The 72,089-nt window shown below is 41.5% G+C and overlaps 1 non-coding gene across 1 annotated transcript; it reads left to right on the top strand.

The window, feature by feature from the left end:
- Positions 1-22,960: 22,960 nt before the first annotated feature.
- LOC127078035 (small nucleolar RNA R71) lies at positions 22,961-23,067 on the top strand. The gene has a single exon (XR_007787783.1). It is a non-coding gene; the product is annotated as a small nucleolar RNA R71 (small nucleolar RNA).
- Positions 23,068-72,089: the final 49,022 nt, after the last annotated feature.

The following is a 72,089-nucleotide window of genomic DNA, read 5'->3' as shown; positions in this document are numbered from 1 at the left end:
GCCGCCAGGTACATTGCTCTGGAGAAAAGGAAAATTCTTCCGGAGAAGCGATTCCTCATCAACCCGCAAGGCACAAGCAGAGCATTTGCCGGGTTGATAGACACTATGAAATGGGATCGGTTAATTTCCCCACTTGAGCATTATGACATAGCAACGGTGCGTGAGTTTTATGCAAACGCACTGCCTGATGACGACGAGCCCTTTACTTGGATATCTAGAGTGGCCGGCCGTCCAGTTGCATTTGATAGGGATGTCATTAACCGAGTCCTTGGTGAGCCGCTCCAACTGGGAGCTAAGGAGAGAGACACATACCACTCTGATTTACGGCTTCACCGGGATATTGAAGCCATTTTTGCCGCCCTGCTATTAAGAGGGAAATCTGTTGAGTTGAACCCATCTGGGGTTCCAATGAGGTATCATAGGGAGGACATGACTCCCATGGCTCAACTGATACTGCTTTTGGTTCTGACAAACATCCAGCCAAAGTCCCACACTTCTACAGTGCCGATCCCAGTGGCACATTTGGTTCACAGTATCCTCTCCAACGTCCAGATCGATGTGGCGAGGATCATCGCTAATGAGCTTAAGTCCGTGATTGAGAGCGGGCTAAAGTCGGGGGCTCGTGTGAATTGTCCCCTAGCTTTCCCGTGCTTGATCATGAGTTTGTGCATTCAGGCAAGGGTGAGACTACCGTCTCGGGGTCAAGTCAGGATCCCGCCACCTATCGATGACCGGTACGTGGCCAAATATTGTAGAGCGAAGAATGCCAGAGGCAGTGCAGCTGCAGAGAGTACCCGGGCTTCTGATGGTCCTGGTACTTCTACTCCTGGACTAGATCCTTACCTGCAGGTTGTGTGTGATTACAATTTTGAATGGATGGCGGCATCCCAGCGTGCCATGATAGATATGCACGATTCTATGCAGCGGTTACAGCTGCAGGGAAGTGGTGCTCATGCCTTGATGACGCGTGAGCAGTTTCTGCTTAATGCCAACTGGCCTGTGGACAGGCCTGTGTATGGTGAGGGGGCGGGCGCTGGTGCGTCTTCGGGTGCTGCTGTTGATGATGAGGATGATGAGGCTACCGGTTCTGAAGCCGGTAGCGAGGAGGATTCTGAGCCCTTAGAGGGTTAAGTTTTTGTATTTTTCAGTTTTTATGTTTATTTCTATTGTATTTTCGGATTCTGTATTTTGACTTTGGTTTTGTACTTTTGGGGTGTTTTGTCCCCCATGAACAAATTTAAATTTTCAGTAATGTTATTTATTTATGTTTTTAATTTTGTTTGTTTAATAAAGTTTTGGTTGATTGAGTGGCAAACCTTCTAGATTGGTTGCTCCTCAAAGAAGTACTCAATGAAGGTGCATCCGAGCTTGGATGACAATGATAAGAATAAACAAGTGAATGAGGCTAAGGTACATGGTTACCTCCGGCTAGAATTTTAGAATGCATTAAGAACTTTACTCTTTTTGGTAAATTGAATATTGTCTTTTTGCAACATAATTGAATGAATGTTTCATCTAGAACTTAAAACCACAAATTGTGAGGAAACCTCCATTGTACACTTAAATGCTGGATTCTAATAAGTTTTGTTGATTCATTTGATTCATGCTTTGTCTTTTATTATTGTGAATATGTGGAAGCAATTAGAAATGATCAAGGCACTTGTTTTCTATCGAGCACAACTACATCCAAAAACAACTTACCTGTGAGCAGAGAGAGTATTCGTTAACCCCTTTGAGCTTAAACAGTTGAATCTCAGCTTGAAATAAAGCGAGATTTCAAAAATCTTTTTTTTACAACCCGGAAAATCTTGATTATTGTTCTTTTGCCGTAAAAAGTTAAGAGCATTCACCTAGGGTGATTAAGAAATAAGTTGGGGAGAATCGGTAAGTACCACAACTCTTGAAAAAGAAAAGAAAAACCGAGCAAGCATTGAAAATAAAAATATAGAAAAGAAACATCTGTTTTGTAAATATGATGTGAAAGAAAAGAACAAAAATAGAAAGAATGAAAATGAATGCTTGCTTGGAAGAAAAATAGTGAAAAATAAAAATTGAGTTGTGAAATAAGAGTTGTGAAAGTTTCAAATAAGAAACAAATGGAACGAAGTCGAGATGTGTGAATATGTGTACAGTGAATGTCTCTTGCATCGACAATTTCGTTTTCAATGGCCTTAGAAATGACCCTTGTTTGTTAACCTGACCAAGCTTCAACCGAAAAGCCCTTAGTGATCTTCGTGCTTCCACATTACCATTTATAATTGTTAGACATTGTATGAATCGAATTGATTTCTTCATTATTTGTTAGAGAGTGAGATTATTCCCGCGGTTGCAAACGCGTAAATTCTTCATTCCTTATTCGAAGAGGAGAGATAGGGTGATTCATTCAGAATAATATTGTTGTAGATAGATAAATATTTCGCATAGCTATTAAGTTTTAGTTCTTGTGTATTATTTTATTCGAACCGTTGGAAACTTGTATATACTGATTCACTTGTGTTTGAGTCGTTTTATCCAACTTCGGAGAAACCATTTTCTTAAAGCAAATCCTCTTGTCCTTCAAGAGGCATACTTTGCTTGAGGACAAGCAAGAATCTAGTTGGGGAGAGTTGTTAGATACCCAAAAGTGCTTATTAGAGCTATCAAATATGGGTATCTTTCACTCCATTTCCTTGCTAAATTGTCAAAACCACCTTTGTTTTAGATGAAATGCAATACATTGATAAACGATCTTGGTACCTTTGATTTGTGTGTTATTGTGCAGGAAGAAGGCATGAAATAATTGAAAATGAAGACACAAGAAAGTTGGCAAAGGAACCAAAGAGAAGATGCATTCATCAGCTTGCTCGCTAGGCGAGAGCTGTAGCGAAGGACTCGCTAGGCGAGCTTCCAGCGAACGTTGCAGCGAACGCGTCCAGACTTGGTGAAAAGCGCAGCCAGCACTCACTCGCTAGGCGAGCCATCAGCGAGATCCCAGCGAGGATTCCAGTAGCCAAACCTCTCAACCTCGCTGGAGCGAGGGTTGAAGCGTGCCCTTCGCTAGGCGAAGGTTTTGTTCGCTAGGCGAACATGACAGTCTGAGATAGGCTGTTTCTCTGGGTGCAGGTGCCTCATGTGCCTCAATTAGACCCTCGCTAGGCGAGCCATTCTGCTCGCCTAGCGAGCATGACAGCCCAGTACAGCTCTATAAGTAGCAAGTACCACTTTTGGAGCCATACCTAGTTTTTTCCATACTTTTGCACTTTTTCTAGATATTTTACAGCATTGTTCTTAGAAGCTTTTGTGCCCTAAATTTCATTTCTCTTCATCTCTTAACCATCTTTTACAAAAAGATGGTGGATTCCCATCCAATCTCGATTATTCGACTCGGATGTTGATCAACCCTCTTCCGAAACTTGCCGACCAAGCTACCATGAAAATGAGTAGCTAAGTCCTCCATTTGTCAAGGTTAGATGTAGATGATCATTGGCTTTGTGTGTAAATGTAAGGATCTTCATGTGTAAACTCTTTAATGGTGAATATATGATGAAAACTTTGTTCTTATTCAAAACTCTTTGTGTTGGTTTATGATCGAGAGATGTTTACCAACTCTTAACCTAGGTTTTCATCCAATCTTGTTTGTTAGCTAGAGATAGTAATGAATGATTTTATTCACCATAAGGTTGAACCAAAAAGTTGTCATTTTGATAGGTTGTGTTAGAGATAAACAATCGATCAAAATGGGAAAACTCACAATGTGTGTTCGAGAGAAACACATTGGGAGGACTTTGTGAAATAATTTATCATCTAAAGGAGTTTATAAGATTGTTGACCGAACAAATACATGCAAAGTGATCGTTGAACACTAACTTTGGCAATATTTCTCAAATATTCAAATCAAACTTTTACCGCATTGTATTACCTTTTTATGCAAGATAACGTGATTAAAACCAAAACCCCCTGTGTTACTTAAGCTAAGATTAATACAACCATCGAACGGCGGTGATATCTTACAATCCCTGTGGATACGATAACAAAAACCCGACACTTAAAATTCCAATCAACAAGTAGCGGCGCGCCTGGTTTTGTACTAGGGCACAGCGTCAAAACGACGCCGTTTTGTTCCCAGCGCCCTCCCTCGCTTCGATTCCAGCCTGCGCCATTTCTCAAATTAATTCACATTTCCACTTTTCCCTCCATTTCACCATATGTCATGTTTATTTCAAATTTTTTTTCCAACTTCAAAAAATCATAACAAATTGAAAAATGATCCAAATAATTCCAGGTTTTTTGCAGCTTGATCCTTGAAATGTCCAGAATTTTATGGTTTTGGTTTTATAATTTTGCCATTTCTGGATGTTGAATTGTGACTGATTATTTGATCATGATGCAAAATGTGACATGCCTCATTCTTTCTATCATAAAATGCTCATACATTATCCAAATGCCATGAAATTTTTCATGATGATTCTTCACATGTTGATGGATTTGTGTGATTTTATTTGGTATTTTTTGCTATGGTCTTCACTGTTTAGGACACATGTACTTAGGGTGTGACAATTTGTGTCACACAATTGGAAGTTCAACTTGTGCAATTTTATTTCCATATCAAATGACCTCTTCTGATTATAATTTTTGGTATGTTGATCATGTGTGACATGTTGTATGCTCATGAAAATTTCTAGAATTGTTTGAGTCATTTCTGTTTTAATGTGGAATTTTGATTCATGATGATCATTTGTGAGCTTTGAATTTGTCTTTGACTTCTCTTGCTTATTACATGCCCTTGCTTGATGATTTTGACTTGGTCCTTTTTAGGACATGTTTATGATTGATTAAAGATGATTCATGTTGAGTTTTAGATTCTGTTTTGAATTTTTTCTTCACTTTTAACCCTAGGCTTTGCCTTAGGGGTTTGGACTCACATTTTGAGCTGTGCATTTCAGGTTTCAAAGCAATTAGCCACATTGGTTGATATGATCTCATCACTTGAGATACAAGTTATTGTGGTTGACTAACCTTTCTGTTTTGTAGGTCTTTCGGATGGTGAATCAATTTAGTTTGCTTGCCTCTTATGCCTTGCACCATTGTTGTCTGATAATTGGTTGTCTGACTGTTGTTGATTGTTTGATTTGTCTGAGTGTAAATATTGACTGGTTTAGTTTTTCTCACATGTACTTTAGCCGCTTTAACTCATTGTTTGAGTTGCTTTGCTTGTGGTTGGCATACCACCTAGGTAACTTCCTATTCTCCATGTAGTCTGGAAGACCTGTCATGTTATTTTGGCAGGCACCTGTCTAAAGCCCGCCTTAAGAGGCAATGTTTGTGGTTGTTTAATTTTGTGCCTTGTACTTCAAAGACCTCCTAAGTGAAGAGGCATTGGCAGATAAAAGGGATGTGTAATCCATCCCCTGCTATTCAGTTGAGTCTTTCATCTTGCTCGCACTACGTGCTGATGCATTTTGAATAAACACCCAAAATCTTGTACATAGAGTCAGTCATGTGGAGTAGAGTTCCTCATTCTGGACTCCCACACCTTCATTGATTCAAGCTCTCCCAGGCCAGGGATAAGAGCTATGAGGTCTGACCCTCATCTCCCAGTTCATCTGCTCACCCTGACGGTCAATGTCAGTGGTTAAGAGCTTCATCAGACACCCCTTCCAGTTGGCTTGTTTGTCGAGGTTGATTTGACCCCTTGACTAAAACCCAGCCTTGTATGAGCCACTTGCTTGCATATAGTGTGTGTGCTTGCTCTCTTGTGATTGCTTATTTGCTGTTTATTTGCTGTTTCAACTTGCTTCCTGTGCGAGTTAGGTTATGTTCAGAAACCTTAACCTAGGACTATTGTGGATTGCATGACAACTTTTAGGCTCGAGTCAGTCTCCCTTTTAGTTGTTATGTCCCGGTCTCTGGTTTAGGAGAAAGTTTCTCCCCTATTAAGGGGAACTACGTCGCCCTGATCCTCATACCAGATGAGGTACGTAGGCAGGAGATCGTGCGAGATCTCTCCGGGCAACCTTTTCTTTTTTGTGTGTGTTTGCTTGACAACTAATAGGCTCGAGTTCCAGACTCCCTATTTAGTTTGTTTTGTTCAACCCTTTTGTGTGTGTTTGGTTGGAGTCTGATGTAAGCCCAGCGATTGGCATTCAGTTTCCTGTTTGTTGTTGTTTGGGGAGTCAGATGTAAGACCATTGATTGGCTATCTGTTTCCTGTCTCTTTTGTGGAGTTGGATGTAAGCCCAGCGATTGGCTATCCGTTTCCTATTTGTGTTTGTGTGTTTTCTTTTGACGTCTCAGCGTCTTGGTGTTGTGTTTTGTTTCGGCGTGCGTTAGCCGAACTACGGTAGCTCTGATTCTCATTCCAGATGAGATACGTAGGCATAGGATGCGATATCCTAGCGAGCCCGTTCCCCATTTCCCCGAACTACGTGGACTCTGGTGTTTGTTTCTGACAAACTACGTAGGCCCAGGATGCGACATCCTGCCGAGTCTGCTTCCTCCGTCTTCCACCTGTTTGTTCCTGTGTGTGTGCATTCTTTGAGCAGTTTATTAGCAACCTTATTCTATTCTTTTGAGCATGGATCCCATCGAGTACGACGGACGTGAGGGGTGCTAATACCTTCCCCTTGCGTAACCGACTCCCGTACCTTGTAATCTCCGGTCGTAAGACCATTTCCTTTCCAGGTTTACTTCGAGCATTTCCTTTCCCTCTTTTGGGATAAATAACGCACGGTGGCGGCTCTGTTTGTTTATTTTTCCCGCCGGTTGTTTTTCGCGGATGCGACAGCTGGCGACTCTGCTGGGGAAATGTAGAAGTTGACCTCTTGCTGGTCCATCTTCCCTAAGCGAGTCATTCCTAGCGCTCTCTAGGATAGTTTAGGTTGGTTGTGCAGTTTTATTTATTACATTTATGATTATACTGCGTATATATATATTTGGATAAATGTTTGCATGCATCATACTATCATTGTGCTGTCTTCTGTACAGGATGGTTCCTCTGATTTGGGGTGGGTGTTCTGAGTGGGGATAAAACCCAGGCCTGAGTATACACCTAGGATTAGCGTGGTCTCATGTTGCCTCTCATGTTAGGTCAACATGTTTTTGGCGACATGACATACCACAAGCCGAACGAGGTTCTTTTGAGGGAGCTTTTCCTTTGTGGAGTATCCACTTTGGTTGAGTCACCTCATCTGAGCTATTGACTTCGGTGACCGATCTTTCCCGGATCTTTGGTTTAGACGATCTTATGAGAGCTGCAGCGGCACACCCGAAAGGGCAAACCCGTTGAGTATCTTGTCCGATTGTCGAGACCATTATCCGCCTTAGGATGACCTGATTAGAATTCACCTGTGAGGGGAGGGTTGATTCTTGCAGATGCATGTTCTGATGGTGACTTTCTGATGGTGACTAATGGTGCAGTTATTGATCAGAGTCCTATTTATAAGTCGGATTTATGGAAATTTATTGCTGAGACGCCGGAGCTCTGTCCGTGGTATTTATCAGTGGGGATCCGTTTATTTCAGGATTCCCTGGGCTGATTCAGAGGGTCTTGTGGTTATCTGTTCATAGGACTTTCCAGTGATGATGGTGATGTATTCTCCATTCCGTTTATTTCAGAACCCCGAGCCGAATTTGTGGTTACTCAGTACCTCAGATGGTTGTGATCAGTTCAGAGACCGGGTCTGCAGTTGATGTTCAGATGACTTGGAGGATGGCATAGTGCATTGCATTCATACATCAACATCATTCTCATTTTGCATTTATCAGCATCTAACTCATGTTTATCCATATGCAGGGGACATTCTTGATCGAGATCCTGGTTGAGAGACTTCTTTGTTCCAGACATGAGGACCGGCTTGAAAGATGACGTCGTCTACAGTTTCTTCGACCCGGAGATTGGTGTGCTAAGAGATATGATAGCATTGATTACACCTGACCACGTGGGGTTGTTCCGTGAGGCATACAGTGGTATTCTGAAGTTGGTTTTCAGGCTTACAAATACAGATAGGAGTGCCATCCATACTCTTCTCCAGTTTTATGACCCTGGTTTGAGATGTTTCGTCTTCCCGGATTACTTGTTGGGACCTTTGATGGAGGACTATGCCAGTATCCTGGGTATGCAGATCAGAGACCAGATTCCATTCTATGTCACTAAGGGGGAACCTGATATTGCTGAGATTTCTCGTGCTCTTTAGTTTAGCCCGGAAGGGACTAAGTGGGGTTTGAAGGAGAAGGGAAAGTTGCCCGGCTTTCATTTGAGTTTCTTGGAGGCTAAAGCCAATGAGCATGCTGTTGTGGGTAATTGGAGGTCCGTTTGTGCTTTGATTGATGTGAGCATCTATGGGATCATCATGTTCCCTAATCAGAAGAATTTTGTGGACATTAATGCCATCAGGTTGTTTATGCAGAGGAATCCTATTCCTACTCTGGTTGGGATGTCTATTACTCGGTCCATAACCGGAATGAGAAGCGGCGTGGGGGATTGATCAGATGTTGTGCTCAGCTATTGTACAAATGGTTCATGGGGTATTTACCTTCCAGAGGTGCCTTTGCCTTTTTTGATCCTACTGTCAAGTGGTCAATCAGGTTGATGGGTTTGCGAGCCAAAGACATAGCTTGGACTCATAATGGTATGACTGGACGAGATTTCATTTACAGTTGCGGAAGTCTTCCCAATGTGCCTCTTATTGGAGTTCAAGGTTGCATTAATTACAACCCGGTGCTTCTTAGGAGACAAATGGGATTTGCTGTGGAGGGTCCTCCTCTTGGACGAGAGATTCAGGAGTCTTTCTACTTCCCAATTGAGGGCAAACAACCAAGGTTGAGGCAAGTGTCTGATGAGTGGCATGACATTCAAAGGAAGGGAAAGGTTCCTTTTGGCAGGGTTAATAGCAGGTCTTTTCCTCCGTTTGATGATTGGCTTAGGAAGAGGATTGAGCTCACACATCTACCATTTCCTGGGGGTGATCCTTGGTGTCCTTTGATTGAGGGGCCACGTTCTTCTGTCAGCACGGAAGAGTTCCTTGAGATGAAGAAAGCCAGAGATCAGCTGCAAGCAGAGAAGACTGAGTTGGAGATGAGTGTTGCTAGGATTCAGATGGCTAATCAGGAAATCAAAGGGAAAATAGAAGACCAGGATAAAAGACATGCCATGGAGGTGAAGCGCTTTGAGATAGACACCGCTTATTACCGCAAGATCATCCAAGCTTTGGAGTCATCTACAAAGGAGCATGACATCACCAAGGAGAAGTTGGCCAGAGCTTTGGGAGTCATTGAAGATGAGAAGAGGAGGCAAATCCTTGTGAAGAATCAGAGAGATGCCAGAGTCAGAGTCCTTATCACCGAGTGGGAAGCAAAGCTAAAGATTAAGGAAGAAGAGAACGTGAAGATTATAGCTGAGAGAGATCACTGTCTTGCTGAGAGGGATCATTACTTCAGACAGATGAAGATTCACCAGAAGGAGATAGGAAGACTGCAGCAGGAGAACACTGAGCTCAGGTTCGCCGTGAAGTTTACCAGGATGGTTGATGATGCAGAGCCCTCTGTGGGACCTCCTTCGGTGTAGACTTTTGTTATCATGTGTTGGATTACCGTCGGGCCTGTTGACGGAGTTCACTTGTTTGTATTTTCTTTATGATTCTGGAGAATTGTATCTGATTTATATCAGCCTGATGTATGACTTTTGCACGTGCAGTGCACTTTTGATACAGTGGTTATTATTATTAAGTGATTGATCTTCAAGCTTTATTTGCTTTTCTGTGCACACTCACATCACACACACATGGTTGGGTGATATCTTTGCTAAATCATATATCTCTGCTCTGTATGGCAAAATCAGATGATTGATGTCAGAATGTTGCTGTCAAATTATTATCTGTCTCGATGAAACCAGGATCGAAAGACAGAGTGTTCCTCATATGGATAGGCATTGCATTCATGCATGAATCATAATAACTTGTCTTCTATTTTGCAGGTGTCAGTTTCTAACGTGCTTGATTGTTTCAGGAATCATTGTTCGCGCACGTAGAATCATTCCTTTGCACGCAGCACGTCCACATAGATATCCTACTAGACGCAACACATCCAGGCTGATGGATCTACCCAACGCAGATATTCTCGAGCTGAAGGAGAAAATGAACGAACTGATCAATGTCACGCAAGGGTTTGCCGTGGGGCAGAAAGCACTTGCTGATAAAGTGGAGAAGCTCGAGCGGGCTTCAGCTGCTAACAGTGGTATCAATTTAGAGGGTGTCTCTAACCATGGCCTTGGTGGTTCCAGGGATGGAGGAGATCTCAGAAAAAAGACTACTGCTGGTGTGGTGATAAATAATGGGGGTGGTTTTGGTGTTGCCACAGGCGGTGGACCAGGGCCGATGGGTAACAATCTGAAGGATAGCCTGTTTCCTCCTTTCTTTGGGGCCGAGGAGGATAGAGAAGAAGACCAGTTCTCCGTGCTGAATGAGCAATTTGGTCAGTATGGTGTCCAACCACCAAATAAAGAGATTCAGGTGCTGGCGGAGACGATTAGGGCTCTTGAAAGCTATGCTACTCCGGGGGTTGTCAACATGTTGAACATGGGGCTTGTTGAGGGGATTGTGATCCCGCAAAAGTTTAAAGCGCCTGCGTTTGACAAGTATAATGGGAGTTCTTGCTCGGAAACTCATCTCCAGGCTTTTGTCCGAAAGATTTCTGCTTATACAATGGACCAGAAGCTTTGGATGTACTTCTTCCAAGACAGTCTGTCTGGGGGGTCTTTGGAATGGTACACCAAATTGAGGTCATCTGATATTAAGAGCTGGCAGGATCTCGGAGATGCGTTCTTTAAACAGTACCAATTTAATGCTGACATGGCTCCTAGCCGTACCCAATTGCAGGGTATGTCTCAGAAGCCTAATGAGGGGTTTAAAGAATATGCACAGAGGTGGAGGGAGCTGGCTGCCCGAGTCCAACCTCCGCTGGTGGATAGAGAAATGTCTGATCTGTTTATGAGTACCTTTCAGGGGACATTTGCAGAAAGGATGGTTGGATGCCCGGTTACCAATTTTGCTGATATTGTGGTGGCCGGAGAAAGAATTGAAAGTTGGTTAAAGATGGGGAAGATCCAGGGTAGTGCTTCGTCGTCTGGATCGAAGAAGCCCTTTGGGAATGGTCAGAGAAAGAAGGAGGGTGACACCAGTGCTGTGTATGCCTAGAGGGGGCAGAGTAGGGACCGTTACTACCAACACACTGCTGCGGTAACCATTCCTGCTGATAATCAACAACAACAACAACAACAACCGCAACAACAACGACAGCCGTTTCAATAGAGACCGCAGAGGGCCGGGTATCAAGTGCGAGGGCGAATGACTAATCGTCAATTTGATAGGCCACCTATGACGTACTCATTCTTGTTGAAGAAGCTGAAAGACTTGGGGTTGGTTCAGTTGAGAACCTTGGCTCTAGTTAGACCCGATCAGAGGCCTGCCAGCTATGATGAGAACGCCAAGTGCGAGTTCCACTCAGGTGCCCCTGGACACAATATGGAAAATTGAAAAGCTTTTAAGCATGTGGTCCAGGACTTGGTGGATTCTAAAGCAATCAATTTTGCTCCGTCTCCAAATGTAAATGCTAATCCCATGCCTGCGCATGGTCAAATGGGGGTGAATGCAATTTCTGAAGATGGTAGAACCGTTGGGCTGATGAATGTGGACCAGTTGAAGACTCCATTGGCTGAGGTCAAGAGACAATTGTTGAGGAATGGGGTCTTTCCGGGTTGTGATGATTGTTGTGCTGCGTGCACCGTTGTTCCTAATGGGTGTGTTTTATTGAGGGAGGTTGTCCAGAGGCTGATGGATGAGGGAAGCCTCAGATTTGAGAAGGTTGATTTGGGGAAAGAAGACGTCTCCACCATAACCATCTACTTCGATCCGGTTGACTTGTCAACGCTAGCAGATGCGGCTCCAGTTATGATCGCTCGACTCTGTGAGTCGAAATTGGGGTACAAACTGCAAGTGCACAGTTCTATCGCATAGTTTTAAAAGATATCGATCCCACAGGGACTTATGAATCGATATACCGTTATCTAAGGTTACTTCGTAAAGCTAAGGTGGATAATGTTTGATTGTTTGGGGGAAAAGCTAAAAACTGAACTAAGATCTAGATTAAATATTAATAAAGCGGATATCGGTATGCAGTTCGTCGTAATTAGGGAATCAATTCTTTGTCGGTTCCTTGGTTTTAAAATAAATCCTTTCAGTTGACTTTATTGATTAAAAGTTTTATCTCAAACTCTCGCTCTGTTGAATAAACCATGATTTTATGTTAACGTAGCTGTCACTTATAATTAAGTCAAAAACCATTTTTTGAAAGCAATAAAGTCCGTAGAAACTCTTTTTAAGAAAACACTAACCGTTTAAACACCCTTATCTCAAACTCTCGCTCTGTTGATTTAGGTTATATAATTAAATTCGAATGCTTAACTCTCGTCCTCACATTTAATCTTTAAAAATACTTTTTGGAAAAGATTAGAATTTAATTAACTCTAAAAATTGCTCTCGCCCTGATCTAGAATTAATGTCCAATTTACACTGTCCAGTTAAAACCTCAAACTTTCGCTCTATTGATTTTAACCTCTTTATGTCCTTTACTCTCGTATAAAAACTTTGTTATTAAACCTTTAAACTGAGACCGTAAAAAGAGTGATTTTAATTTTAAATTTAATTAACCCGGCTTAGTTTTGATTCCTTATTCCACTTACTTTTGCATACCGATATCTAAGCGAATTAGCCAGACATGCTAAACAAACTTAAATAATTATCATGCATAAACAGACTCATCTCAAGCAAATAATATAAATAAATAATAAAACAAAGCATTAAACAATAATTAAAGAACCTGAATAATTTAAACAGTAGTCTTGAACACTCCACCACAAGCCGGTAGGATTTGTTCTTGAATTCTTCAATCAAATAAAAATTAAAACGAAGGAATAAAAAAACTAGATTCTAACGTAAGGTTAGATCCGGTGAAAAGGTACACAATAGTTTCCGGTGTAGAAACTATTATGTGAAAAATTAATTAAGTGCTAGAGAAGAAAATAGAATTGCAGCTGAAAATAATATAAAAATTGCCAGAGTAATACTATAAAGAAATAATGTCTAAGTGCTGAAAGAAGAAAAAAAATGGAAAAACGGCAAAGCAAAAATCTGGAAAAAGCGTGGAACCTCTGTAGGGTTTGCAAAGCTGCTATTTATATTGGTGCTTTCTGTAACGGTTTCCAAAAAGCAGTCCGCATCAAAAGTCTTCACGTAACGAAGGTATAGGCGTGGAAATAGGATTCAACGTGCATATAGGACTCAACGTCTCTGAAGGCAGAAATGTAGGGGGATGGTGTGACGTTCGTCACACCATGTGTGACGCTCGTCACATAAGTGTATGTAGCGTGACGCTCGTCACAGCATATGTGGCGCTCGTCACAGGCACAACGCCTGTGCCTTCTTTGGGCTGGGCTTGGCTTTTGCTATTTGTTTCCAAAAACTTCTTTTTGCACCTCCTTTTCTTCCCTTTTTTTTACTTTTGCTTCAAATAGATACCTGAGATAAATAGAAAGGAAATACCGCGTAATATCTGATAAAATGAAATAAATTAAAGTAAATAATAATATAATTTAATTGAATTAAGTCCTAAAATGTGATATAATTTCATGTTATCAAACTCCCCCATACCTAGATCTTTGCTTGTCCTCAAGCAAAATACAGTATAGAACTCGTTAAAGGTTTTAGCCAGATGAAATTTCAAAACACACGTCAATTCGTATTAGGTTGCATCTAAACTTTGTTTAGAGGTAACTTGAGTTAAATCTTGACATCAACAACCACCGTCACAACCTAGATAACCCTGCCTTATGCAAATCAGTTCAAGTACACTATGATAGCTATCCTAGTTCCTTTACTCTTATTTCACCCGTTTTCATTCTAGCGAAATCACATTAAGCCCTTTATCTTTTCGCGCACATAGTGGAGTAACCGGTTAGTGATTCTGATTCCCTTTTTAGCTTGAAGTTCTGGTACATAAGTCGGATAACTTTGTTATTCAGTCCATTGCAAATTGCGGGGGATCGGACCATAGTCTGCCCTACCAAGTTCAGTACCAGATACCTGCTGAACCAACTCATAATGGATCTTTCATCTTATGCTTTTGTATGATCTGCAACCTTTAGATTAAATGATCTGGTAAGGATCACCTAACTTACTTAGTGCATTTCCTGATATATATATATATTTTTTTATGTTACTTTGGGAATCATTCACTTATATTCATCGGCTCTCCTCGTAGTTTGCTATTAGGATGGTGCTGACTTCTCGTATAAACTACTCGGGGTTACTATAAGGTTAAAAGTCCAAGGGATTGGTATAATAGGTACTTATTCTGATCTAACATGTTGCGGTTTGTTTAGAGTGTTTGGCGGTAATAGTTTTCGTCTTAATTCGTCTCAAGTTCGATAAAATGAGCAACCTTTATACTTATTGGGTGTTGAATTTTTGTTGTGGCTCATGAAAATTTGAGGGAATAGATAATAGAAATTGTTCACACTCGGGACTTAACTTAAAATAAATCTAAATATATATATATATATATATTTTTATAATTAAAAGGGAAATAACAATGAAAGGAAAGGTACATACTTGAAAAATGGAAATAGAAAGAACAAGTTTTCCCCCCCATACTTAAAATAAACATTGTCCCTAATGTTTTAAGGGAATGAAATACAATAGGGAAAGGGAAAAGAAACTACAACTAATGCTGCCTTCCGCCTCTTGTTCTTGGACCTGGTGATCGTTGACGTATTTCTAAGTTGTCAAATCTGCTGAACAACTCAGTGAACCGCTGGTCGGTTATGGCATTCCTAGCATCCTGTTGTTGTTGCATTTGACGCATCATTTGCATCATCTCGACATTCTGTGCTTGCATACCATCAATAGCATCCATGATGTCGTCGTTGGTTGCAGGCCTTCTTCGTCGACGACGTCGTGAGGATGGGCCAGCTGCAGTATCGGAAGGGTTTAGCGGGACTGATTGCTGTGCAGGAGCATGATCACCTTGCTCCATTTCTTCAAACTCGTCTGTGGGCGGGTTTGCTTGTGAAGGCTCGGTGGCTTCGGGAGCATTTAGATCATAGAGGTGGCGGTTGGGGTTTGTGACATCGGTCAGGGCGATGTTGGGTAGAACAACGCTTGGGATTGCCTGGTTGTTCACCATAAGATAATATCCTTCGCCTACTCTGTTCTTAATCAGGCGGCTGGATCGACAGTAGCTGATGTCCATAAATAGAGGAGGTAGAGATTCTAAGGTTTGGAGTCGGTCCCCTAAGTTTAAGCCAAGTGCTATGGTGGTGATTAATCCACCAATTACAAAGGGTTGGCGGCCTCTAGCACATAAGGTGCGGATATGATGAAATAGAAAAGAGGCAGCGTTTACCTTAGCATTCGGTTCGAAGACGCATTCGAGGAAGAATAGTTCCTTCGCGTTGACCTTGCTGTTGTTTGGTCTTCCAAAAACTGTGTTTTGTAGGATGCAGATAAAATACCGGATGGTTGGGTTATGTATGTGGGAAAGAAGGAGATCTTCCCAGTTGTAGGCATCTAGACCGGATATTTTCTTAAAAAGGGTGAAAACGGCAACTGTGTTCCAGTTTAGGTTTGGAGGGATTCTGGGGTAGACTTGACCTTCTATGGGAAATTGTAGCATGGTACTCAATTCGTTTTGGGTTAAGGAGTACTCGGTGTTGAACATACAGAAGGTTGCGGTACCGGTTAAAATTTCGTCTTCATCGGCGGAAGTGGTATATTCGTATGAGCTTAAGAATTCTAAGGTTAGGGAGGGGTAGGTGGGTTGATTATGGGTGCATAGAAAGGTTAAGTCGGCTTGGCCGAGCATCCACTCGATACCTTGGAGTAATCCTAATTGTTGTAAACAAGTAAAATCAGGATACCTGGTGGAGACGACGCCTCGCTGTTGGAAACGTTCGAATTGCTCCCTTTGATAATTTTCATCTTCGGATCGGAAGATGATATTTCCGAAATTCTGGTTACCCGCCATACTGATGAATAAACTGAAAGAGGTAAATTGGAAAGAAAAGAAATGTATTTGATAGAAGAAAGTGGTTTGTGGTGAATGAAGGAAGATTTGGTGGGTATTTATAGGAAAAAAATTTGGAAGTTGGAAAAATAGGTGGTTGAAAAGTGAATAATTGTGGGTAAATATGAATAAATGGGGAAGGTAAAAAGTTGAAAGGGTGTAACGTTCGTCTCCAACGGCTCTTTAACGTTCACCTAGTCTGAAGGGCGTTACGCCCGTTACAGGTGCATGACGGGCGTCACAGGTACTTAGCGTGACGTCCGTGACAGATCTTGTGACGCTCGTCACACTGTCTGTTTGGCATGGTTTCAGCTAGCGTCCTTCAGAGTGACTTGGTAAGTTTTTTTTTTTTTTTTCTTTGCTACGGATTGATTTATTCTGCTATTTAATTTCTCCTGCATGCTATTCTACTTTGTATAATAGTGCATATATAATTCAATAAGTCATAGGTATCAACAGTAGAGAACATAATAGCTATTGCATAATAAAATTAAATAAATAGCTTCAATAAAATGATCATAATGTAATATTGGAAAGAAAAACAAAAATGCGAAAGGGAAACAAATGCGAACATGAATTTAAATAACATTAATGAATAATCTAACTTAAAACTAAATAACTAAGAAAAATAGTTTCTATCCATCTGCACGATCTCTGGCCGGAGGAGCAAAAGAGTTAACACGGTTTAGCAACTCGTGAAACTGATTTGTCATACTGCTCATGTATCCTAGAACTTCGTGTCTCATGTCAGTAAACTCTTCTCTGAGGGCATCTTGTTCTGACATCAAAGCTTCAATGGCGGTGTTATAGTCAGTTCCGGGCATATGATGTCGGAGGTCGGATATTGCTGATTCTTCGGTCTGAACAGGCTGAGGAGGAGGGTCAATATTATAATAGCCAAATGGTGTCTGAGGGTCAGATTCAGCATAAGGGATCTGGTCATCACAAATCTCATAGTCCTGGATGGATTCAATGGATCTAGCAGGAGTGGGGGTTTCATTCAGATTGTAGAGTCAGTTACTGCGGTTGTGAACACTAGTCCTAGGATCGGGTAAGGTAAATAGGCAAAGAACCTGGTTATTAATTATAAGCTCGAACTCGTCAGATCCTAGGTTTGCTATAAACAAGGTGTTGAAGAGGAAGGGTATACTCATAATGGTAATGCCACAAAAAGGGCTTAGGTCGAGAATAGACTGACGTAATCCGATAGCGTTACCAATCATGGTTATCAGACCGCCTACTCTAATAGGTGATCGCTCATCTTGGATAAGGTGGTCTAAATTTGCTAGCATAAAGGTGGCACCGTTTACTGGACGGTTCTGGGAAGCACAGAATATGATGAAAAGTTCATCACGTGAAATTGAAGTGCTGTTTGGCTTCTCTCCAAATAAGGTGTGGGTCAGGATCCCATGGAAGTAACGGAAAGCCGGGTTATGAATGTTTCCAGAGAGAAACTCATGTTCCTCGGGCTCATCATTTCCAGTCAAACTACCCCAAAAGTGTTCAAGTTCTCTATATTCAAAAAGTTCTTCTTGGCTCACTGTGAATGTGTCAAAGGAGGTAGGGAAACCCAAAAGGTTGGTAAAGTCTCTAATATTAAATTGATACTCCATGTTGAACATTCTGAACTGGATAAAACCTCTGCTAATTCCTTTTCCATGGCTGGGTAGATAGATTAGGGAGCTAAGGAATTCTAGTGTTAGTCTCCGGTAGGTGGCGAAATGTCTTAGGATAGGGGAGGTTTCCCATCCTATCTGATTCAGCAAATACAGGACACTTTCTCTTAGTCCAAGGGAAGTCATAGCCCAGTCATCAACATATAAACTAGGTAGCATCTCTCTAGTGGCTAGTTCCTCAAATTTTAGTTTGTGAGCCATTCCTCTGAATTTGATACCCATACGGTCAATTTGTCCCATCAGGTTAGTGTTAGCTAGAGAAAAGAAAACATGAGTTATAGTCAGGATTTGGCCAAATGCCGAAAGAAGAAGAGAAAGATAAGTCAAGAATAAATACTAAACAAAAATAGAAATAGAAATAAATAAATAAATATTTGTGGGTTGTCTCCCACTAAGCGCTTTGTTTAAATGTCGCAAGCTCGACAAAGAAACTGTTAAATATAATCTATTAATCCTGAAGGCATTTCGTCTAAGTGTAGGATTTGCGAATCTTCGTTGGTTTCCGCATAGTGATAGTGTTTTAGACGTTGCCCGTTTACGGTGAACGGTTCCGTGGATTTTCCTTTAATTTCTACCGCTCCACTGGGAAAGATGTTAGTGATATGAAAAGGACCTGACCATCTGGATCGTAGTTTTCCCGGAAATAACTTTAGCCTAGAGTTAAATAAAAGGACTGTATCGCCTTGTTTGAAGATTTTCCTTGATATGCGCTTGTCATGCCATTGTTTTGTTCTTTCTTTGTAGATTCTGGCATTTTCATATGCGTCTCTTCTGAGTTCCTCTAATTCGTTTATGTCAAGGATTCTCTTTTCACCGGCGGCTTTATAGTTTAAATTTAGATTTTTAATAGCCCAATAGGCTTTATGTTCTAATTCTACCGGGAGGTGACATGATTTTCCATAAATGAGCTTAAATGGGGTCGTCCCTATGGGGGTTTTATAAGCAGTTCGGTATGCCCATAAAGCTTCCGGTAATTTTAGCGACCAGTCTTTTCTTGAAGTGGTGACTGTTTTTTCTAATATTTGCTTAATCTCTCTGTTGGACACTTCCACTTGCCCACTGGTCTGAGGGTGGTAAGGTGTCGCTACTCTATGCCTTACGCCATACTTAAATAGTAGTTTTTCGAGTACCTTGGATATGAAATGCGATCCACCATCACTGACTACTATTCTCGGGATGCCAAATCTCGGAAGTATTATATTCTTAAAGAGTCTAGTTACTACTCGGGTGTCATTTGTTGGAGAAGCTATAGCTTCGATCCATTTTGATACATAGTCAACCGCCACGAGTATGTATTTGTTACCGAAAGAGGATGGAAAAGGTCCCATGAAGTCTATTCCTCACACGTCGAAAATCTCTACTTCCAAAATACCCTTTTGTGGCATCTCGTCACGTCTAGATATGTTTCCTATGCGTTGACATCTGTCACATTCCTTAATAGCCGCATGTACATCCTTCCATATATTTGGCCAATAAAAGCCGGATTGTAGGATTTTAGAGCAGGTCTTGGATGTACTTGCGTGTCCACCATAAGGGGCGGAGTGGCAGTGTTGGATTATATTTTCTACCTCTTCTTCGGGTATACATCGACGGAAAATACCATCGGGGCCTCTTTTGAAAAGTAAGGGATCATCCCAGTAATAGTGTTTTATGTCATAGAAGAATCATTTCTTCTGCTGGTAGGATAAAGTAGGTGGAACTATTCCGGCAGCTAAATAATTGACGAGGTCAGCGTACCATGGTGTAACAGATATAGCTAAGGTGGTTTCTACTTGCTTGTAAGAGTTATTCTCTTCCAAAGTAGCTATAAGTTTATCGTACGAGAAATCATCATTAATTGATGTTCTTTCCGGTTCAAGGTTCTCAAGTCTAGAGAGGTGGTCTGCTACTACGTTTTCAGTTCCTTTCTTGTCTTTGATTTCCAAATCGAACTCTTGTAGCAACAAGATCCATCTTAGGAGTCTAGGTTTAGCATCCTTTTTTGTTAAGAGGTATTTGATAGCGGCGTGGTCAGTGTAAACTATTATTTTGGCTCCGACCAAGTAAGAACGAAATTTATCTAGTGCAAACACAACTGCTAGGAGTTCTTTCTCGGTTGTGGCGTAATTCATCTGTGCTTCATCTAGAGTTCTACTTGCGTAATATATAACGTGAAGCTTTTTATCCTTTCGTTGTCCTAAAACAGCACCTACAGCATAATCGCTGGCATCACACATTATTTCGAATGGTTCATTCCAGTCGGGTGTCTGCATTATGGGTGCGGAGATCAATGCTTGCTTAAGCGTTTGAAATGCTTCTAAACAGTTATCGTCGAATATGAATTCAGCATCTTTCATCAATAGTCCGGTTAAAGGTTTAGTTATTTTAGAGAAGTCTTTGATGAATCGTCGGTAAAAACCGGCGTGTCCTAAGAAGCTTCGTACTTCTCTCACGGTTCTTGGGGGTTGAAGGTTTTCGATTACCTCTATTTTGGCTTTGTCTACTTCAATTCCTCTGTTCGAGATGATGTGTCCTAAAACAATTCCTTCTTGTACCATAAAGTGGCATTTCTCCCAATTAAGTACTAAGTTTACTTTTACACATCGCTCAAGAACTCTTTCTAGGTTTTCAAGGCATTCTTCAAAACTTTGTCCGCATACGAAAAAGTCATCCATAAACACTTCCATGATGTTTTTGAGAAAATCGGCGAAATTGCCATCATGCATCTTTGAAAGGTTGCAGGAGCATTACACAAGCCAAACGGCATTCGTCTATAAGCGAAGGTACAAAAAGGGCATGTGAACGTTGTCTTTTCTTGGTCATCAGGATGAATTGGTATTTGAAAGAAGCCTGAATAACCGTCTAGATAACAGAAATGTGAATGTTTTGCCAATCACTCTAGCATCTAGTCAATGAATGGTAAAGGGAAATGATCTTTTCGGGTTGCTTTGTTTAGTTTCCTATAGTCAATGCACATTCTCCATCCCGATTCGATTCGTTTGGTTATAGTTTCCCCTTTTTCGTTTTCAATAACGGTTATGCCTCCTTTCTTTGGTACTACGTGTACAGGACTAACCAATTTGCTATCAGATATAGGATATATAATACCTGCCTCTAATAACTTGGTTATTTCCTTCTTCACCACCTCACTCAGGATCGGATTTAGTCTCCTCTGGTGTTCCCTAGAGGTTTTACAGTCTTCTTCTAGCATGATGCGGTGCATACAAATAGAAGGACTTATTCCTTTAAGATCGGTGATGTTGTAACCTAGTGCGGTCGGATACTTTCTTAAGATATGTAGGAGTTTTTCTGTTTCGAGTCTTCCTAGGTCTGCATTAACTATCACTGGTCGTTCAAGTTCTAAGTCTAGGAATTCATATCTCAGATTTTTGGGAAGTGTTTTCAGGTCTAGGGTTGGTTTCTTAAGACACTGCGTAGGGTCCGGTGTTATTGCTAAACATTGGTTGAGTTTGTCTTCTACAGGATAATCGAATGATTTGTCTTCTCCTAACTCTGTTTCTTTTATGCATTCATCGATGATATCCATGAAGTAACATGTATCTTCTATTGCAGGTGCTTTCAAAAATTGGGAAAGAATGAACTCAATTTTCTCTTCGCCTACTTCGAAGGTGAGTCGTCCTCGTTTTATGTCTATGATTGCACCGGCAGTTGCTAAGAACGGTCTTCCCAGTATAATGGGTGTAACTTCATCTTCTCTAATATCCATAATTATAAAATCAGTTGGAATGTAGAATTGACCTATGCGTACGGGAACGTTTTCAAGAATTCCTACAGGATATTTGACGGAACGATCTGCTAGTTGCACAGACATTTTAGTTGGTCTTAATTCTCCCATTTCCAGTCTCTTGCATATGGATAAAGGCATAACACTAATTCCGGCTCCTAAATCGCATAAGGCTTTGTCGATGACAAATTTTCCTATGTGACAGGGTATAGAGAAACTACCCGGGTCCTTGAGTTTAGGAGGCATGTTCTGGATTATAGCGCTACATTCGGCAGGGAGTGTAACGGTTTCGCTATCTTCAAATTTCCTTTTATTAGAAAGAATTTCTTTTAAGAACTTGGCGTATGAGGGCATCTGCGTAATAGCTTCGGTGAACGGAATTGTAACGTTCAATTGTTTCAGGAGGTCAACAAATTTTTTAAATTGGCCCGCATCTTTGGTTTTAATAAGCATTTGAGGGTAAGGGATAGGTGGTTTGTAAGGTGGTGGAGGTACATAAGGTTCCTTCTTTTCTACGGTTTCCTTATTACTTTCTTCCTTTTCCTTAGGTCTATTTTCTTCCTCAGCTGACTTTTGAGAGTTTTGGTTTTCTATCCTTGGATCAGACGGTCCTTCCACTTCCGTTCCACTTCTTAATATGATTGCATGAGCGTGGCTTCTCGGGTTAGGTTGGGGCTGTCCAGGAAATGTACCAGTTGGGGCAGCAGTAGGCGCTTGTTGTTGAGCTACTTGTGATATTTGTGTTTCCAGCATTTTGTTATGGGTAGCTAGGGAATCCACTTTACTTGCTAGTTGTTTAATTTGTTCACCAGTGTGTACATTCTGGTTTAAGAAATCTTTATTGGTTTGTTGTTGAGAAGCTATAAAGTTTTCCATCATGATTTCCAAATTGGATTTCCTAGGGGCGTTATTGTTGGGCATGGATGGGTTCGGTTTCTGATATCCTGGAGGTATAGCTGGGGCTTGATTTGGAGATTGTCCGGGTGCGTATAAAGCGTTATTACTCTTATATGAAAAGTTTGGATGGTTCTTCCAATTTGAGTTATAGGTATGCGAGTAGGGTCTTCCTTGAGCATAGTTCACTTGCTCTGCTTGGATTCCTGTCAAGAGTTGACAATCCGTAGGAGTGTGACCTTGGATTCCACAGACCTCGCAATTCTGAGTTATAGCAACCACGGCGGTTGGAGGTGATACATTTAAACTTTCAATTTTCTGGACCAGAGCATCCACTTTTGCATTAACATGATCAAGGTTACTTATCTCGTACATGCCGGTTTTCGTTTGAGGTTTTTCCACCATTGTTCGTTCGGTTCCCCACTGGTAGTGGTTTTGGGCCATGCTCTCGATAAGCTGGTAAGCATCAGCATAAGGTTTGTTCATTAGTGCACCACCTGCAGCGGCGTCTATTGTTAACCTTGTGTTGTACAAGAGACCATTATAGAATGTATGAATTACTAACCAGTCTTCCAAACCATGGTGTGGGCAAATTCTCATCATGTCTTTGTATCTTTCCCATGCTTCGAAAAGAGACTCGTTATCTTTCTGTTTAAATCCATTTATCTGGGCTCTTAACATAGCTGTTTTGCTTGGCGGAAAATATCGGGCAAGAAAAACTTTCTTCAACTCGTTCCATGTGGTGACAGAGTTGGAAGGGAGAGACTGAAGCCATCTTCTAGCGCTATCTCTTAATGAGAAAGGAAAAAGACGAAGTCGAATTGCCTCTGAAGTGACACCATTAGCTTTAACAGTATCAGCGTATTGGACAAATACGGATAAATGAAGGTTTGGATCCTCGGTAGGATTTCTAGAGAATTGGTTCTGTTGCACTGCCTGCAACAACGAAGGTTTAAGTTCGAAGTTGTTTGCTTCGATTGCGGGCGGAGCAATACTTGAATGCGGCTCATCTTGTGATGGAGCGGCGTAATCTCTAAGAGCACGAGCTGGTTCTGCCATCTCGGGTATCGAAGGGAAAATGTTTTTGAAATCAGGAAGTTCTACAGGAGGGAGATTGTTTGCAGCACGATATTCCCGAATTCGTCGTAAGACTCGGAGATATAGTTCGATATCGTTGATTCGTAAGTAGAACGGCTCACCTTGTGAGCGAGTGTGTGGCATACAAATCGACGATAGAAAGAAAAGAAAAAGGAAAGCCTTAGTCTCTACAGCGTAACAGAAGAGTTACGATATCGACTAAATAAAAGTCCCCAGCAACGGCGCCAAAAACTTGATCGCTCGACTCTGTGAGTCGAAATTGGGGTACAAACTGCAAGTGCACAGTTCTATCGCGTAGTTTTAAAAGATATCGATCCCACAGGGACTTATGAATCGATATACCGTTATCTAAGGTTACTTCGTAAAGCTAAGGTGGATAATGTTTGATTGTTTGGGGGAAAAGCTAAAAACTGAACTAAGATCTAGATTAAATATTAATAAAGCGGATATCGGTATGCAGTTCGTCGTAATTAGGGAATCAATTCTTTGTCGGTTCCTTGGTTTTAAAATATCAGTTGACTTTATTGATTAAAAGTTTTATCTCAAACTCTCGCTCTGTTGAATAAACCATGATTTTATGTTAACGTAGCTGTCACTTATAATTAAGTCAAAAACCATTGTTTGAAAGCAATAAAGTCCGTAGAAACTCTTTTTAAGAAAACACTAACCGTTTAAACACCCTTATCTCAAACTCTCGCTCTGTTGATTTAGGTTATATAATTAAATTCGAATGCTTAACTCTCGTCCTCACATTCAATCTTTAAAAATACTTTTTGGAAAAGATTAGAATTTAATTAACTCTAAAAATTGCTCTCGCCCTGATCTAGAATTAATGTCCAATTTACACTGTCCAGTTAAAACCTCAAACTTTCGCTCTATTGATTTTAACCTCTTTATGTCCTTTACTCTCGTATAAAAACTTTGTTATTAAACCTGTAAACTGAGACCGTAAAAAGAGTGATTTTAATTTTAAATTTAATTAACCCGACTTAGTTTTGATTCCTTATTCCGCTTACTTTTGCATACCGATATCTAAGCGAATTAGACAGACATGCTAAACAAACTTAAATAATTATCATGCATAAACAGACTCATCTCAAGCAAATAATATAAATAAATAATAAAACAAAGCATTAAACAATAATTAAAGAACCTGAATAATTTAAACAGTAGTCTTGAACACTCCACCACAAGCCGGTAGGATTTGTTCTTGAATTCTTCAATCAAATAAAAATTAAAACGAAGGAATAAAAAAACTAGATTCTAACGTAAGGTTAGATCCGGTGAAAAGGTACACAATAGTTTCCGGTGTAGAAACTATTATGTGAAAAATTAATTAAGTGCTAGAGAAGAAAATAGAATTGCAGCTGAAAATAATATAAAAATTGCCAGAGTAATACTGTAAAGAAATAATGTCTAAGTGCTGAAAGAAGAAAAAAAATGGAAAAACGGCAAAGCAAAAATCTGGAAAAAGCGTGGAACCTCTGTAGGGTTTGCAAAGCTGCTATTTATATTGGTGCTTCCTGTAACGGTTTCCAAAAAGCAGTCCGCGTCAAAAGTCTTCACGTAACGAAGGTATAGGCGTGGAAATAGGATTCAGCGTGCATATAGGACTCAACGTCTCTGAAGGCAGAAATGTAAGGGGATGGTGTGACGTTCGTCACACCATGTGTGACGCTCGTCACATAAGTGTATGTAGCGTGACGCTCGTCACAGCATATGTGGCGCTCGTCACAGGCACAACGCCTGTGCCTTCTTTGGGCTGAGCTTGGCTTTTGCTATTTGTTTCCAAAAACTTCTTTTTGCACCTCCTTTTCTTCCCTTTTTTTTTTACTTTTGCTTCAAATAGATACCTGAGATAAATAGAAAGGAAATACCGCGTAATATCTGAAATTCTGGTGTAGTCAGTATTCAGATGTTCTACTTCAAGTCATGACATCTGATCTAACATTGTACTTATTACAGCAAGACAGTTATTACACTCTGTACTATTGTGCACCTTTTCACAGTGTCACAACCTCTCCTTCTATGTCGTCCTATAGAGGAGGAACAATTTGTTATGGGCACCATAACATTCACCACTGTTGTTTTCCTGCACAGTTGCCATCATGATGTCTCAATCCTGTTTTGAACATCATCTGTTACATTGTTCCAGTTTGTTGGTCATGTACTTGTATTTCCTAGATTAAAGGTTGTAACAAGTTAAACTAATCTCCACTTATTAAGGAGCTAACAAATAGATTATTTGTTAGGTTCATTAATTGTAGCTTAGTTGTTAGTTTCCTAGATTTTAGAACAGCTGGTGGATTCCTGAAGAATAGCCTGAGAAAAATCCTGAAACAGATAAACTAACCATCCAACAATATAGCATATGCTGTCAGGAATGAATGTCACAACATTCCGTCTGACATCCAAGCCCAGAACCATATGCTCAGTCTGTTTAGTTCCTGAACACAGACTGCTAAATTTGCTGTACTGTAAAAGACCAACCAGTCTCTACTTCAGTATCAGCTTACTGGAAGAACTGTCAAGACATCCAGTTTGACAGTTTCACACTGCTCTTTTGGCCTTGTCTGATATGCTTTTGAAAACCAGACTTCACTACATACTGAACTGAATTCATCAGCTTATTAAACAGTATGTGCTGTTGTTGATGAATGTCAAAACATTCTGATTGACATTCCAACAGAAGGCTATGTATCAGGTTTGTTATTAACTTGATTGGCAGACTGTAACACAACCTGAATTATGGCAGACATGATTATAACATGCAGAGGTAAACAAACACAGGAAATTGTTAACCCAGTTCAGTCCAACATGACCTACATCTGGGGGCTACCAAGCCAGGAAGAAGATCCACTATTAGTAGTATCAATTCAGAGTTAAACTCCCCCGTTTACAACTCCTCACTTAATCCCTACCCAATGCAATCTATACCTAGGAACTCCTAGATAGAAACCTCCAGTTTCCATTCCTATCACTACAAATACAATGTAATGTGCAAACACCTTGAACTTGCTTCACAGCTTCATTCAAGAACATAATCACTCTTGCCTACAGGCTTTGAGTGACAAACACTCTCAGGTTTACCACTGAGAAACACATGGTAACCTTCCCACAGATTGGGAGGTTTACCTTACACACACCCTTAAAAATTCATTCTAAGAGGCTTACAAAAACTAGATTACAATCAGCTATTTATAACCTAATCACCCAACTGGATTTGGGCCTTCAGAAAGCTGCAGCAGACTTGTTCTTTGCTGTTACAACTTCAGCAGAAAAATTCTGCTAAAAACAAGGTCTTCAAGTTCCTAAACTCTCTCCATATATATCTCCATATTTTGAGCCTATATATCTTCTGATTTAGTCTTCAAGACCTCCACCTGGGAGTTAGGATATTCACCAGATATCCTTGCTGATCCCAAAACATATACTGAATTAATTAATTCAGTTTCCTACACATGTGCGATGTCACAGACCTGATGTCGTGACATCGTACATGACATGTTGGTCCAGATGTTGAATTTCTTCAACCCAACATATTAAAACAACAGAGGTGATTACATTATTTGTTTTCTAAAATTAATGCCAATCCTGAGGTATTAACAATCTCCCCCTTTGGCAAATTTTAGCTAAAACAAATAATCCTCTGTTATTATCTCCCCCACCATGAACACCAATGTTGGTGTACATGAGGAAGAAGAGGGACACTACTCAGTTGTACCAGAACCCTTCCCCTCACCCGGAGAGCTTCCAGAAGAATATGTAATGCTGAGTACATAGACAATGTAACTCAGATCACAAGGCACAACTGTCTTCTTAACTCAGATCACAAGACACAAGTGGAAACCCCAGCTGGTGGATTTTGTGCCTGATGCCAACTTCTGTTTGCTGCCACATCCACAGTTGGCTTTCTTTCTTCTGGTACATTCTACTCAGTTGTACCAGAACCCTTCCCCTCACCCGGAGAGCTTCCAGAAGAATATGTAATGCTGAGTACATAGACAATGTAACTCAGATCACAAGGCACAACTGTCTTCTTAACTCAGATCACAAGACACAAGTGGAAACCCCAGCTGGTGGATTTTGTGCCTGATGCCAACTTCTGTTTGCTGCCACATCCACAGTTGGCTTTCTTTCTTCTGGTACATTCTCATCCCCAGGACTATATTTCTCTCCCCCTTTTTAGCTAAACATTTGTAAAGGAAGCCCTCACAAAACCAGATCCAGGCGCAGCTTGCCCAAACCTTAACATACCCCATGATTCTGAGAATGGAGTGTTTTTCTTGTGAGAGGAAGAGGGCTATTGCATCCTTTAAATAGCCCTGCCTGTGCCTAGGAATTTCCGGTAGAAATAAATGCTTGGTCAAGATGCATTTATTTTTGCTGAGAAACAGTCAGAGAATCACCAACAAAATCTCAGACTATCTTTGAATACCTTTTATAGCTCTTGACTGTTTCTTTTCCAAAACAGCCGTTCCAGTGCATGGAGACCATTCCATATATGCAGTCAGACACGTTGCACGCGATGTCTTAACATTCCTGCATTCAGCCAGTATTCACTTTGACCTCTGTCATACCTCCAGACACCTAGCACTGCTACAGCCAACTTTCCACACTTCAGTTGATGGTTACTCCCCCTGTACCACACAGCTGTAGCCATCAGTCTTATTCTGGTTTATCAGACTTAGCCACATCACCCTCATAATTCCTAATGACTTGAAAATTCAGAAGGAATTAACAGCAATGTCCAGGGCAATGTCATGACATCCGGTCAGACATTCTTCTGCTCACATCACAGCATCCTGATAACTGCCTTGTCATCTGAGAACACACAGGCCACAAGCTTGGTGATTGCTTGCAGCACAAAGGCACAACTCCCCCTGTCATGGACAACCTACTCTCTTGGAGGTCACACATGATCATATCCAACACCCCAAGGTTGGACCTTCACATACTTCCTGATTCAAAGAGATTCCAGACCACTTGATGAAAGGAAAACATAAGACGCATCTTCATGTCTTCAAGAGCGCACCCTCTGTCCAACCCTTTTGGCTGAACACATCCACACTCTGTGTCAATTTCTCTTCTAACCAGAACAGAAGATCACTTCACAAGATGTTTGAACATCAGCTGAGACTTCCTTCACAGCATCACAAGGAGCACTATCTGATAGACTTCAGATATTACTGAGTCCTCAGCTTGGGCCAGAGGAACCCAGACATACATAGGGATATACACTCTCATCCCACTACCAGAGACAGTCTTCCATAGATAGCTCAGAACTTCTACCACAAGCTCCAAGGGATGAATGGAAGCCCCTCCTTTTGTCTTCAACTTCCTACTTTTCTACTCGAAAGTAATTAGTCTCAGACCTTACTCAAGAATAATCTGCTGCCATATGTTGATTATCTTGATTCTTAGAACTCACTTCTGAGATAGACCAAATGCCACTGGTTGATTACCTCCTTCATGAATTCTCATATGACAAGGTCAAATGCTGCCTTTTGACCTTCCCAAGTTTATCAGACTTCTCCCAAAGATATTCTGACCTTTCAAGTGAGATTTGAACTTGAAGTGTCCAATCTACAACCCTGTAGATCCTTCTATCTCAAGTTGATGTGCCACTTCATCAACTAAGAATCTGATGCAGAGCCGAATGTCACAACATTGTGCTTGACATCCAGCTGTTGAATTCAGCTCCTTCTTCTGCCACTTGAAAGAACTTCCTCCCTTCACAGAACAAGAGTTCAATGTTCTCATAGACTTGATTGTGGAACCAAGTTTGAGTAAACAACCTCCATCCTGTAGATTTGCAGTTAAGTCATCCAAGCTCACACCTTGATGAATCCCTGCTTCTTCTCCAAAGACATCAGACACTCTGATGCATGAGTCTTCAGAAGGACCAGTTGGAAACTAACCCTTCAGCTCTGCCAAGGATTCCACTTCCTAAAGCAAGGCTGTTTCCATGATGTCAAGAATGCTGTCACTTGTTCTTGACTCCACAGTGTGCATTAGCCAATGCACTTCCTTACCTAGATCAGAAATAAACTGATCCAAGTAACCACCATCAAGGCTCTGATGTCTTCTTCTTCTTGGACATGCCAAGGCTGAACATGTTTCTTGCCAGGAAACCTTTTCAGAGATCATACGCTTTTGCTGCCACCAAAGAGATAGATCATAACTCAATGTACTATCCTTCCTGTGATTCTTCACAGGGTCTTGAAGAAGAGATGTTCCAACATCTTTAAGAACATCAGTTGTCTTGAGCTCCAAGGATAATCAATTAAATACTTGTACTTGACACAAGTAGACATTGATCTTAAATCCTTTCCCAATTATCCTTTCAGATACTTCCACCATAAGAATACTTTGAAAATACTCTTCTAGTGTCAACATCTTCTGCTTGCAAGCACCTCAACAGTCTTGAGACTCTTTCCAGATTAGATTCACCCTTAGGAATGAGAGAGATGAATCCTTCCTTGCAAATGTGTCACACATCAACCAGAACCCATGTGACACAGGTCAACAGCCAACCAGACCCAAGGCTGACCAAACTTGAGGAGGTTAACCAAAACTCCCCCTCAACTTAACAATCATGGAGACTCCACACTAGTATCCATGCATTGTATACATATGTCTCAATATGACATACACTATCCCTACCAGTGGCAACTAACTCCTCCAATCAGACCAATCAGACTTCAGCTGATCATAAGTACTTGTGAGACACACACCAGTCAATAGTAGATATGCATTGCCAGAGCATATTACCTCAACCAACCTCTGAATCTTCATATTCTCACTCCTAGTAAGAACTGCCACTTCTGAACGTGGTGTTTGAATAACAAGATTCATGGTTCCAACCCCCTTAAATGATATCACAATCAGGTTACCCCATTATTGACTGCTAACATCCAGGAGACTTGTCTTCCAACACACCATAGTACTTCAGGGAACAACTATCCAATCCTGATCAAATTGCAGGAAGATGCCTAACAGCAGGAGATTGCACAATGTCACATCTCAACCAGCTCAACTTCTAGGGATGACCTTCTTGAGCACACACCCAGTTGACCCTGCTCTTGTCAACTTAGCACACACAGATGTCTCCTCTTCCAGGTCAGGAGTAGGTTCCAAACAGAATTATCCCTTTGTTTGAACCCTAATACATCTGCTCTTCAACCAGTAGCTGCATACTTGTTGAACAACATGTTCTAACATCACATAGAACATTGGTTCCACCTCCTTGGAACAAACCTTCCTTGAAGGTCTTCAAGGTCTTCATATACACTACTCAAGAGAGTAAGAGAATCAGTAATTAAGTGACTCTTACCATCCTGAAGTGAGAACGTCATGATGAGTGGACTTGAGGAGACTCAAGTATCTTTGACATCTTCAGTAGATTATGATGAGATCTTGAACACAGCAGCCTTTCATCCACATGAGGGGAAACTACATCAGAGTTTGAGTTCTGCCAGGTATTATGCAGCGGAAATCATAATACAACTCAACCTGTGAACACACACTTCACCAGATTGGCCTCCAAGACCATACCAGGTTTGAATGTGATTAAGTACTGGCACAGCTGTCTCACACTCAGGCCAATTGCCAATCTCCAGAGACAGGAACACACCATTCCTGTCATGAACAGTCCATCCACCTACTTCAAGGGACCATTCAGGGAATTGCAGAGCCTTACACCGGTTCCAGCTTCAGTACTAACATAACTCCTTGCCAGCTACCAGAAAGTATCATCCATGGATCTCATCCAGAGACAGAACAGGATGCCTGCTCTGATACCAATTGAAATTCTGGTGTAGTCAGTATTCAGATGTTCTACTTCAAGTCATGACATCTGATCTAACATTGTACTTATTACAGCAAGACAGTTATTACACTCTGTACTATTGTGCACCTTTTCACAGTGTCACAACCTCTCCTTCTATGTCATCCTATAGAGGAGGAACAATTTGTTATGGGCACCATAACATTCACCACTGTTGTTTTCCTGCACAGTTGCCATCATGATGTCTCAATCCTGTTTTGAACATCATCTGTTACATTGTTCCAGTTTGTTGGTCATGTACTTGTATTTCCTAGATTAAAGGTTGTAACAAGTTAAACTAATCTCCACTTATTAAGGAGCTAACAAATAGATTATTTGTTAGGTTCATTAATTGTAGCTTAGTTGTTAGTTTCCTAGATTTTAGAACAGCTGGTGGATTCCTGAAGAATAGCCTGAGAAAAATCCTGAAACAGATAAACTAACCATCCAACAATATAGCATATGCTGTCAGGAATGAATGTCACAACATTCCGTCTGACATCCAAGCCCAGAACCATATGCTCAGTCTGTTTAGTTCCTGAACACAGACTGCTAAATTTGCTGTACTGTAAAAGACCAACCAGTCTCTACTTCAGTATCAGCTTACTGGAAGAACTGTCAAGACATCCAGTTTGACAGTTTCACACTGCTCTTTTGGCCTTGTCTGATATGCTTTTGAAAACCAGACTTCACTACATACTGAACTGAATTCATCAGCTTATTAAACAGTATGTGCTGTTGTTGATGAATGTCAAAACATTCTGATTGACATTCCAACAGAAGGCTATGTATCAGGTTTGTTATTAACTTGATTGGCAGACTGTAACACAACCTGAATTATGGCAGACATGATTATAACATGCAGAGGTAAACAAACACAGGAAATTGTTAACCCAGTTCAGTCCAACATGACCTACATCTGGGGGCTACCAAGCCAGGAAGAAGATCCACTATTAGTAGTATCAATTCAGAGTTAAACTCCCCCGTTTACAACTCCTCACTTAATCCCTACCCAATGCAATCTATACCTAGGAACTCCTAGATAGAAACCTCCAGTTTCCATTCCTATCACTACAAATACAATGTAATGTGCAAACACCTTGAACTTGCTTCACAGCTTCATTCAAGAACATAATCACTCTTGCCTACAGGCTTTGAGTGACAAACACTCTCAGGTTTACCACTGAGAAACACATGGTAACCTTCCCACAGATTGGGAGGTTTACCTTACACACACCCTTAAAAATTCATTCTAAGAGGCTTACAAAAACTAGATTACAATCAGCTATTTATAACCTAATCACCCAACTGGATTTGGGCCTTCAGAAAGCTGCAGCAGACTTGTTCTTTGCTGTTACAACTTCAGCAGAAAAATTCTGCTAAAAACAAGGTCTTCAAGTTCCTAAACTCTCTCCATATATATCTCCATATTTTGAGCCTATATATCTTCTGATTTAGTCTTCAAGACCTCCACCTGGGAGTTAGGATATTCACCAGATATCCTTGCTGATCCCAAAACATATACTGAATTAATTAATTCAGTTTCCTACACATGTGCGATGTCACAGACCTGATGTCGTGACATCGTACATGACATGTTGGTCCAGATGTTGAATTTCTTCAACCCAACATATTAAAACAACAGAGGTGATTACATTATTTGTTTTCTAAAATTAATGCCAATCCTGAGGTATTAACAATATCTGATAAAATGAAATAAATTAAAGTAAATAATAATATAATTTAATTGAATTAAGTCCTAAAATATGATATAATTTCATGTTATCAAGTTACTATCACGGTACCTGGGCCAATTCCTTATGACAATGATGACGCCGTGCCGTGGCACTATGGTGGGGAGGTTTATTGCAATGGGGAGAAGTTGGAGGATCAGACTGCAGGTGAAACCACCGTTTCAAAGGTGGATAATGCCGGACCCAGTGGTTTCACTCGCAGTGGAAGGATGTTTGCACCAGACACACTGAGGGGTGGGGAAGGAGAAAAAGAAAAGAAAGATAAGATCGAGGCTTTAGCCAGGGCAAGAGGGAAGCAGGTGGTGAGCGAGGGTACTCCTGTGGTGACACCGGCGCCTGGTGGGTCGGAGAGAGAACTTGATGATGAAGCTGAAGAATTTTTGAGAATCATCAAGAAGTCAGAGTACAAGCTTGTTGACCACTTGCAGCAAACGCCATCCAAGATTTCAATCCTGTCATTGTTGCTGAGCTCAGAGGGGCATAGAGAGGCTTTGTTGAAAATACTGAAGAGAGCCTATGTTCCCCAGGAGATAACAATCAATCAGTTGGAGACGGTGGTGTCAAACGTCAATGCCAGCCATGGGCTGGGATTCACTGATTTGGATCTGACAATGGATGGGCGTAATCATAATAGGACATTACACATTGCAATGGAGTGTAAAGGAGCCGTGCTTTCGCACGTGTTGGTTGATACCGGCTCATCTTTAAATGTGTTGCCAAAGAAAGCCCTGGCAAAGTTGGACTGTGAAGGGGTGGTGTTGAGGCCCACTGACCTGGTTGTTAGAGCTTTTGACGGTTCAAAGCGGGTTGTGTTTGGGGAAGTGGAGCTCCCCGTGAAGATTGGGCCCGAGGTGTTTAAGTTCGTTTTCTATGTCATGGATATTCAGTCGGCATACAGTTGCCTGTTGGGTCGCCCATGGATTCATGCTGCTGGGGCAGTGACTTCGACTTTGCACCAGAAATTGAAGTATATATGGGACGGGAAGGTCGTCACAGTTTGTGGGGAAGAAGACATCTTCGTCAGCCACCTATCATCGTTCAAATATGTGGAGATGGACGGTGAAATTGTTGAAACGCCAAGTCAAGCATTCGAAACCGTCAAGGTGGAGAATGCTATTTTTGCTAAAGAAGAGAAGCCGTCCATTTCTTCGTATAAGCGGGCTGCTGAGGTAGTGAAGAATGGAGAAGCTCCAGGTTGGGGGAAGATGATGGACATCGCCGCTAAGAAAGACAGATTTGGGGTTGGTTATCAGCCGGGCTGAGGCTCGTCTGGGAAGAGTAAGGGACGTCGCCAACCATTCACGTTCACCAGTGCTGGAATGTTGGATCCAGATCACATCTTTATGGTGGGTGAAGAGGTCGACAGTGACTGTGAGATTGATCAATGGAGAAAACCGTGTGTACCAGGGATGGAGATCCAGAACTGGAAGGCCGAAAAGATCATCACTGTCACTCTACGTGAAGAATAATCTTTCCTGTTTTTCAATTCTGTCTGCATGGAAGCCATACGTTTTGCCCGAAACGTAATGGTTCATTGTAAGGGTCACCTCATGTGTTTCATTTTGCAAAATTTGAATCATAAATAAAAGGATGTTTTTTCATTAAAAAGTGGTGTTCCCTGTTTTTCATTTATTTTTGCAGTTTAATAAAAACAAAAATAAAAATGGCAATGTTTTCATTTTCCTTTTTTTAATTTGCTTCGCTCCGGTTCTAAAGCAATGCATGAATCAACATTCATGCAGATGCGATCTTTCTCCGGATCTCATTGATAACAATCCTGTTACACCCTCATATGACTTCGACAATCCAATCTATCATGCCGAAGAAGAAGGCGAAGAAGATTGTGAACTGCCGGAGGAATTAGCCAGGTTGTTGAAACAAGAGGAGAAGGTGACTCAACCGCACGAGGAGCAAGTTGAGGTTGTGAACCTGGGTACCGACGAGGTCAGGAAAGAAGTGAAAGTCGGGGCCATTTTGGAGGCAAATGTCAAGAGCAGAATGGTAGCCTTGTTGAAAGAGTATGTTGATATATTTGCCTGGTCTTATCAAGATATGCCAGGGTTTGATACCGATATCGTTGTGCACAAGCTACCGTTGAGAGCAGATTGTCCTCCAGTGAAGCAGAAATTGCGCAAAACTCGACCCGAGATGGCCATGAAGATTAAAGAGGAGGTTCAAAAGCAGTTGGATGCTGGGTTCCTCGCTGTCACCAATTATCCGCCTTGGGTCGCAAACATTGTGCCAGTGCCGAAGAAAGATGGGAAGGTGAGAATGTGTGTGGACTACCGGGATCTAAATAGAGCTAGCCCGAAGGATGATTTCCCATTACCTCACATCGATGTGTTGGTAGATAATACAGCTCAGTTCTCGGTGTTTTCCTTCATGGATGGCTTTTCTGGCTATAATCAGATCAAAATGTCGCCAGATGATATGGAGAAAACAACGTTCATCACACCGTGGGGCACTTTTTGTTATAAGGTGATGCCATTTGGTCTCAAGAACGCCGGTGCTACTTATCAGAGGGCCATGGTGACTTTGTTTCATGATATGATTCATCATGAAATTGAATGCTATGTTGATGACATGATAGCAAAGTCCCAGACAGAAGAGGGGCATTTGGTAGATCTGGCCAAGTTGTTTGACCGGCTGAGACAATTCAGACTGAGGTTGAATCCGAATAAGTGCACTTTCGGAGTGCGGTCCGGTAAGTTGCTGGGGTTTATTGTGAGTGAAAGAGGAATTGAGGTTGATCCTGCTAAAGTAAAAGCAATACAAGAGATGCCTGAACCGAGAACAGAAAAAGAGGTTCGTGGTTTCTTAGGTAGATTGAACTACATTTCACGGTTCATATCTCATCTAACAGCCACGTGTGAACCTATATTCAAGTTGTTGAGAAAAGATCAAACGGTCAGGTGGAATAATGATTGCCAAGCGGCATTTGAAAAGATAAAAGAGTATTTGCAGGAGCCTCCGATTCTGATGCCTCCTGTGGAGGGACGACCGTTGATTCTGTACTTGACGGTCCTCGAGGGGTCTATGGGGTGTGTACTGGGGCAGCATGACGAGTCTGGTCGAAAAGAGCATGCGATCTACTACCTTAGCAAAAAGTTTACCGACTGTGAAACAAGATATTCACTGCTCGAGAAAACTTGTTGTGCTTTGGTATGGGCTGCTCGCCGACTGAGACAGTATATGCTGATTCATACCACTTTATTGACTTCCAAGATGGATCCCATCAAGTATATTTTTGAGAAGCCAGCATTGACCGGACGGGTTGCGAGATGGCAAATGATTTTGACCGAATATGATATACAGTATACCTCTCAGAAAGCAATCAAGGGGAGTGTATTGTCTGATTACCTCGCCCAGCAACCCATTGAGGATTATCAACCGATGAAGTTTGAATTCCCTGATGAGGACATCATGTTTCTCAAATCGAAAGATTGTGAGGAACCGATCCCAGAGGAGGGGCCTGACCCTGAATCCGAATGGATTCTGATGTTTGATGGGGCCGTTAACGTGAATGGTTGTGGTGTTGGTGCTGTTTTGGTTACGCCGAAAGGATCCCACATTCCTTTTGCTGCCCGGCTAACATTTGAGTGCACCAACAACGTGGCTGAATACGAAGCTTGTATCTTGGGGATTGAAGAGGCGATTGATTTGCGGATCAAGAACCTTGTCATATATGGAGATTCAGCTTTGGTTGTGAATCAGGTTAACGGAAAATGGTATAGACATCAATCTCATTTAATTCCATACCGGGATTATACGAGGAGATTGCTGACATTTTTCACCAAGGTGGTATTACATCATGTGCCTGGAGAGGAGAATCCTTTGGCAGATGCTTTGGCTACTCTGGCTGCCTTGATTAAGGTGCAGTGGTGGAATCAGTTCCCCAGTGTCGAGGTGGGACGTCTGGATAGACCGGCTTATGTGTTCGCTGTTGACACAGCACTTGATGATGAGAAGCCGTGGTATTATGACATTAAGCGGTATTTGGAAACCCAAGAGTATCCTGAGGGAGCATCTAAGAAGGACCGAAAGACTCTGAGGAGGTTGGCCATGGTGTTCTACCTGAATAAGGATGGGGTTTTGTACAAGAGGAATTTCGATTGGGTTTTGCTCAGATGTGTTGATAATAAAGAAGCAAGCCAGTTGATGAAAGAGGTTCACGAGGGGTCGTTTGGTACCCATGCCAGTGGGAATGCAATGGTGAAAAAGCTGTTGAGAGCCGGATATTATTGGATGACAATGGAGGCCCAATGTTTCAATTTCGTGCGGAAGTGTCATAAATGCCAGATTTACGCTGATAAGGTGCACGTGCCTCCAAATCCGTTGAGTTTGATGTCATCTCCATGGCCGTTTGCTATGTGGGGCATTGACATGATTGGAAAGATTGAGCCTACGGCTTCGAATGGGCACCAGTTCATATTAGTGGCTATCGATTACTTCACCAAGTGGGTGGAAGTAGCCTCTTATGCGAATGTGACGAAGCAGGTTGTGGCCAGATTCCTGAAAAGAGACATCATTTTCCATTATGGGGTTCCTGAAAGAATCATTACTGATAATGGTTCTAATCTCAACAATAAGATGATGGCAGAGTTGTGCCGGGAATTCAAGATAGAGCATCACAATTCTTCTCCTTATCGTCCGAAGATGAATGGGGCGGTTGAGGCAGCCAATAAGAATATTAAGAAGATTGTGCAGAAGATAGTCGTGACCTATAAAGATTGGCACGAGATGTTGCTGTTTGCATTGCATGGGTATCGAACCTCGGTGCGTACTTCTACTGGGGCAACACCATTCTCGTTGGTGTATGGAATGGAAGTCGTGCTACCAGTTGAGGTTCAGATTCCTTCGTTGAGAGTCCTGATGGATGTGAAATTGCAAGAGGCTGAATGGGTAAGGACTCGGTATGAAGAGTTGAGCCTGATTGAGGAAAAGAGACTGGCAGCCATTTGTCATGGGCAGTTATACCAGCAGCGGATGAAGCGTGCTTTTGACCGAAAGGTGCGACCTCGTGTATATCACGTGGGAGATATGGTGCTGTTCGCTGTGAATTTTGGCGAACAACCTCTGGTTTACCAAAACTTGTAGAATTGGGTTACTTGCGGGATCAACCACACAAATCCTAGGACATGTGCAGATCTAGATGGTCTTGAAGATGTCTAGAATCACTTTCATATCTTTCATTTCTGTTCTCTCAGTGTTTTACGTCGAAATATGTTGATTAAAATGTCAAGTAGATGTAAATTTAACAAGATAAAGTAAATGGCGGAAAATAATTGATGAAATGTAAAGTGTCGAAAAGGATAAAGTGCAGAAAGATAAATGACTGGAAAACATAAAAGAGATTTGTAAAGAACTTTAAACTTTATAAAATAAACTTTGAAGGAATTGGTGTTTGTTTACACATACATGTTCCAAATATGACTCTTTTCTCTCACACGGGTACTTTGAGTATTTTCAGGAATTTTGTATAAGTAATTCTTCACACCCTTTTTCAGATAACAACTACCCTATTTATATACAAATAACATAACCGTTACTAACTACCCAATCCTAAAACTGTGACAAACGGCTTTCTTCTTTTCGTCAGATGCTTCCACGCGTCTTCTGCCAAACGTCACAACTCTTCTGAATTTGAATATTTACACTTTACGTCGAAATGACATCTCTCTCCAGACTTTGTCGAGTTGTCAAAATACTACAACATCCTTCATGTCTGTCAAAGGTGCCTTTCCTTCTGCAGATATCTTGTCGAAATGTCGGAGCTTCAAATTTTGTCGAAGTGTCGAACAACACTTATCAACCAAAACCGTTTATCCCATGCCGTCATTTGTCGAAAGAACCATTCTGCACACCAAATCTCATGGCGTCGAAAACGCACGTATACAAATTGCCCCCCAGCAAAGACGTTTCGACTGTTGTTCTGGAGAAACAGTCATTTGTTGTCAATCAGTGGTTTGATGCCATGTCATTTAATCTTCATTAAATGCAAGTCTGATAATCTCAATTCCCAATGCAGGTTCATCATTACACTTTCTCCACAATGTCACGTCTAGCCCACGTTCACAGTCTACCTCCATCATTTCCTCACATCATGGTCTCTTTTCAACTTCCACCTCTTTATCATTCCCATCAGAAATGGCCACGTGTCCCACTAACAACATTACCATCCTAAAACGTTTCAACATCTCCTTCCTATAAATACCCATAAACCTTTTCTTTAAACCCTTTTACGTTTCAGATTTCCTTTCCTCATACCCATTTCTCAAGCTTTTCACATTTTTTGAGAAATCTTCTTAAGTTTTTTTTTTTTTTAGCAATGGCGCCTCAAAAACCCTCAAGCAGTAAATATTCCAAGAAGAAACAAGACTCAGCTTTTCCTCCTGTGCATGATTTAAAAGGGCCAATGACCATTGGAAATCAACAGTATGTTCCGGAACCTCCAAATGAGAAAGAAAAAGACTGCATCTATAAATCTCAGGTACTAATCCCTGTTCTTATTTCTGGAAATTATCACGCTATGTTAGGTCCCCTTCCAAATCCAGAGATTAAACCAGAGCGTTTAAGAGAATTTTTTCCATCTTACTTTCACACAAAACCCATAGGTGCTGGAAGAAAACCTCAGCCTAAAGGGAAAGTTGTAGAACAAAAGGATTCATCGAGTTCGACGGATATTGGAGAGTTGGACTTAACCTATTTGAACTATCCCAGGATTTTTAGAACTTGCCCATGGTCGAAAGATCCTTCTGACTACGTATCTTGGTTAGATAAAATCGAAAAAGTTAAAGGGCCTTTTTGGAAAGAGGTAGGCATTTTCGACCTTATCCAGTTGTCGAGAGTAGGACCCAATATCTGCCCAAATATGCTTTTGGCTTCTCTCTACTTTTGGGATAGTACTTACAACACCTTTCACCTTCCTTGTGGTATGGTTACGCCTACCCTTTTCGACGCAGCAGCCATTGTTGGTCTTCACCCCAATGGTATAGATTTCGACCCTACTATTTTAAACGAAGATACCATTGCTTTCGAGACTAGCCTTGCACCCTACTCCTTATTCATGTCCTATTACCACGATAAGAGTACCACTGAAGTTTTAGATGTCGAACATATAGCTTTTTTAACATTATGGCTATCCAAATATGTGTTCTGCTCTCGCTCTCTTCAAGTTGCCAAGAGATTTATCACCATAGCCAATCAGCTTCATGCAGGCACGAAACTATGCTTGAGCGAAATGATTCTGGCGAACCTTTATGAATCTCTGAGTGAGAGCGTACATTTTCTGAAAAACACCAAAACCCAAGGGAAAATCAACTTATCAGGACCTTTCTGGCTCTTGCAATTATGGCTCAATGCCACCTTTGAAGCTAATCTTCCTGTAGCACCAGAAATAGATGAAGAAGAAGTAAACAATAGGACTGTCGAATGGCCAAGATTAGTGCTACTGACGCCAACTGATGAAGGAATCAGCCTTCGACAAGCTTTTAAAAGCTATGTTATGATGTTTGCTAAAAGTCATCAATTTACTTCGACCATGGCACCTTTTGCTGATAGAAAAATCGGACCTAAGTGGTTTACCCAACAACTGCCCTTGGAGATGCAAAAGGACGAAAATACATTTCTGAATGTTTGGGAATCGTTCTTGACCCCTAGGCTCCTTTTTTCTTATCGTAACACCACTAAAAACCAAATTGCTTTGATAGTTTATCAACCCAACCTTGTTTCTAGACAGTTTGGTCTAATCCAAATCAAACCTCAACCTATATTCCCCAAAAAAGGGTCCATCATCTTTTATAACTCCCTTCACACTGAAGACGAAGGCAAAGAGCTGTCGAAGAAACTAGCTGATGATTCTCTCGACATTCGACCAGTTATTTTTCGACCATCATTCTTATGCACTCCTGAGTTTGATGAATGGTGGAAGGATTATTATTCCAACAAATTTTTCGACGTCGCTGCTTTTGCTACACATTTGACAAATGCTTTCGCTTTTGTGCAGGATCGGACCAAAAAAGGTATTCAACGACATATTAAGGAAATACAGAAATTTCAAAAATATTTTGAAACTGCGTATAGACCTGATGATCTTAGTCGAACCATATGTGAAGCAGCGGTTGAATTAAAACGCAAATTGACAGAGAAGTTTAAAAAACTGTCATTGCCTTCCAATCTTTCACCAGAGGCGCGCTATGACCTGGCTTTCAATTGTCATCCACCAAAGTTTCCTCGTTTGCCAACCGCTGACTTTGGGGTGGCGTTTGGTTTTCCACTTCCAGACTGGTTCCTTTGTGGGGATTTTATGAAAATTCTTCGTCAAAAGTATCAAAAACCTGCTGAGCGTGTGGTTCCGACTAAGTATCATCTGGGTGAATATCCAGGACACCTTCATATTGGAATAGAACACGTTCGCGTGGAAGATCCCATTCTTGAAGGTGTTTCACAGAAAAACATGATTTTTTCTTCTGTTATTCTAGCTGTCTTATCATGTATCTCTTATATTTGTTTCTGAATTTTCTTTCTTTCCTTAGCCGTGAAGATCCCTGCTAAGAAAGCTGCTGTCGAAGCGTCGCCCGGTACTGCTAAGAAGTCTTTGATAAAAGTACAAAACTTTTTCTCTTCTTATTATTTTTCTTTTTTCTTTTTCAAAACTAACTGGCTTTGGCTTGTATGACTAGGTAAGTCGAAAACCCTCAACAATCCAAAGGAAGAAGAGTGAAGAGGAGAGGAAAGAGGATAAAGTCCCTAGTGAAGAGTCTGGTGATGAATCTCCAGAGTTAGTCCCTCCCCCTCAGAAGAAAAAGAAACTCACGAAGATCTCTTCCCAAAGGTCCATCGTTAACCCAATCAGGAAGGATTCCGCCAGTACTTCTCCTGCCAAGCCTCAGTCGAAAGATACGGGAAGTGGGAAATCCGGTTTTAATACTGAAATTCCTGAGGTAATTTTTTATTTCGACAGCATATGTTTACCTTTCCTACATCTTTTCTTCTAAATCTTAGAATTTATTTTTAGGAACAAGTGGCTGTCGAAAGAACGCCTGAGAAAATTCTGGAGGAAACAGCCCCAGAGGAAGATATCCCCACAAGTGACCATGACATGCAAACCGTAGAAGAATTCGACACTACAGTGGGTGAAGCTTCTGAAGATGAATCTCCTCCTCATCCAGGATTACATGTTGCACCTCAGGGTGATGATATTGAAATGGAGGTTGTGGTCGAAGATGATCCTGAAGATGGAGCTGCCAGAGATGGGGACAACCAGTCGAAACGAACAGAGGTCGAGCATACTTCGATGCGAAACACTCCACCTGCTCCTGACCGGGCCCAAGGGAGTGGCAAATCAACTGGTTCGACCAGTTTCTCTCGCGAGGAGCTTGAAAATCTCAAAGTGCAAAGACCTTTGGAGTATCTGAAAGCCATGCTTATCACCCGTTTTAATTTTCAGGATTCTTCGCAGAGTAGTTCGACCACTTCTGGGGCAACTTCTGAAGCACCATCACTTGGCAACCTCCTGACCAAAATCAAGACGAAAATCCTTGATATCGATTTGTTTAAAGTCTTGGAAGAGAATTCCCTTGCTCAAATTGGTCTTAAGAAAATTTTGAAGCAAGTGAATGTCCTGGAAACTTCTGCTGAGATTGGAAGTTTTGTGATGGAGCTGATGACTCTCATTGACTTGGCCACTGCAGATCTCCATCGTCAAAGGGATCTTACCACTCAAATCTCCTCCAAGTCTGAAACTCAAACTGCTGAATGGGATGCCGTTTCGACTTCGACTGACAAAGTTTCAAAATTGCAAAAGCTCTCTGAAACGTATGTCGAAGAAGTTGCTGCTTGCAATGACAATATTCAAAAATGGAAAACACAGATAGCAGCACTTCAAGAAAAGATCTCTCAAGAGGAGAAACGTAAGGCATCCATTCAGCAACCCAAGCAGAGCGAGATTGACGAAGAATTGAGGGTGGGTATTCGACATGCAGAGAAAACCCATCAACTTAGTCAGGAGATTGAGACTCTCTCTACTCACAAAAGTCTTTGTGATCATCGACTCCAACTCCAGAGGCAGAAGTTTGCCACTTTGAGGGATACTTTTGCCAATTTTAATTTTTAGTCGAATTTATTTAGCAACTCTCAGCCCTTTGAGGCTTTCTTTGTAATAACTTTTGAATGCCATTTTTATTTGGCCCATCTTATCACAATTATGTTTTGCACTTATTCTGTTACTACTTTTACTTCCTGCAATATAGGCTTATATTTTTTCAAATACTTGCCATTTATTCTTAGGATTCTCTTATCCTTCTCTATTTCTTCTATTTCGTATGCGCCGTTCGAAAATGTTCTCAAAACCTGGAAAGGTCCCTCCCATTTTGGAGACCACTTTCCCATTAATTTATCCTTTCGATCCATAGGAAGGATTACTTTCCACACAAGGTCACCTATTAAGAAGGTCTTGAATCTTACTCTCTTGTTGTAAAATCTTTCGACTCTCTTCTTTTGTCTTCTTATTAGGTCTAGCGCGCGCAGCCTTTCTTCGTCTAAATCAACTAGTTCGTCCATCATCATACTCCAATATGTATCTGATGGGATTTCATGATGCCTTTGCACTCTAACTGACTGCAGATATATTTCGACTGGCAAAACTGCATCATGTCCGTAAGTCAACTTGAATGGAGTCGAATTCGTTGCCTCTTTGGGGGACGTTCGACAAGCCCACAAGGCTTGATCCAAAGTCTTATGCCAATTTCTAGGTTTTTTCCCCACATGCTTCTTAATCAAGTTTATCACTACCTTGTTGGCTGCTTCAACTTGCCCATTTGCTTGAGCGTAGTAAGGTGTCGAAGTAAGGAGCTTAAAACCTGTTTCTTGTGCAAATTTCTGCATGTTTTTACCGGTGAACACAGATCCTTGATCTGTTGTTATTGTCTCAGGTATCCCAAATCTGTAAATTATGTATTTTTGGATAAAGTCTATGACTGCTTCTTGATCCACATTTGCCAATGGTATAGCTTCGGTCCATTTTGTGAAATAGTCTATCCCAACCAAAATGTACCTTTGCCCTTTTGAGGAAGCTGGTCGAATCTCCCCGATCAAGTCCAACGCCCATCCTCTGAATGGCCAAGGTTTTATAATTGAGTGCAACTCACTTGCAGGGACGTGGGGTATGCCTGCATGTACTTGACATTCCTGACAACCTTTTGCGAATTCGACACAATCTTTCAGCATTGTTGGCCAATACATTCCTTGTCGAAATAAAAGCCACTTCATTTGTGACCTGCTTGGTGTGCGCCACACGCTCCACTGTGTACATTCGACAAGGCTATGTAGGCTTCGTCTTCACTCAGGCATTTCAGCAAAACTCCTTCTGCAGTCTTTTTGAACAATTCATTTCCCAAAAGTACGTAACTCAAAGCTCTGTATTTTATCTTTCTTTCTGCTTTCTGATTTGGGTCTTGTAGATAATCCTTGACAGGCTTTCTCCAGTCTGTTATTCCTGAATCATCTATGTTGAATATCTCGAAGTTTTCTTCGTCACCGTATCCTAATCTTATTGACTCTAGATCTGATGGGGACAACTTGGTGGATACGACTCTTCTTCTGACTTCAATGGCTTCTTCTAACTTTTCCTTCGACACTTTGTATCCGGACGCTAGTTGAGCAAGATCATTCGCTTCTTGATTCTCCAACCTGGGAATGTGCCTGAAGACGACATTGTCGAACGCCTTGAGAAGTCTATTGGCTATTACAAAGTACATGATTAAATTTTCTTTCACGCACTTATACTCTTTCGTCAACTGCTTTATTACCAGTTCGGAATCACCCATTATTTCGACTCTCGTTGCCCCCAATTTCAACAAGATTTCAAGTCCAGCGATCAAAGCTTCGTATTCTGCTTCATTGTTTGAACACAGACTTTCAACTTTGTACTTGAATTTTGTTGGAATTTTTTCAGGAGAAATAATCAACATCCCCACGCCTGTACCTTTTTTATGACTGGACCCGTCGAAATACAATTTCCAAGGTTCTAATTCGACGTATTCCACATCTTCGTTTATAGAGTGGTCGGCTATGAAATCAGCGATCACTTGCCCTTTCACGGCCTTTAAAGGCAGATATTTCAAAGAGTATTCTGTTAAAGCTAAAGCCCATTTTCCAATTCGACTATGTAAAATAGATTTAGATAACATATACTTTATTACGTCGAAATGGGAGGAAATATATACATCAACAGGTTTTATATAATGCTTTAATTTGATACAAGAGAAATATACACACAGGCATAACTTTTCTATAATGCTATATCTAGTTTCGGCATCGTTCAGGACTCTACTGAGATAATAAATGGCCCTTTCGACGCCATTCTCATCTTCTTGACACAACATACTTCCTAATGTTTTGTCTGATGCCGAAATGTACAATCTCATATTTCTTTTTCTGCAAGGAGACATCAGGATTGGGGGATTAGCCAGGTACTCCTTGATTTTGTCGAAAGCCGCTTGCTGTTCTTGCCCCCATGCGAAGTCTTCTTTCTTTAGTCGAAGTAGAGGAGAGAAAGCTTGCGTCTTCCCACTGAGGTTGGAGATGAATCTTCTGAGAAAGTTGATTTTCCCTAGTAGGGACTGCAACCCCCTTTTGGTTGATGGCGCTTTCGCTTCCATTATGGCCTTGGCTTTATTTTCGTTTATTTCGATCCCCTTCTTATGGACCACAAAGCCTAAGAAATCACCCGCCTGCACACCAAAAGCACATTTAAGTGGGTTCATTTTTAAACCAAACTTCCTCATCCTTTCAAAGGATTGTCGAAGATGATCTATATGATTTTTTCATGAAACAGACTTAATCACAATGTCGTCAATATACACTTGCATGAAAGTTTCGATAAAGTCATGAAAGATGGAATTCATGGCACGTTGGTAGGTCGCTCCAGCGTTCTTTAAACCAAAAGGCATTACTACCCATTCGTACGTTCCTATGGCTCCAGGACAGCGGAAAGCCGTTTTAGGAACATCTTCTTCAGCGATAAAAATTTGGTTATAGCCAGAGTATCCGTCTAGCATACTTAAGTACTCATGGCCGGCTGCAGAATCTATGAGCATTTCTGCCACTGGCATAGGATATTCATCCTTTGGGGTAGCCGAGTTTAAGTCTCGAAAATCAATACATACCCTTAGTTTGCCATTTTTCTTAATTACTGGAACAATATTTGCAATCCATTCGACATACCTGGTTGTGCGGATGAACTTGCATCTTAGAAGTCTTTCGACCTCTTCTTTTATTTTCGACAGGATTTCTGGTGCGAAGCGTCTCGGAGTCTGCTTTACTGGCTTCTTTCCTTCCATTATTGGCAACTGCATTTCGACCAGACTTCTGTCAAGACCAGGCATTTCGTCATAATCCCATGCGAAGCAATCTTTGAACTCTTTCAGCAACTGGACTATTTCGACCTTGAACTGGGGGTCCATTTTTGCGCTTATGTACGTTGGTCTATGTTCTGCCCCCACTCCTAAGTTTATTTCTTCTAAAGGATCCTGCGCCACCATCTTCTCGTTTGTTGACACTAGATCTTTTTCGAACCCCAGAGGTTCGTCGTCGTAAATGGCGTCAAGCTTTTGGTGTTGCCATCCGCCCATTTGGTTGGTGACATGATCTTCCGCAACGTCTTCTTGGGGACATTGTTTGTTGGAGTTCTCTTGGTTGGCTTCGACAGCCATATTTTTTACTTCAGCCTCAAGGGCCTCTTTTAATTTGTTTTCGGCTATGTAAGCCGTAATCTTTTCGATCGCTGATTTTTCACTCGTCATCGTCAAATTCACTACCCCATCCCGTCGGCGCTATATGAGTGGTTCCCCATATGTAAGTTTCGCCAATCACTTCTTTATCCCACTGGAAACCATGCGTTGGATGCAGGTACATGGAACAATAGGCATTGTCTGTCGTCTTCAAGTCGAATTCTGCCGGGCTGCAGGGAGGTATATGAGCCAGGTTTTTGTCGAAGCTTTGGCTGTTGACAGTGTTCACCTCGGTCATGAAGTAGCTTTGGTCAGCCTCGATGTTTTCGACGATTCCATCTGGCCTCCATATGGCTATCCGCTGGTGCATTGAAGAGGGTACAGCTCCCACGCCGTGAATCCACTCCCTACCAAGCAACAGGTTGTAGTTGGCTTTCGAAGCGATGACTATGAACATTGTAGGCCTTGTTATGGTTCCTACAGTTAAGTTCACTTGGATGACTCCCATAGTTGTTCCTATCTTCCCTTCGTAATTCGACAGCACCATGTTGTGAGGCTTCGCGTCCGAATCGTCTTTTCCAATCTTCTTCAGCATGTAGTGGGGCATCAGATTCACTGCCGCTCCCCCGTCCACCAGTATCTTATTCACACCAACATTCTCCACCTTTCCTTTTATAAACAGAGGTTTCAAATGCGCTTTCATGGAGTCGTCTGGTCTTTCGAAGAAAGCGTTCTGCTCTTCGACGCATCCGTTATTCATCACGTAGTAGCAGACGGGCTTGTGTGCCATCGTTTCTTCTTCCATTTCGTCTCCTTCATCCTCAATTTCCATGACTCTATCATAGTCTCTAGGGAGAACAGAGACCACGTTGCAAATCACGTTGAAGGATGCTTCTGAGTCAGAGTTAAAACTGTCGGTTACTTCATCATCTTCCTGCATCTTCTCCTTCGACGCCACCGATTCGACAACTCTGCTAGGATTGATCTGGAGGGGAGTCTCTTTCCTGCTCCTTATCTGACGATTGTTGCTAGATTCTGCTTCGTCTGGACCGTTCATGTTCTTTTTTGCCATCTCTATTTCTGCCCTCTTCTGCCTTTGGAACCTCCTCCATTGGGACCTGGACATGGGATTTTTGCCTTTGTAATTCTCTGAAGGGTACGGTCTTGGCTTGTGTTTTTCCATTTCCTTCTTGCCCTCCATCGACGCGCCTCTCTGAACCTCGAACTTTCCCCATTTCTTCTGCCCCTGGGCGTCCCTAATGGGTTGAACCCATTTGTCGTCTGTCGCTTTGTCAGATGGTTTATAGGTGTTCTGGCGTCTCTCTCCGTGCCTCCACTGGTGGTGATCACTTCTCCTTGGGTCGTATCTCACTGTTCCCCAATTCTCTTTCCTCTTGGTCTTATCCACCGCTTCCAGGTTGGTTGCTGCCTTCCTGTCGAAGACTGCGCTGCAGCGTGGGCACAACATCACTTCGGTTTTCATCCTTTGGCACCTCTTGATGAATTCCATTAAGTTTTCCTCCTCTCTAGGATACGCCAGCCTTTGGTACTCTTTCTGACGACGATCTTCGCCCTCTTCGACCTGGTCCTTCTGAGATATTTCTACCATATTTACCCCAACATTTCGTTCGTCGGCGATGCTTAATTCGTTCATCTTCCTGATGAGCCTCTCTTCTTCGCCTTCGACGCCTTTTGGTGTCTGGTCGAACTCTTTCCCTGGGCAGCAGCACCAAGATATGGTCCTGGGACCATGTTTGCAACAGCATTTGTTCCAATTCCTTCTGGGGTCTTCCATTGTCCTACGCAGAATCCCACTGATCATGGGCTTCGAAGGACCGTTAGCGGCTTCCGCTTTGATTTTTGTGACTTCTTCACTGAAAGGCCCCATGGTGTTGACGCAGTTGGCGATATCACCTTTCTTCGTTTTGTTAGAATCAAGGCCTTCAGCAGCCTTGTTTTCAATCGCTGGGTCTTCAGTAAACCTCTCCTTCGTATTAGGGGCATGCTCAATTGCGTCGACTGTTTCCTCATTGTTTTCTGAAGAAGCATCTCCCCAACCGCTTGGTTGGATTGTGTTGATGTCGATCTGAGAGCTTGTCGGCGCGTTGTACTTCACAAGATAATCATATTTCCCACTTGGCTGTCCCAAGCGGTCCCAATTCTCCTCTTGTCGAAACTCCACATTCTCGACAGCATTGTCACCGTCCTTCTTGTCGAAACCTTCAGTAGTTTCTATTCTTTTCTGGCTTGCGAGATCATCAGTAATCTCGACCATGTTGACATTTGCGTCGAAGCTTCCAGGGGCTTCCACCATTTCCAAATTGCCATCAGGAGCAACTTCGGCCTCCACCATGTTTACGACGGATGGTTCAGCGTAGTGGGCTTCGACTGCTTGCATAGGATTCGAGTCGATCTTCATCTGTTGTTTTGGTTTGTCACCAAACTTCAGCCTTCCGTCACGGATAGCATTTTGAACGAGATCCCTGAAAAGGAAACAACGAGACGTCTTATGGCCCAGAAAATTATGGTATTTACAAAAACCTCTCTTTTTCTGTTGTTCCATAGGCGGTTCTTTAGCGCCTGGTGGTTTTATTAATTGACCATCTTTAACCAACAGATCGAAGATTTCGTCACATTTGGTGATGTCGAACGTATAAGTCCTTTTGGGGAACTTATCGTTGGTTTCGACTGGGTTTCCGTTCGACGGAGTTAGTACTTTGCACGAATAAGGTGGCCCTTGTTTTAGTTCTGCTAGGTCAATTTCTTGTTCGTCGAAGCTACTTGGTTCGTTTTCGTCGAACTCATCATCTTGGCGAACCCCTACGTAGGCTACCCTCTCTTTTTTATTCTTATTTGCCCTGAATTTTTCGTCCCTTAACCTTTCGACCTGTCTCACTCTATCCGCTAATTGTGCTATATCCCTCAGATACTGGGTATCTAGTTTCTTCCTTATAGAATAGTCTAGTCCCCCTGCGGCCATTTCGACCAACTCATGTTCTGGCACTGGGGTGAAACATCTAGCCTTTAGTAATCTGAACCTATTTAAATAATCATCTATTGGTTCGGAGTGTTTTCTCTTGACACTGGCTAATTCTTTCAGACTTATTTTCGTTTGTCCCATGTAGAATTGTTCATGGAACAACCTTTCTAATTGGGTCCACGTATATACTGAGTTTGCAGGCAAAGATGTAAACCAAGTAAACGCGTTTTTTGTTAAGGAACTAGGGAAATATTTTATTTTCAAATTTTCATTACGGGCTATCTCCCCTGCCTCGATCAGATAACGTGCCACATGTTCTATAGTGGACTCACTAGTGTCCCCTGAGAACTTTGTGAACTTAGGGACTTTCCACCTTGGTGGCAGTTCTTCTTGCAGAATGTATTCTGATAGTGGGGATGCGTAACTAGGCCTTTGTAAACCCATGTTCATCCCATTTTGTACCATTATCGTTTCGACCATGGCTGCCAAGTTGTTTTTGACAGGCGGATTATTATACCGTAACCGTTGTTGCAATACAGCATCCGCGTCCTGGCCTCTCTGGATTACTATCCTTCTAGGCTCTTGTGGAATGGGGATTTCGACACGAGGCTGTTCGACTACATCCTCTTGGATTCTGACGTTCGTTTGAGGATTGTCTAACGGTATCTGGTTTATCGTAGGTTCTTCCTGGACCGCTACCGCTGGGTTATGAATCACTTGTTCTCTGTGTCGAGTTTGAGGGACTCCAAAGAAATCAGCCAGGCGCGTCATCTGCGCCGCCAATAATTGGTTTGTTTGGGTGGTGTTTTGTATTAGTGGATTAAACACCGCTCCCATTTGTTGCGTCAACATTTGGACCATATCATGATTACTCTCGTCCATCTGCTGTCTAATTACTTGCGCCGAATTATTTGTTATCGGCGGCACGTAAAGTGGTTGTTGATTCAGTCTACTCATGTTTCCACCATATCCTGACCCTTGTAAGGGTGAAGACACGTTGGCCATCGAATCTGAATATATTAACGGGGAGTTATGTAAATTTGCCATCACCGAAGTTGGCATTCCGAAGGGTTGTTCCCTACCAGGCGGAGGCATGGTGAAATTCGTTACAAAAGGCCTAGAAGTGTTTCCCACAGGAGGGGGTGTCCCAATGGGCATTTGTTGTGCCCTGAAGGACGAACTAGGCGCGTTTTGCGACATTGAAACCGCTGGTATCGACCCTGCTGACGAAGGTACAGCCTCTGACACAGGGACCGATCCTATATTGCCTTCTGTCGAAGGGACAGGGTTGGATACTGGGATGGATTCGTTTGGATTATTTGGCTGGTTCGCCATTTTCCTTACTCTTGTTCTTTTAGGTATTTCTACTTCGGATACGGCTAATTTACCGCTTCTCAGTCTCATGCAATGAAGGACAGATTTTGACTAGCGATTATCTAACTTTCTAAATTTCTGCACTGTCCCACTGGGCGTGCCAATTTGTTCACTGTGAATTTTGGCGAACAACCTCTGGTTTACCAAAACTTGTAGAATTGGGTTACTTGCAGGATCAACCACACAAATCCTAGGACATGTGCAGATCTAGATGGTCTTGAAGATGTCTAGAATCACTTTCATATCTTTCATTTCTGTTCTCTCAGTGTTTTACGTCGAAATATGTTGATTAAAATGTCAAGTAGATGTAAATTTAACAAGATAAAGTAAATGACGGAAAATAATTGATGAAATGTAAAGTGTCGAAAAGGATAAAGTGCAGAAAGATAAATGACTGGAAAACATAAAAGAGATTTGTAAAGAACTTTAAACTTTATAAAATAAACTTTGAAGGAATTGGTGTTTGTTTACACATACATGTTCCAAATATGACTCTTTTCTCTCACACGGGTACTTTGAGTATTTTCAGGAATTTTGTATAAGTAATTCTTCACACCCTTTTTCAGATAACAACTACCCTATTTATATACAAATAACATAACCGTTACTAACTACCCAATCCTAAAACTGTGACAAACGGCTTTCTTCTTTTCGTCAGATGCTTCCACGCGTCTTCTGCCAAACGTCACAACTCTTCTGAATTTGAATATTTACACTTTACGTCGAAATGACATCTCTCTCCAGACTTTGTCGAGTTGTCAAAATACTACAACATCCTTCATGTCTGTCAAAGGTGCCTTTCCTTCTGCAGATATCTTGTCGAAATGTCGGAGCTTCAAATTTTGTCGAAGTGTCGAACAACACTTATCAACCAAAACCGTTTATCCCATGCCGTCATTTGTCGAAAGAACCATTCTGCACACCAAATCTCATGGCGTCGAAAACGCACGTATACAGGTGCTGAAAAGGATCCTTCCTCCTCAAAACGATCGTAGGGGCAAGTGGACACCCAATTATGAAGGTCCATTCGTGGTCAAGAAGGTTTTCTCTGGCGGAGCCTTGTTGTTGACGACCATGGATGGTGAGGATTTTCCATCCCCTGTGAATGCGGACGCAGTTAAAAAATACTTCGTATAAAGAGACCCGCTGGACGAAAAGAATAAAATAAGTCCAGGAAAAAATGGGCATCCCGGCGAACCAAAAAAAAATGAAAAAAGGTTCGGGAAAAAATTAGGGATAAAAGTAAAAACTGTACACCCGGCAAGTCGAAAACCCCACAAGGGCGACTTGGGCAAAAAAGGGTATCCCGGTGGACTAAAAACCCGAAAGGGCGGTCCAGGCAAAAGAGGGATTGAAACGAACAACTGCGTCTAGCATGATCGTTTGCTTTGGTTGAGACACCATGGGTAATCCCCAGCAGGGATCAGTCGGAATCGTCTTGTTCAGAAGGCAGAAAGCACGGAGAGTCTTGAGGACATATGGGGTGTAACCGAGTTGGAGCTCGATGAGATCACGGGTTCACATTGCCATTAGGATAGATTTTCCTTTTGTGCGCAATTACGTCTTTTCAGGAATTGCTTCCTGTGTATTGCTCAGCTTTGAGCCACACCTTTTTCAATCAATAAAATGCATATTCAGTCAAATAATTTTGTTTTTGTTTTCATTACCGCTTTGATTGCAAAAACATCAGTTTATTTTGATAAAGAATCTTTGCATTTTGAGACATGGAGATCCCTTCCAATGCATGTTTATAAGATTGAAAACCTGAAATCTTATTTGGAAGGTTGAGTGACTCAGGTGTTGAAATCTTGGCACGCCTGGGGCACGTTTTTATCTAACGATCTCTTTTGCAGGTGCTGTTAGATATTTTCACTCACTTGCAGGTTGTGATGTGAAGCTTTTTGACAAAATATTCCCGTGGAGTCCAATCAGGGACAAGAGAAATAGAAGAATGGTGAAAGACGACAGAAGAACGTGCGACGATCCTGGAGGATTAATCAAGAAGACTCTTCAAAGTCTAAGGACTGGAAAGTTTGTATGAATCCAGGGAGTGCGATCTCCGTGGAGTACGGAGAAGGCGAGAATACAAGGTGATGAATCAGAAAAGTCAAGACGAGTCTGGGAGCTCTCAAAAGTGGAAAGCTGACATTGGATTTAGATGTGGGATACCAGGGTTCGACGAGTCAACGGGTGTTCTGTGCCGAACTTTCCCTATTCCCCCTAGCAGAGTCGGGATTGTTATCTCCCCAGCGGGTTCAAGATCGGTATTTCCTCAGCAGCCAGGCCGGAAGGTTGCTATTCCCCCTAGCAGAGTCGGGATTGTTATCTCCCCAGCAGGTTCAAGATCGGTGTTTCCTCAGCAGCCAGGCCTGAAGGTTGCTATTTCCCCAATAGAGGTGTCTAATGGTAGCCGTTTCCCCTAGCACGACGAAGCTTGTTAGTTTCCCTCAGCAAGTCGAAGATGGCTGTTTTCCCCGCAGAGTGCGTTGGTGGATTCTTCCCCAGCGAAGTCCCCAAACGGACCGAGTTCAGTGGAGGTCATCCCTGGCGAGGGTTGTCCTTTCCCCAGCAGCAGTGCTATTCCCCAACAGGGTGGAGATTGGATCGATAGCGAGTTCCCCAGTAGAGTCCCTTGAGGGGGATACTTTTTATGCATTCATCATTTAGATAAGCATAGCATATTGCATAGCTAATTGCGTAGCATTTCCATGATTATGGAGCATTACGCTAGAAAAAATCATCATGCATAAGCATTGCAAGCATAAGCTAGTCTCAAGCCGTGATTACTGTTTGAGGATTGGTTTCGCCAGAGGATGAAGATGTTACTCTGAGGAGTTTGGCATCGTGATTTTGAATCAATAGTATTCCCCAATAGTGCGATATTGGAGGAAGGATTTCTGTCGGGCGGAGATGGAAATAATATGATAATCAAAGAAGTTTCGGGGTCCATAAAGAAAAGTAAAGAGAGAAAAATCCCCAGCTGAGCGCAAATTGTTCGTTTGCTAGGGTTGAATAGAGGATAGCATGCTGTAGCACCTCAAATTTGCACCTATCATTGTGCATACCATCTCATATTAGGTCATAGCATATCATGATCCATTGCATAGCATTTGCATTGTCCCCCAGTTGCCTCAAGAGCAAGCAAGCAAAGAGTTAGGTCAAACTGATCAGGAGATCAGTCAACCAATCAAGCAAGGGTGTTCCTCAAGGAATCAAAGCCCTAGGGTTTGCCCAACAAGTTCACATGACTTGGAGGTCTTTTTGAAGTGTTCAAGTCAAGGGTTGAAGGCTCAGAGGTCAGCAGTCAATGCACAGGCAGGCAGGAAACCCTAGAAAGTCAACAGTCAGTCAAGGCAATGGATGGTGGCCATTCTTGTGGAATTTGGGCACCATGGTCAATAATCAAAGGTTCATACAACTTGAGACATCATTTGAAGTCAAGTTCTCAAGGAATTAGGGTTTGGAATTCATCAGAAGTGGTTCAGTCACCCAAAACCCTAGAAAAGTCAAACTTGGTCAACTGTTGATTTAATCAAGGATTTGATGGATAGAATTGATCTGAAGGAGTTCATTCATGCTTGTATAAGTCTCATCTATCATGTCAAACCTCATCATGGAAGAAAATCAAGTCAATCAGAAAATTTCCAGAAATAGAAAGTGGACCTGTAATTTCAACTGCCAAAAATGGAAACTTCTTGATCTTAAACTTACATCATGATACAAGCTCCAAATGAATTTTTTCCCAACATGAAAGTTGAAGATCTTGTTCTCCCATTTTCAAAAAGTCCAAGAACACCCAAATCCCATGTGTGGTTGTCAAGATATGATCAAATCATTTTCACCAATTTTTGAACTTCAACAAGCCATATCTCTCAAACCATAAGGCCAAATTTGGTGGGGTTTTTTCCTACAAACCACATTTTTCATCCTCTTTCCAAAAATATAAATTTCATTCATCAAAACCCTACCATTCAAAATGGCATTTTTGGACCTTTTACATTTAAAATCAAAGTTTGACTCAAAGTTGACTTTTTGATCCTTCGACTTTTTCTCATTTTTGCCAATTGGGAAATGTTTTAAATCACATTTGAAACTTGTTCCAAGCCTTAAACCATGTTCATTGCACCATTACATCACCATTATGGACCAAAATGCCAAATTGGTAAAATGTGCAAAATGACTTCATTTGAACAAGGCAAGCTAGCAATCCAAGTACAAACCAAAAACAGCAAAAGCAAGGTCATTTTACAGCTGGTTGCAGGCCCAATTCGGGTACAGCTTTGCACCACCATTTCCATTTGTACACAATTAGCAAAATGGCATTTTGATTTCATTTGACAAAACCTGGTTAGCACATGATTAAGCAAGGATAAACAGAGGTATAAGAGCTCATTCTGAGCATTTTCCAACCCTAGTTTTAGCAGCAGCCATCACAGAAAAAAGATTATTCTCTCATTTGCATTTTTGCTCGATTGAACTTTTCTGCCAAACCCTTCAAAACCTTCGAGCATCCTTGTTTCCACCATGCTATAATCACCATTTGGAACCCTTTTCAAGCACTATTTACCATCTGTATTGCAGCTTGAGCTTTATTTTCTTCAAGACCACTTCCATGGCAGGTCAAGTGTTGGAAGTTTTCAAGAGGTGCTGAGCTAACATACTTCATTCTTCATCATTTGCAAGGCCAAAAGAATAGCTGTTTGAACTTGAAACCTTCAAACAACCACTGTTGCTCGATTTTCTTCCAAAACAAGTAAGTGATTCGATCTCTTCATTCTATATGCCATGCCATGTTTTAGCTAGTTTGTGTTGTACTGATTCTCATGAACTTCAAATGGTTTGAAATGGTTGAGTATGCTGTGAGAAAATTGAACTTCTTTGTTTATGCTCAAATGAGTTTTGGTTCGATTTGGTTTGTTTAAGCTGACTTCGTGAAATCCATTACTGAAATGTTGATGTACATGATTTGATGATTCTATTGGTGTACTTGATGGGGTGTTCTGGGCATTTCGAAATCTTCATGTTTGTACATTGATGAATAAATACTGCTGATGTTAAACCTTACTCTCACCAGAAATTCCACTTGATCTATTTGGTGTGGTTGCTTAAAAGTTGCATGAACCTTGTTGCTTACCATGTTAAGTGATTTTGTGTTGATGTTGGTGATACCATGTTGAGCACCATGCTGTTTGCTTGTTGTTGCTTATGATGATTACATGATAATGATAAACATGCCCTGTTGTTGCTTTGAATATGCCCAGAAATCCATGTGAGTTGTGTTAGTTATGTTTGGTTTAGGGCTGCTTTGGACATTACATGAACTTTGTCATTGCCTTGCTGACTGCCATGCCTCTTGAATTTTGGTTGAGAATGTATGTTGATGATGAACTTGTTTTGATTACATGATGAACATGAGTTGCTATGCTGCTATTGCTGAACCCTGCTGCAGTTTTGAAATCCCATGAGCATTGTCCTGAAATCCATGTGAAACATGTTGTATGCTGTTGTTGTTGTTTGGCTGCGTAAATCCTGTTGCTGTTTTTTTTGCTAAAACCCTGCTGCTGTTCATACCAAACCTTCCCTGGCCAGAATTCTCATGTCTATGTGTGTTTTTGCTGTTGATTATTGTTGGTTTGTTGTTCATGAGGTGTTTGTATGAGGAACCTGCTGTTTTGCCATGGCTGTATGATCTATTCTATTTGAAAGTTGTTGATTGAATGTTGAACATGATGATGATATCCTGCTGCTGCAACCTTGCCCTGCCCAGATTTCCATGTTTATGTTTGTTTATTGCTGATTGATATGGCCTGTACCAATACCATGTTGTTTGTTTGGTGATCGAATTTTGTTGTGATGATGATGAACATAAGCTGCCATACTGATAAGACCCTGCAGTTTTGAACTCCTTGAACATTGCCATGAAAATCCATTCGATTATGTTGTATGCTGTTGTTTGGTTGCAGTAGGAACATTACCATTGCCATGTTAGTGTTTGTTTTGCTTGGTTTGATGATGTTGAACATTGGATGATGAATATACTTTGCTGCTGTTTTGAACTGGCTCATAAAATCCACATGCTGTTATTTGTTTGCTTGGTCGATTGTGTGATGTTGTTTGAAGCTTGCTCTTATGAGCTGAACATAATGTCCTGCTGTTTAAACCCTGTCCAGAACCCTCATGATTATGTTTGGTCTGTTGTTCTCAAATGTTGTATGAGGATAGTGTTCCATGACCATGTTTGTTTATTGTTGCTGTTTACCTGGTGATGTTTTGGTCGATAACATGAAGCCATGCTGCACATAAGCCCTAGGGTTTTTCTTAAACCCAGAATCTTCATCCATTGGCCACGGTACTGTTTTATTGCCAGCCAGCCAATCACGTTATTTCCCACACCTCCCCAATGCACGGTCGTTTCATTTAAGTTGGCCATCAATTACAAGAATGCCACGGTTGACCCCATATGCCATGCTATTATGCTTCATGTTTCATCAATTATTCATCCAACTTCCATAATCCATTTTTAATTCATTTTAACTCCAAAAATTGTGAGATTTTTTGCATTAAACTCATGAATGTGTCCTCTATTTTATTGTGAATTTTAATTAATTTTTCATTGTCTGGATTTTTAAATGATAATTGTTTTTCCAACATGTATGCATAAATGACACATTGGGCCATTCCTTTTGTGAAATTCTCATGTTGCATCCAATGAGCCTGAAATTTTTTGTGGTGAAACTAGACACATTGACCTTCATTTCCATATAGACTTTATGCATTTCCCATTTGTGGTTTGTGAGCTTTGAATTTTTGAAGTTATGTGTTACATTTGGTGCTATACCATGATCATGTATTTTCCCAATTTTTGTTCACATGCTTCCTCTTATCCAATTGACCCCAAATTTTGCATGAATGACCTATCACATGTCTAGTTTGTGTATGAATTTTCTTGGAATTAATCATGCTGTTTTCCATTTGATTGAGAATTTTCTTCCATATTTGGTCATTTGTTGACTTTTTGTGCTATGCCTTGCCAAATCTTTTGTGAAATTCTCACATCATATTGTATGCCCATGAAATTTCATATGTGATAACTAGACATCTCAAGCTTTGCATTGGTGTTAATCTCATTCATTTCTCTTCTGTTTTCAAATTAATATGATTTTTTGAAGTTGACCTATGCTTGTTGACTTTCACCATGCTTACTTGAATTTGGTTTGACTTCATGATTTTATTTGACTGCCTTCCTCTCATCCAAATGCAATGAAATTTTACATGTATACCATGTTAGATGTTAGGATTGAATGTGATTTATTTCATAATTTTTGAGATTGTTTGGGTTGACTTTTGAATGAAGTCTTGCTGTTGACCTATTTGTGCTCCTTCTTGCCATGCTTTGCATTCTTTTGCATATGAAATGACCATGATGCATGATATAATTATGAATCCAATTGAAAATGCTTCTTGAATGTTTAAACTTGGTTTGGGTTGACTTTTCCTTGCTGCCTCGATTTTTTTTTCTTTCATCTTTGACCCTAGGCTAGTCCTAGTGGTCTTCTAAGCTTATGTTGAGTTCATCTGTTTCAGGTTGAGCACCAATGCCCCAGAGACCTTTCAATTTTGATTGAGTTGGTTTGTTTATCATGTGCTAACACTTGTTTTGTAGGTTGACTCATGTACTTGAGTCTTTGTGCCTTGCACAATTGGTCCCTCTGTGGTTGACTATTGGGTTATTTCCTTTTGATTTTGACTGTTGAGCTGTTTACTAACTAGTTTGACTTTTTTCAGGTACTTTAGTTGCTTAAGTTCTTTGAACTTGCTTGCTTTGCTTTTTAGCATTTGCTTTGAGGTATAAACCTTTCTTCTTCATGTAGTCTGGAGACCCGGTCTGTTATTTGACCGGGCAAACTGTCTGAAGTCCTCCTTAAGAGGCAATGCCTGTGTTTGTTTATATTTGTCCCAAGCAGGAAAAGTCCTCATTTGAGGCAATTGGTGGAAGGTAGGGATAAGTAGCCTATCCCCCACTATTCAGTGTGTCCTCTCTTTGCTCCCATTACATGGTTGAAGCATTGAGATAAATACCCAAGATCTAATCGAGTCAATAATGTGGAGAGAGTTCCTACTTTCTGAACTCCCACACTTTCTTACATGCTCTCCCTGATCAGGGATAGAAGCAATGAGGCACACCCCTCATCTCCTTTCATCCGCTTCACCTTAGCCTCTCAATGGCAAGGTTAAGAGCAACACCTACCCTATTCCAGTTGGCCCTAGTGCCTAACCTTTTGCTTGAGCCTCTTGTATGCATATAGAGTGTGCTTCTTGTGATTGTGATTGCCTGTTTGCTTTGCCTCTTTAGGTTTAGCTTAGACTTGCCCTTGTGCAAGGTAGGTTGTGCTTGACTTGCTTCCTGTGCAAGTCAAGTCTGTGTGGCTTAACCCTTGTGTGAGCCATGCTTAGAGCTGTTCTGCCGAACTACGGCAACTCTGATTCTCATGTTCAGATGAGATACGTAGGCACGAGACGCGATGTCTTGCCGAGTTTGACTAACCACTAATATCTAACTTCTTTTCTCTCACCCCTGTTGTGACTGAGATATTCTTTTCTCTCGCCCTCGTTGCGATTGAGACCTCCCTTTCTCTTGCCCTAGTTGCAATCGAGACCTTGCTTCCTATGCAAGCCTTGTCTAAGATAGGTTGGCCCTTGTGCCATTTAGCTAGAAACCTTAACTTAGGGTTGATTTTGCATGACAACATCTAGGCTCGAGTCGTAGTCTCCCTAGAGTTGTGTCTCCCTCTGTTATCTGGTTAGGCTAGATCCTTATCCCTGCGTAGGGGAACTACATCGCCCTGATCTTCATACCAGATGAAGTATGTAGGCAGGAGATTGAGCTGATCTCTCCGGGCGCCTTTTTTCTCTTTCCGCCCTTTTTCTTTTTCAACCCTTTGTGTCTTAACCACCCTTGCGTGTGTGTTGGTTCGGATGCTGATGTAAGTCCAGTGATTGGCAGTCGGGCTCCACGTTTGCCTCTTCGTGTGTTTGTTGGTTCGGATGCTGATGTAAGTCCAGCGATTGGCATTCAGGCTCCACGTTTTCCTGTGTCTTGTTTGTTTGTGTGCGTGTCAGCCGAGCTACGAATGCTCTGATTCTTCTCTCGTCCGAGAAGATACGTATGCATAGGATGCGACATCCTAGCGAGCATGTTTCGTTTCCCCAGTCCGAACTACTTCGACTCTGATGTCTATGTCTGATAGACTAAGTAGGCCCAGGATGCGACATCCTGCCGAGTCAGTTTCAGTCAGTCTCTTTCGTTTCTTTCAGCCAGTGTGTGTGTGTTTGAGCAGTGTTTAGCAACCAATTTTCCTTCCTTTTGTGCGTGGATCCCGTAGAGTACTACGGATGCGTAGGGTGCCTAACACCTTCCCTTCGCATAACCGACTCCCGAACACATACTCTTTGGTCGCGAGACCATGTTCTTTCCCAGGTTTACTTCGAGCGTTTCCTTTCCCTCTTTTGGGATAAATAACGCACGGTGGCGGCTCTGTTGTTTCTTTCTTTTCCCGCCGGTTTTTTGCGTGATGCGCCAGCTGGCGACTCTGCTGGGGATGTAGAGAAGTTGACCTATGCTGGTCCATCTTCCCTGAGCGAGTCTCTCCTAGCGCTCTCTAGGTTAGGGCTTTGGTTGCTTTCTGCTTGTTGTACTTTATTGCATTCATTGTACATTTATTGTTTGCATTGATTGTGTGCATTGATGTTTGCATTCATATTCATCATTTGCTGTTGCCTGGCTGGTTGTCTGTTCTCTCTGTGTGGGGGGGAGTCAGTTGAGGTAAAAGGTCCAATACCCAGACCATGAGTGAAAATCTAGGATGATTAGGAATAGAGTGATTCATGGGAAGCGGGTGGTATGGCGCCACTTAGCGGAACATTGATATCACGAGCAGTTCAGACCCTGGTGGGGTATCATCGTTACATACTTCGGGTGTGTATATGATGGTATTCTGCGAAAAGTTATTTATGCTGCGTTTCTCTCTCAGCCTTTACCCTGGCCTAGACTACACCCGTGAGTGGGGGGGATTGATCATTTTAACAGGTACAGTTGGTGACTCCTGGTACTGATAGTGACTACGAGTTATATTTCTGGACGCCGAAGGTTCGACCCTGGTATTGATCGGAGGGTTCCGTTTATTTCGGACCCCTGGGCTGAATTTGAGGGTACCCGCTCAGATGGTGACTCAGTTCTCCAGACTTGGGTTCAGATGCCAGCTCCTCAGATGACTTTGGGGTTTCAGATGGTTCCTCAGATGCCAGTTCCTGCCAGTCTTGGCTCCATCATTTGCATCATAGCATATTTATTTTCAAAAAAAATAGTAATGCATGAAAAAAGTTAACTCCCATACGCATATCCTTTTCAGGATCATTCATGATAAAATAGCATCCGCATCCGCATCATACACATATCATGCACATGTCATCCTTGCATTGCAGACATGCTTGGGAGAGACTTCTCACTTTGGGTTTTGACTGAGACAGGATAGCTGATCAAAGGCCACACCGGTATTCAATCAGGCTCAATCAACAGAGAAGTATGGATCAGGTTCAAGCTGAGCTAGCCGAGATGAGGGCAAACATGGCCCAGTTTATAACAATGATGCAAGGGGTCGTTCAGGGGCAAGAGGAGCTGCGTGCCTTAGCCCAGAGACAGGAAGTTGTGATTCCAACTGCCAACCGTGCTTCACCAGTGGGTGTTCCTGTAGATGATAATGTTGCTGTTGCCGCTCCCGCCAGTAATTTTGATGTGGGTGATGAATTGAGGGGGATCAGAATCAGTGAACAGCCTCTTGCTGCAGAGACTGTTAATATCAGAGCAACCCGCGCTCCGGTTCGCCATCCTGGCTCTTCAAGTTCTTCCGGTTCTAAGAAGCCATACTCTGGGGCACCCAAAAGGGGAGAGATTGAAACAAATGTTGTGCACCGTCGGAGGAGTGCAAACAGAGGACAGTATCGTCAGGCTGCTGCTGTGACTATCCCAGCAACTCAAACTCAACAGCAACAGAGAAGACCAGCTCGGCAGCATCAGCGTCAGCAACATCGTCCTCAGCAGCAGGCTTCCCAGCCTCACGATGGTAATCAAGCTGGTACAAGTAACGAGAGGAAGAAGATCATTTTTGATCCAATCCCCATGTCCTACGCCGAACTGTATCCCTCTCTGTTAGAGCGGAACTTGATTACGCCCAGAGACCCGCCGCCCATACCCGTCAACCCTCGGTGGTGGTATAGGCTTGAACAGCATTGTGTGTATCACTCGGGTGCTCCTGGTCATGATGTGGATAGCTGCTTCCAGCTGAAGATGAAGGTTCAAGACCTTGTGAGGTCAGGTATTCTGATCTTGGAGGACTTAGGTCCCAATGCTAATCAAGTTTGAAGATAACAAGTCCTGGGCTGGCGCCGACTTTTTCTTCAGAAGGGTTGTTCAAAAGCAGAAGTTGCTAATGCAAGAAATACTGACAGTTGTCGTCCCCGATGGGATCTATCACAATTGGGTCACTGTGGGCTTTCCTACAGTTGTTCATAAGTCAGAATAACAATCGCTTTGTTTAAAAACCCTTCTCCCATGCCAAAAGGAGAAGTGATGGCATTGTTGGCAACATTTTGTGCAATGATATTTTCATTCAAATAAATTCATGTTAAAACATTTGTTTTTCCAATTGTTTTCCCTTTTCACTTTTTGCATGAAATTGGTGATCACAAAAAACCCTTTAAAAACAAGAATAAAAGCAATCTTTTCATCTGCATAACGATTGTCTTGTTTGATTTTCAAAGTGCTTTTTTATACTCAAAATCTTTATGCAGGTTGTTTCTCAAACCCATTGAACATAGTGATCGGACGTCATCTCCCAATTTTGAATTCCCTGTATTCGAAGCGGACGAAGATGATGTTGAAGGGATTCCTGACGAGATTTCCCGACTTCTTGAGCAAGAAAAGAAGATCACTCAGCTGCATCTCGAGAATCAGCAGAACAGCCAACTGGGGCATTTATAAAAAAAAAAGAGAGAAAGAGAAGGGTGCAAAATAAAAAAAAAGAAATCAATCAAAATAAAAAAAAAAAGAAATCAAAAGAAAAAAAAACAAAAGAAAATAGCACCCTCAAAGTCCCAAGTTGGCTGATGCTGAATTCGATCGAAAAGAAGAGATCAACTGCCATGTGTCATGGTCAGTCATATCAGCAGAGAGTGAAAAAGCATTCGACAAGAAGATCAAGCCTCGTGTGTTCCGAGGAACCTTGTGCTCAAGAAAGTCTTGTCTTTCGTGCCCAATTCCAGGGGCAAGTGAACTCCAAGCTAAGAACGTCCATACGTTTTCAAGAAAGCCTCTTCAGGCAGTGTTCTGACACTTACAACAATGGATGGAAGTTCACTCGTCCTATGAATTCTGATGCAGTCAAGAAATACTTCGCCTACAAAAAACAAAAAAAATCAAAAGCTCGCTAAGTCGAACACCCCAAAGGGCGACTTAGGCAAAAAGGAGCGTCTCGGTGGATTGAAAACCCGAAAGGGCGATCCAGGCAAAAGTTAGAGACATTGAAAAAAAAAGGAATTTGCATCCCGCTAGATTGAACACCTCACACTGGGGCAATCTAGGCAAAAATTAGGGATTTGGCAAGTAACTGCATCTTGACAAGACTGTGCTCTATATCTGTCATCCGTCAGGGATTCTCGACTCGTCGTCGACCGAAGCTTTGAACACATCGAAAATTCAGAATGGTAGAGGAAAGGTCATTATGTTCAATGTAGCCCTCTCCAATATACATCACCGATTTCAAACTTGTACAGATCTATGGAGTCTCGCCCTTTGCAGACTACCATTCCATCACATCAATTTGAGCTTTTAGCCAATTGTTTGCACTCTTATTTGTTTTAACTCAACAAATGTTTTGCATGTGTTAAATGATAAAATATCATTGTTTTCAAAATAAACAAATTTTTCAAAAAAAATTGTTCTTAAACAAAGTGAACATTCACAATGATGGAAGAATACTTAGGAGACCCGCAGTGCTCTCCCGAGGGTGGTACGATTACCAACAGGTAAGACAATTGTTCATATCTCGAGCATAACTGTATCTTTGTCCTGCAGAACCTCGTATGGTCTCTCCTCAGTGAAGTTGCCCGATGCAGTGTCGTTTGAAGTTGTTCATCTTCATGTTCCCGGCAGTACGGATTCTTCCTCCAAATCCCTGTTAGCTCTATTGTGGGGCATCCCCAGTAGAGTGCTGTTTGAGCCCTATCGTGGGGCATCCCCAGCAAGTTTGCTGTTTCGGACATTATTGTGGGGCAGCTCCCCTAGCAGAGTGTTTTCTGAAGACTTCAACTTTCGCCTCTCCAGCAGAGCAGTCTTCCTCTCTCCCCCCAGCATGGGTGCTTTTCTACAAAATTCGGTATTTGGTGGATTGATATCCCAGTGTTCCATCATGTCCTCAGATAGATCCCCGAGTGGAGTTGTTGGCGTAAGGAGCTTTATCAATGCCTATCTATCCTCATCAGAGATTTGGTTGCTTCTTGGTATCCCTGATTTCCAGCACAAGTTGTTGTGGCGCATCCGCCTGTATGTTGAACTCTGTTCTCCGGTTGTGACCGACGATCCCTCCGGAAGCCTCTTGTGGCTCTTCCCCCCCCTGCAGGATGATGACTTTGGTTTTCCCTCCGGATGAGTGGTACCGGGTAGTTGATCCCTGGACCTGCGTGTTGAGCATGTCTGTTTGACAACATTCATCATACATTCATCATGCATAATGCATACATGCATAATCATAGCATTCGGATATTCATGTTGCAGCTGTTGCCATGTATCTGTTGATTGTTACCTCCTGCTATTTGGTAATACAAATCTCTCCAGTAGATTTTCCTTAAGCAGATATGGGTGTGTCTGATCTCTCCATGTAGAGTCTACCCCTTAAGCAGAAAGTGTCTATCCTTTCCTTCCATTTCCCCACTGAGATACGTCCTCGTGGATGACGGTTGCTTCCGTTCCCTCCCTACATGGGATGGGTTTTCCCTATTGAGTTCTTTCCTCATTAGGATGAGTCTTGTTTCAGTCTGCCTTTTTGGATCAATCCTGAATTGGCTACCCGTTGACTGTCTCTTGTGCTTCCCTGGGGCATAAATGAATAGTCGCTTACTAACCGGCACTCATTCATCTTATCCTCAGCGGAATTTGTTGGCCTCTACCTACAAACCGGTAGCTGTAAGTCCTATCTTTGTGGTTTTCTACCCACAAGCTGGTAGTTGTAAAATCCCACTTTCATCCCATTGGCAGAGTTAACCCTTTGTGCTCATCCCGATGATGACTGGTTGCTTTTCCTTGGCCTCTACCTACAAACCGGTAGCTGTAAGTCCTATCTTTGTGGTTTTCTACCCACAAGCTGGTAGTTGTAAAATCCCACTTTCATCCCATTGGCAGAGTTAACCCTTTGTGTTCATCCCGATGATGACTGGTTGCTTTTCCTTGGCCTCTACCTACAAACCGGTAGCTGTAAGTCCTATCTTTGTGGTTTTCTACCCACAAGCTGGTAGTTGTAAAATCCCACTTTCATCCCATTGGCAGAGTTAACCCTTTGTGCTCATCCCGATGATGACTGGTTGCTTTTCCGTGGCCTCTACCTACAAACCGGTAGTTGTAAGTCCTATCGTTGTGGTTTTCTACCCACTAGCTGGTAGTTGTAAAATCCCATTTTCCCCCCCTTGTTGGAACTAACCCTTTGTGCTCATCCCGATGATGACTGGTTACTTTTCCGTGGTTTTCTGCCTACAAACCGGTAGATGTAATCCCCTCTTTGTGGTATTAATGGTCTTGTCCCCTTTGGATACTTGCCTTGATCAAGCAGTATTGTCCCCATTGGGTCTTCACTTCCCTTTTGGATATTTGCTCCGAGTTAGCAACTTTATCCTCTTTTGATTGGTCATCTTTTGCATACCTAATCTGGTACCCAGAGGCCTTTCTTTTCGGTCGATTATTCATTTAACAACCTACAACCCGGTTATGGATAATCTGCCATGCGAGGTTATTATCTACGTTCTGACGGCTATAGATAATATGTCTCATGCGCTCTTTGGTCAATCCTTCGATTGTTATCACCAGCAGAGTAAGATTCGTATTCCTTGTGGAATCGAATGTTCATCCTTTAACAAGTTTGCCTTTGCTCTCTTCAGGATGTTTTCGGTCGTTTATCCATCTAACAACCTACAACCCGGTTATGGATAATCTTCCATGCGAGGTTATTATCTACGTTCTGACGGCTATAGATAATATATCTCATGCGCTCTTTGGTCAATCCTTCGATTGTTATCACCAGCAGAGTAAGATTCGTATTCCCTGCGGAATCGGATGTTCATCCTTTAACAAGTTTGCCTTTGCTCTCTTTAGGATGTTTTCGGTCGTTTATCCATCTAACAACCTACAACCCGGTTATGGATAATCTTCCATGCGAGGTTATTATCTACGTTTTGACGGCTATAGATAATATATCTCATGCACTCTTTGGTCAATCCTTCGATTGTTATCACTAGCAGAGTAAGATTCGTATTCCCTGTGGAATCGAATGTTCATCCTTTAACAAGTTTGCCTTTGCTCTCTTCAGGATGCTTTCGGTCGTTTATCCATCTAACAACCTACAACCCGGTTATGGATAATCTTCCATGCGAGGTTTTTATCTACGTTCTGACGGCTATAGATAATATGTCTCATGCGCTCTTGGGTCGAAGTCGTCCTCCCCAGCCGAGTAAGATTCGTATTTCTGGTGAAATCGAATGTCCATCCTTTAACAAGACTGCTTTTCTAGCCCTCTTCAGGATGTTGAGTGTTTTGGAACACCAACCAATTCACGCTTTGGCACTCAGGCCAATTTTCCGGTATTCATACCGAGGTGGCGATCAGGCCAATCTCCGATGTTTCAGATTGACATCAAATCTCTCACACACCGATGCTCAGTATTCAAACTGACTTGCGACACTCAGCCATGGTTATCCCTGTGTTACCATTTATTTTGGTATCCAGGTCGACGTTTTCTGTTTCGGTGTTCAGGCCGATTTCTTTTCCGTTCCAGACGGACTGTTCTTTCAAGACTGTTTCTTTGCCGATCCTGACAGGCATTCTTGTATTATATCCAGTTGGTGCAAATTTTTACGGTTCTTTTGTATTCAATCCCTGTTTACCCTGAAAGTCTGACAGCCACTGCTATCATCCGTTCGGGTTCCCAGCTGATTGAATAGGGGCAGCTGTAGCACCTCAAATTTGCACCTATCATTGTGCATACCATCTCATATTAGGTCATAGCATATCATGATCCATTGCATAGCATTTGCATTGTCCCCCAGTTGCCTCAAGAGCAAGCAAGCAAAGAGTTAGGTCAAACTGATCAGGAGATCAGTCAACCAATCAAGCAAGGGTGTTCCTCAAGGAATCAAAGCCCTAGGGTTTGCCCAACAAGTTCACATGACTTGGAGGTCTTTTTGAAGTGTTCAAGTCAAGGGTTGAAGGCTCAGAGGTCAGCAGTCAATGCACAGGCAGGCAGGAAACCCTAGAAAGTCAACAGTCAGTCAAGGCAATGGATGGTGGCCATTCTTGTGGAATTTGGGCACCATGGTCAATAATCAAAGGTTCATACAACTTGAGACATCATTTGAAGTCAAGTTCTCAAGGAATTAGGGTTTGGAATTCATCAGAAGTGGTTCAGTCACCCAAAACCCTAGAAAAGTCAAACTTGGTCAACTGTTGATTTAATCAAGGATTTGATGGATAGAATTGATCTGAAGGAGTTCATTCATGCTTGTATAAGTCTCATCTATCATGTCAAACCTCATCATGGAAGAAAATCAAGTCAATCAGAAAATTTCCAGAAATAGAAAGTGGACCTGTAATTTCAACTGCCAAAAATGGAAACTTCTTGATCTTAAACTTACATCATGATACAAGCTCCAAATGAATTTTTGCCCAACATGAAAGTTGAAGATCTTGTTCTCCCATTTTCAAAAAGTCCAAGAACACCCAAATCCCATGTGTGGTTGTCAAGATATGATCAAATCATTTTCACCAATTTTTGAACTTCAACAAGCCATATCTCTCAAACCATAAGGCCAAATTTGGTGGGGTTTTTTCCTACAAACCACATTTTTCATCCTCTTTCCAAAAATATAAATTTCATTCATCAAAACCCTACCATTCAAAATGGCATTTTTGGACCTTTTACATTTAAAATCAAAGTTTGACTCAAAGTTGACTTTTTGATCCTTCGACTTTTTCTCATTTTTGCCAATTGGGAAATGTTTTAAATCACATTTGAAACTTGTTCCAAGCCTTAAACCATGTTCATTGCACCATTACATCACCATTATGGACCAAAATGCCAAATTGGTAAAATGTGCAAAATGACTTCATTTGAACAAGGCAAGCTAGCAATCCAAGTACAAACCAAAAACAGCAAAAGCAAGGTCATTTTACAGCTGGTTGCAGGCCCAATTCGGGTACAGCTTTGCACCACCATTTCCATTTGTACACAATTAGCAAAATGGCATTTTGATTTCATTTGACAAAACCTGGTTAGCACATGATTAAGCAAGGATAAACAGAGGTATAAGAGCTCATTCTGAGCATTTTCCAACCCTAGTTTTAGCAGCAGCCATCACAGAAAAAAGATTATTCTCTCATTTGCATTTTTGCTCGATTGAACTTTTCTGCCAAACCCTTCAAAACCTTCGAGCATCCTTGTTTCCACCATGCTATAATCACCATTTGGAACCCTTTTCAAGCACTATTTACCATCTGTATTGCAGCTTGAGCTTTATTTTCTTCAAGACCACTTCCATGGCAGGTCAAGTGTTGGAAGTTTTCAAGAGGTGCTGAGCTAACATACTTCATTCTTCATCATTTGCAAGGCCAAAAGAATAGCTGTTTGAACTTGAAACCTTCAAACAACCACTGTTGCTCGATTTTCTTCCAAAACAAGTAAGTGATTCGATCTCTTCATTCTATATGCCATGCCATGTTTTAGCTAGTTTGTGTTGTACTGATTCTCATGAACTTCAAATGGTTTGAAATGGTTGAGTATGCTGTGAGAAAATTGAACTTCTTTGTTTATGCTCAAATGAGTTTTGGTTCGATTTGGTTTGTTTAAGCTGACTTCGTGAAATCCATTACTGAAATGTTGATGTACATGATTTGATGATTCTATTGGTGTACTTGATGGGGTGTTCTGGGCATTTCGAAATCTTCATGTTTGTACATTGATGAATAAATACTGCTGATGTTAAACCTTACTCTCACCAGAAATTCCACTTGATCTATTTGGTGTGGTTGCTTAAAAGTTGCATGAACCTTGTTGCTTACCATGTTAAGTGATTTTGTGTTGATGTTGGTGATACCATGTTGAGCACCATGCTGTTTGCTTGTTGTTGCTTATGATGATTACATGATAATGATAAACATGCCCTGTTGTTGCTTTGAATATGCCCAGAAATCCATGTGAGTTGTGTTAGTTATGTTTGGTTTAGGGCTGCTTTGGACATTACATGAACTTTGTCATTGCCTTGCTGACTGCCATGCCTCTTGAATTTTGGTTGAGAATGTATGTTGATGATGAACTTGTTTTGATTACATGATGAACATGAGTTGCTATGCTGCTATTGCTGAACCCTGCTGCAGTTTTGAAATCCCATGAGCATTGTCCTGAAATCCATGTGAAACATGTTGTATGCTGTTGTTGTTGTTTGGCTGCGTAAATCCTGTTGCTGTTTTTTTTGCTAAAACCCTGCTGCTGTTCATACCAAACCTTCCCTGGCCAGAATTCTCATGTCTATGTGTGTTTTTGCTGTTGATTATTGTTGGTTTGTTGTTCATGAGGTGTTTGTATGAGGAACCTGCTGTTTTGCCATGGCTGTATGATCTATTCTATTTGAAAGTTGTTGATTGAATGTTGAACATGATGATGATATCCTGCTGCTGCAACCTTGCCCTGCCCAGATTTCCATGTTTATGTTTGTTTATTGCTGATTGATATGGCCTGTACCAATACCATGTTGTTTGTTTGGTGATCGAATTTTGTTGTGATGATGATGAACATAAGCTGCCATACTGATAAGACCCTGCAGTTTTGAACTCCTTGAACATTGCCATGAAAATCCATTCGATTATGTTGTATGCTGTTGTTTGGTTGCAGTAGGAACATTACCATTGCCATGTTAGTGTTTGTTTTGCTTGGTTTGATGATGTTGAACATTGGATGATGAATATACTTTGCTGCTGTTTTGAACTGGCTCATAAAATCCACATGCTGTTATTTGTTTGCTTGGTCGATTGTGTGATGTTGTTTGAAGCTTGCTCTTATGAGCTGAACATAATGTCCTGCTGTTTAAACCCTGTCCAGAACCCTCATGATTATGTTTGGTCTGTTGTTCTCAAATGTTGTATGAGGATAGTGTTCCATGACCATGTTTGTTTATTGTTGCTGTTTACCTGGTGATGTTTTGGTCGATAACATGAAGCCATGCTGCACATAAGCCCTAGGGTTTTTCTTAAACCCAGAATCTTCATCCATTGGCCACGGTACTGTTTTATTGCCAGCCAGCCAATCACGTTATTTCCCACACCTCCCCAATGCACGGTCGTTTCATTTAAGTTGGCCATCAATTACAAGAATGCCACGGTTGACCCCATATGCCATGCTATTATGCTTCATGTTTCATCAATTATTCATCCAACTTCCATAATCCATTTTTAATTCATTTTAACTCCAAAAATTGTGAGATTTTTTGCATTAAACTCATGAATGTGTCCTCTATTTTATTGTGAATTTTAATTAATTTTTCATTGTCTGGATTTTTAAATGATAATTGTTTTTCCAACATGTATGCATAAATGACACATTGGGCCATTCCTTTTGTGAAATTCTCATGTTGCATCCAATGAGCCTGAAATTTTTTGTGGTGAAACTAGACACATTGACCTTCATTTCCATATAGACTTTATGCATTTCCCATTTGTGGTTTGTGAGCTTTGAATTTTTGAAGTTATGTGTTACATTTGGTGCTATACCATGATCATGTATTTTCCCAATTTTTGTTCACATGCTTCCTCTTATCCAATTGACCCCAAATTTTGCATGAATGACCTATCACATGTCTAGTTTGTGTATGAATTTTCTTGGAATTAATCATGCTGTTTTCCATTTGATTGAGAATTTTCTTCCATATTTGGTCATTTGTTGACTTTTTGTGCTATGCCTTGCCAAATCTTTTGTGAAATTCTCACATCATATTGTATGCCCATGAAATTTCATATGTGATAACTAGACATCTCAAGCTTTGCATTGGTGTTAATCTCATTCATTTCTCTTCTGTTTTCAAATTAATATGATTTTTTGAAGTTGACCTATGCTTGTTGACTTTCACCATGCTTACTTGAATTTGGTTTGACTTCATGATTTTATTTGACTGCCTTCCTCTCATCCAAATGCAATGAAATTTTACATGTATACCATGTTAGATGTTAGGATTGAATGTGATTTATTTCATAATTTTTGAGATTGTTTGGGTTGACTTTTGAATGAAGTCTTGCTGTTGACCTATTTGTGCTCCTTCTTGCCATGCTTTGCATTCTTTTGCATATGAAATGACCATGATGCATGATATAATTATGAATCCAATTGAAAATGCTTCTTGAATGTTTAAACTTGGTTTGGGTTGACTTTTCCTTGCTGCCTCGATTTTTTTTTCTTTCATCTTTGACCCTAGGCTAGTCCTAGTGGTCTTCTAAGCTTATGTTGAGTTCATCTGTTTCAGGTTGAGCACCAATGCCCCAGAGACCTTTCAATTTTGATTGAGTTGGTTTGTTTATCATGTGCTAACACTTGTTTTGTAGGTTGACTCATGTACTTGAGTCTTTGTGCCTTGCACAA

Source organism: Lathyrus oleraceus, chromosome 4, assembly GCF_024323335.1.
Source record: "Lathyrus oleraceus cultivar Zhongwan6 chromosome 4, CAAS_Psat_ZW6_1.0, whole genome shotgun sequence".
NCBI lineage: Eukaryota > Viridiplantae > Streptophyta > Magnoliopsida > Fabales > Fabaceae > Lathyrus > Lathyrus oleraceus.
The sequence above is the reverse complement of the archived record's forward strand: the minus strand, read 5'-3'. Positions and strand labels throughout refer to the sequence as shown.